This window comes from Centroberyx gerrardi, chromosome 12, assembly GCF_048128805.1.
Source record: "Centroberyx gerrardi isolate f3 chromosome 12, fCenGer3.hap1.cur.20231027, whole genome shotgun sequence".
Taxonomy (NCBI): Eukaryota; Metazoa; Chordata; class Actinopteri; order Beryciformes; family Berycidae; genus Centroberyx; species Centroberyx gerrardi.
Window position 1 is genome coordinate 3,101,254 of NC_136008.1, and position 58,971 is coordinate 3,160,224.

Sequence of the window (58,971 nt, forward strand, 5' to 3'; positions counted from 1 at the left end):
AAAACAAAGTGAATAACCGGTCAGTTTCAGTTTTCTTCAGGATGGTGGGAACTGAGCAGTCCAATCACATTCAGTATATTTTATTAGCTGATGTGATATTTATAGTGGAAAAAAACAAAACATTAACAGGAAAGAACTGAGAAATGCACAGAATGAACGAGGATTTGAGCTGACACAGTTACAAGTTGATCTGCAGAGTCGGACTGAGACGCCGCATCTCTCTTTCAAACAGGGCTGGGCAATATGGAGGAAATTAATATACACAATCGGTAATATGATATAGAGGATTATTTCACTCAAAATTAAAATTGTGATCATTAAATGGTAAATGCATTATTTTTTACTGTAGTGCTAGGAATGATCATACCAAAATAAAATGAAAATAGAAAACAGGAAATTGAAATTGAAAAGAGAAATGGAAAAGCTTAAATGGCAATTTAAAAATGCAGGGAAATAGAAAACCTAAAATTAAAAGTGAAAATGAAAAATGGAAATAGAAAAGAAAAAGAAAAGATTAAAAAGAAAATTGAAATTATTATGTTATCATAATTATTTTAGAGTAAACCATGTTATGTAATGCATTGTCATATTAAAGCAAGTAATGGGGAAACTAATATGGTGTGATTCTTTTCCTGGGTTGTGTTTTTGCTTTTGCATTTCCCCTCTGTTGTTCCAGCAGGTTTGCCAATGTGCTCCCGCGCTGGTTCCCGGCTTCCCACTCAAGTCAGTTAGCACTTGTACGGCACTTTAACATACTTGATTAGACACTTAGGACAGCAGCATAATGGATATTCATCATTTTTTTTACAAAACCAAAAATGCCAACTACAGAGGGAGCTGATGCTGCCCCAGTTCCAGAGACTGAGCCAAGCGGTCATCCTGCCGAAGAGAATTCAACTGCTGAGAAAGCTGGGACTAACTTAGCTGAAAAATACAGGCCCGAAGCAACCGGCGCTTCCCATTTTCCCTAAACGCCTCATTTGCAATACTAATCATGCCTTTTCTGTTTTCTACTATTCCAAGTTTCCATGGCTGGAATATTCTGTTTCACTGGATGCCGTGTTTTGTTTTAGCTGTCACCACTTGTCTACAGTGAGAGCAAAAAGGGACAAACTTTTAACTAGGAAGGGAACCCGGGATTGGAGAAAACTTTCTGAGAAGCTTGCTAAGCATGCATCATCGCAAGCACATTTAACCTGCATGCAGAAGTGTGAGAGCTACAAGCAAAGTGAAACATATGGATCAGTGGCAGCTAAACTGTGCCACAGCCATCAAGCTACCGTGGAAAAAAACAGAGACTACCTGTGTGAAGTTGTTGATGTTGTCAAATTGCTCGCAAATTAGGACTGCCTTTCCGCGGACACCGTGAAGGCATAGATTCAGAAGCAAGAGGTAATTATTTGGACCAATTTCTTCTACGACCCAGGAAATGTGTTTGTGAGGAAATAGCCAACTGAGTGGGCGAGACTGGCTTTTTCGGCGTTATAGCAGATGAAGCTAAATCCTCAAAGACCGAGCAAATTTCTGTTTGCATTAGATAAGTCAAGGAGCGATTCATTTGCTTCATTGACCGTTCTGCCTCCCGCGATGCTGCAGGGATTGTTGAGGGTATCAAGAAGGGGTTGGAGTCATGTGGACTGCAGAATATTCCCATAGTCACGCAATCTTATGATGGAGCTTCAGTTATGTCGGGCCATTTGACAGGGGTCCAGCTGCACATCAGAGTATTATCCTTTTGCTGTTTATGTACATTGTATGTCCCACAAACTGAATCTTGTCCTAGTAGAATCATGCACTGTCAACAGAGATACTAAAATGACTCTAAATGTGCCTGACAAACTTGACTCCATGTTCGCAGAGCCGAGCAACCACCACAGGTTTCTGTTGTTGCAGAGGGCATTGGCTCTGAAGCCCAAGGAAATGATGCAGCCCAGTGAGACTCGTTGGCCGTGCAAATGGCGGCGTCTGTGCTGTCAAATCACAGTATGCTGTCTGAAAGAGATGCAAGATGAGGGAGAGAAGTGGTGAGTGGAGGCAAGTGGGTTGTATCAGCACATGACCACCCTGCGCTTCATCACCTGCCTCTTTATCCTTGAGGACATATTCTGAGTTGTGCACGTTACACACAAGAGATTACAGGCCACAAATTGACACTTGCAGATGCAGCCTCCGTGATCAAGAGCCTGAGAGCGCATCTCCAGCGGTGCAGGGAGGAAGAGGACACATGGAATGGCGTGTGGAGCCAAGTGAAACAAATTCGTGAGGATGTTGCTGGTGTGTCAGTACCTGTAGAGAGCGACCCCCCCCCAACCAGCTCCAAGCGGAAATGAACCTCGAGACCCCCTCTGTTGCTTGCCCAGTATGTAGTGGCAACCACACTTGGCCAGCGAGATGGGAATGAGGAGATACACAGAGAATCTGAGACTCACACATTCCACTGTCACCTGTATCTCCCTGTGCTAGACACTAGGGCTGAACGATTATGAAAAAATATCTAATTGCGATTATTTTGACTGATATTGCAATTGCGATATGATTTGCGATATTAGAGGGAATGATAATTTTTACATCATTATTCTCATTTTCATTGAAAAAGGTATTAAAATGATTATGGTGTGATTTTTGCGGGGATCTGTACCAAACAAAGATGTTTTCTTAAGTCTGTAGAATATGATGTGTAGGCAGGACATCTCTGCAGCACGACAGTATTTAATTTAAAATGGTATTTTGATACACATTTCGCCTTTAACAAATATTGCGCCTCCTGTGATTTGAAAATTGCAGTAGGCCATATTGCGATTTCGATAAAATTTCGATTAATTGTTCAGCCCTACTAGACACCATGATGGTTGAGTTGGACAGACGGTTTTCAGATGAAGCCATGGCCCTCAGTATGGCGTGTGGCGCTGTGATCAAGTGTGAGAAGAAAGGCATCGACCAACTTCTAAACACTTATGCAAGCCTGAGGATCCACCCTCAGCTTGTGACAGCTGAGATGGACCTGTCCAGGTCTACAGCCGCATCGCTCTTCACCCTTCAGCACACCAAGAAGAAGAACCAGGCAAAACAACCTCTTGCACACATGTGATTGGATACATTTTTATGTTTGCACAATTTTTAATAGCAAAATGCGACAATATTGTCACACTGTACAGTCCCTGGTGTAATTATGTAAATTATCAACATTCAACAAATTCTAGTCTACGCCAATAAGTTAGCTTGTTCAAACAGTCACCTACAGAGTTTGTAAGACAGTGTGATTCAGCCTGGCCAATGCAAGACAGTGACATTGTGAAAACAGTTTGGAAGCAGTCAATATGTGAGTGTGGTGTCAGCGCAACTATGATGAATGAATGCATTGCAAAATATATTGTGTTAGAATGTAGCATGATTCTTACAATTTCTCTGTAATGGCAGATTATGGAGAAATTTTCATTTTTTACGATCTAAGATCATCATATCGGCTGCCCCGACCTCCGATGCACACTGGAGCGGTTTGCAGCGGAGTGTGATGTGAACCAAGTCTGAGGCCATGGTTCTCTCACAGAAAAATATGGATTGTCCAATCCAAGTGAGCAGCTGCCCCAAGTGGAGGACTTCAGATATCTTATTCACAAGTGAGGGTAAGAGGAATCTTGAGATTGACCGCTGGTTAGGTGCCGGTTACGACTGTATTTCCCAGCATGCCTGGGAGTGCCTAGGGTTCCCCACTACTGGTTAAGATAACAGGAAATTGCAGAAGCGAAAATAAATAATTTTAATTGTATTAATTCATGATACATTTTTGACGATTGCAGACCATTAAAGTTTGAAAATGCAGCTAAAAGAAAGTCTGTATCGTTGATCTGTAAATGGTGTTTTTCCAAGACAGCAGAATCACATTTGACCTCCCTGTTGTAAGGTGCCACGACCCCCTCTTCCATCTGAGACCCACTCTGCTGCGTTGACTGACAGCAGGGCCACGCCTCCTCATTATCATATTGCGATAATCTGATTTAATTATTTCATCACAATATGATTCTACTGAAAGATGATAAATGATCATTTTGAATGATTGCCCAGTCCTACTTTCAAACCAGGAATAATGCTGCCTCCACTCAACATTGGAAGTCGGAAATTCCCAGCTGATAGGTCGGATGTCCGACCTCGGTGCGTTCCTGTGGTCCAGCTCAGAAAAACCAGGGAAAAACATGGACGCCCGCAAGATTTGTTTTTGCCCAACGTAAAATCCTGTTGCACATGAAACAGCTGATGTCATGGGAATGATATCTGGCAACGTTAGCAACTGTAAATGCAACCTTACATTTCAAATTTAGATGTTGAAACTGTTACCACACAGGAGGTTTTGATGGATTCAAGGTCATGCAAATCCATGAAAATCCAATTTAAGTGTATTTTGAACATTATAAACATGTCAGTTGTATTGCAGTGTAGTGTTTACAGTATATGCTGCCATGTTGAACTGACATCAGTAGTTGGAAATTCTGACGTTCTGACATTTCTGGCATGCAGCATAAGTCAAGTGGGTGAATAGATAGATAGACAGACAGATAAAGATATATAGCTGAGGCTTTTCAGTCCGTCATTTAGATTTCAGGCCTCTTATCCAGAATGACGTATATTGAGCTCAACAGCAGAGTAAGTTTAAATTCCTGGACTGCCAGCGGTGAGGAGTGGATCATGAGTCCTGGTGTTTACCACAGACCCATCTCAGCTGTGGTTGGTCCCTGAGGTCGGCCGGCTCTCTGGCTGAGTACCAGCTACACTGGCAGGCGTACGCCCGCAAACCTGTCCTCCTCTTCAGCTTGGCCCTCAGCTTCTGACTGTCTGGCATGTTGTTCCTGCACACAGAGACAGACAGACACAGAGACAAAGACGGGTTGGTCACCAAGAGAGTAAACACAAAGGCCCGCATCTAGTAAAGGTTTATGATAGTGCAAATCAAATAGTGGACGCAAACATTTCGTTTTCTGATCTACCAACAGCTAAAGTCGGGCGATTGGATGAATGCATCAGGGACTGACAATGGACTGAATCCATCAACACTGGAAATTCCCTTGCCATTTCGTTTGCCAATTTAAATTAATTTTATCTTTAGTATTTAAAAATGTAGCCTAGTGCAAGACAAATGGGGAAGCACACGCAGGGACAGGGATAATGCTCAAGTTGATTTAAAATGTATTTAGAGCCTAAACATAACTGGCATTTCCTTGAGCCTTCCTCAGGGTGGCTGGGTTTGTCCCATTTGACTGTCTTGTGCTGCTGCTTCCTATTGAGAATTGTGCATTGATTCCCAGTAGGAAGCAGCCAGTGTTCTCTGTTACTCACTGAAGATGGTTCAGCAGTGTTGTTTGTTTTTGGACTGCGAGGATTTGCGCTATCATTTCAAATATAAAAATGCCCCATGCTTGTGCATTAAAAAGTGCATTTTAATTCAAGTCATCAAGCCAAACACAGCACACTGTGTGTGTGCGTGTGTGTGTGTGTGTGTGTGTGTCAACCCCGTCTGCATTTTGTGCTATGTACAAATGTTACTGATTACTCCTTAAATTCACTTAAACCTTAGATCTACTCATTAATGATGGGTATGGTTCATGGTTCATTTCTGTGGCACCCCAGCTGACTATTTGCGTCAGCACTTGTTTTTACACTGTACCCCTTGTGCTCATGTTAGATCCAGGCCCTGCTGGAACATGAGTAGCTTAACAGTCTCTGTTGGACAGGGGGATTGAGTAGGTGAGCACCGTACAGAAAGTAAGAAGTAAAAACATATTTGTTTAATTTACAGATTATTGTTAAAATTCCCAGTCATCCTGTGGCAATATATAACCTATTAATGAGAGAGTAAGTCTAACCAATCGGAACTATTGTCATAGAACTGGTGTCAGAGTGACGGAATTTGTCAAGTACTGAAATAAAAAGAAATGACCAGCACTCCAAGTGTATAGACTAATATGTCTTAATTTATTCTTAACGGGCAAATCGGCCACTGACGGCTGAACGCCAGACTGACCCCACCCAGCAGCTCACAACAGGAGCAAACAAAGCAGCGCTCTGGTTAGACAGGTCAGATGAAACCTGGGCGGACTCTTTATCTGCTACTGAAGTGGCTGTGTGGGCCGAACACTGACGTCAATAATGTACTATGGTAACTGTAGTGTTGTCGCTGTGTTCGGGGTGTTTTCAAATTACTCTTTGAAAATGGACCCTTGCAACTCTATTTTGTCTGATTTCCGGCCAATCATGTGAGAAGGTTGGCCAGCAGTGCTGCTGGTGAGCAACTGTGTGTATAAACACACATGTAGTGAAGGACATACAGCTTAGGTACAGGCCGGAGTAAACATGCAAACACACTTGCAGCAACTCCAGAGACCCCAGTCTGAAGCTGCTTCCCAGTTCTCTACAACTTTTATTTTAAAGACTACAGTAACAAACGCCTCAAAAACAAAGCTTGGAGAAAGACTGATCCATGGTTGGGGTTGATGGTAAGCTCTGAAGAATTGTATTGAGTTTTCTCTGTTTATTTTTTATTAACGCTACTTAACTAGCGCTTGCTTGCTATAGACCTATGACCTAATATTGAATAAAAGTAGCTGTTCTATGAAAACAAAAATGATAGAACACAAAATCACTTTGAGAATGTTTTGCAATATAAATATATAGCTTATTTTTCTTGGTCAAAACTTTGTAGTTGCAGGAGGCCCTACAGAGAAGCGGTCGGAGCCTCTCGCACCGCCTACGATCGGTCAGAAAAGCGTGACCTATCAACGAATTTGCTCGCAGTGTGTACAAGCAATAAGTAGCGGCAGAGGGACAGCAAGGGTCAAAGTCCCAGCGCCCACACAGCAGACAATATTTGCATCCATTATGAACAAGAAAAACGTTATGTAATTAAGATTTCCTGTCTTGGGCTGAATCCTGATCATCCAGCATCTTTCTCTTGTTAGTTCCCAAAGCAGAAAACTTAGACTCTGTTCAGGCAGCAGATGTGGACTCTGGAAAGAGAGTAATACCAGCAGACTGTCATTGAGAGTCATGCTACTACTGCTAGTTTTCACTTGTTAGTTGACGTTTTTGTCCTTGTCTCATTTCTGCACTGGCACCAGCTACCTTTTGGGCAGGAAGTCAGTGAAAATTTTGTACCAAAAGGCTGGAAACCTCGTCCCGTGCTTTTTCCCGGATGTGTGTGTGTGTCGGAGAGCTCAATCTGAACTGAGAAAACTGAATTTGAATTGAGAAAACTGAAAGCAAAGTTATAGTTAAAAGTTAAGTTCAATAATATTCGCATTCAATTTCGAGCCATTGCATTCAATTTCAAATTGTGCCTTACAAATTCAATTTCTGAATTAATTTATTCAAGAAATTCCTTGTTTGAGTTCTACGATTCAATATGAACTTAACAAATTCAAAGTTATGCATTTCAAATAGAGTCTGCGGGCACTAATCTCTTTGCATACTTTTTTTTTTATATCACCAACAAAGATTTGTCATTTCTCCTTCTCTTCTGTCTTTTTTTAATCAATGTATTTTATCAATGTGTTTAAAGTACTTCACTTCTGTTTTATAACTGCAAATAAATAAAATTAAACATAACTAAACTAAACTACCATGACGTCTAACAGTTTGTCTACGTCATTAGGAGCTCCTTCAAAGGAAGTGTAGAGGAGTAGGAAGTGCACAAACAGGCAGAGAGAATTAATCAGATGAAAGCGAGTCCCAGAGGTCAAGGAAACTCCCACCCAGCCTTCACACACCTCCGTCATGAAAGTGTGTCTTTGTTTTCGCTCTGGCCTGTCAGTTGGCATTACTGTAACGAATGACACCGTGTCACCAGGAATTAATCTTTCTCCCTCCTACCGCCTCGCACATGAATACAAAATGGGATCAGAAATCCAATATCACTGTGGTTTATGAGATCAAGGCCTATAAGTCACCTGTGTGTTTCCAAACACTTTCTGCTGACGCCTCGTTATCGCTGGAGACAGAAGTGGTTTTATCACGGTGCCAGGAATTCAACTGTGAAAATCTAATTTCTCACATTTCCATGTTTGTGAAAGACAGAGGTAACGCATAAATCAGAATTTCTGTTGCGACTGCACAGAAGAACTAAACAAATCAATTATTTTTCAACAACTGACATTTGCAAAGTTACTGTTGGAAGATTAAGGATGTTGTGTTTTAATTTGCCATCTTGAAATTGAAAATTGAAAAGTTTCAGCAGACGAATCTGTAACCCAGCTGACAGCCAGGACAGTCTGAGTAATGAATACCAAAAAAGACATGCACTGCTATTTCTTCCATTTTTGAGTGTGAGCTCCCCTTGCATCTAGTCTTGAAGTAATAATCTGCATCATTTTCCTATAAATAAATGTTTATAAAAATGTATAGGGACGACCAGTCACAACTGGTAGTGCAAACTGACAAAGTAACTATCTGTCTCTATTGAATTATGTATCTGTAGTCTGGTCACATTAGTCTCTTATATTATTGTTTAAATCAATGTGCATTCGTCAAAAGAGCAACACACAGTGATGAAAACACTTGAGTGTTTTAGCTGTTTTCAGAGGTACAAAATGACAGTGTCTCTATTTGTCACTATTCCAGCCATATAAATCTGCAAATTACTGGGTACAAATCACACATCTGCAAAGAGGTATGTTTTTCAGGAATAAGGAAAAGAAAGCCTACTGACGTCAGTGAGAATAGGCTTTCTTGTGTTTGAAATGACTCAATACGGTTTGGACAGGATTCATCATGAGCCCAAGGGTCCTGAAAATCCATGGTGTCCAAATTCTGTCTTTCTACACTTGTCCCCTTGTTTTAGATGTGGTGTTTTACAGGAGCTTTGGGTTTGGCAGAGGAATAAAAGGATGAAGTGAAGATGAGGAGAGTGGCAGGAAGTCTGGATTCATGGCTCAACACTGCCACCTTCTGACCCAATCAAAAAACATCATCCAAAACTAAACACTAAGGATCATTTTCACTTCTCCCTACAGGGAGCAATAAAGTTTCAAACTATTATTATATTATTCTCCCTTCGATTGTTATAATAGTGATTAATCCTATATCCAGTTTATGGAAGCTTTTCCATTGTCTGTTCTAAACAGCCGGTGTCTGGTAGCTCTTTCCTGGGAAAAATCCTCTGCCGCACAGGAAGTGATGCGTTTTACGTTTCCGGTTTGTTTGGAATAAACAGCAGAAGAAGAACTGGGTAGTTAGCATGAGCAGTGATAGCCACCATCGCTGAACAGACAAAGAAAAGAAACTCAAACTGCATCAAGAGAAAATCCAAGCTCCGCCCACAGTTTGATCGACAGGTGATCTGTGGGAAGAGCAGTGCAGAAACACCACAGCAATGAGGCTGAGCAACAAGGATGGAGACTAAATAAAAACTTGTCTTGTGAACCTTGTGAATTTCCTCTTTACGCAGCAGGCCAAATCCATTGAGCGTTTTAAACTGGATGGTTGTTGCTTTCCAGCCAAACTGGGAAGCAAGAACTCATCATAATTTGACAGTTGACTGTAAACTTAATCTCTATCTTAACCCTTATCTTAACCTCACTGGAGAGTTTATGCCTAACCCTTACCTTAATCTCATTCAGGACTTTATGGCTAACCAACACCGTATTGGAGCGAGCTCTGATGTCAGAGTGGAGGCTCACCTCAGGAACAGGTAATCACAGGAAGAGTCCCACTCATAGTCATCAAACAGCAGCACCCGGAAGTCACAGGACGTACATCTCAGTTGGTCACATGACCTGCTGGCACAGATCACTAGGTCACTTATCATTAATTACAGTATGTGTGTGTGTGTGTATTTTAAAATTTCAAAGCAAAAATTGAATTTGAAAGGTGCTATTTGAATTATCATAAAACATGAATTTATCATTGTTAAATTAATTGTGATACCTTGATAATGACTGTAAACAAATGAGAGCATGGTGGAGACCATTGGTCGCCTCTATCTCACACCAGTGGTATTGTTAGTCAAACGCATTCTGGGAAATGTAGGAAACTTCTAACTGAAGCAGAAGTAGACGAGGCAGGTTGAGGGAAAGTGGGTTCACCAAAACAGTAAATTTCATCGCTAAATAATTCCTGTAAAGTATTGAACATCACAGATGGATGAGATCTACCAGTGTAAGAAGATCTGAGTAGGGAGTTTTCCTTTAATAAGCTCCTAATGCTTACTGACATGACAGTTCATTTTACACTTTTCGCTCATTCCAAAAATCTTCAGTACTGAGATCAGTTAGTCAGTGAAAAAGAGAAAAGTAACACAGGCGGTGATACATGGGAGAGGTTTAAAATGTGAAATGAATTGAGCACCTCTTCGACACGGCTGTTCCTACACCGTTTGTGACGGAGCTTCCCCCGAGAAACACCGGACAGCACCTGCATCCACAACAAACAATAATACATGTTAACCTATTCAACAGACCTTTTCCAAATGTCAGTGCTGTTGGTGTTCAAATGTAAAAGAAGCAAAACAAATTTAAGGTCTTTGTGTCCAAAACTACTGCATCTGTATGAACACAGTCAAATGGCAGTCAAATCCAGCTGAATAATGTCTGAATAATGCAAATAACTTTACTTTGAAATCATCACTCCTCATCACAAAGCAGTTTTTTGTGTCTTTTCCTACAAGAAAAAGATTTTGGACTGGCTGAGCGCTTTCTCTCCCTCTGTTTATACCCTGTAGTCACTGTTCCCTTCCACTGTGTTTTAATTCAGTATGAACTGATGGACTTACTTCCTGCCTCCTGACTGAGCCGGAGGCCTCTTCTCCGCCTTTAGACCTTTTGGAAGCTGCTCAGTCTGGAAATGCAGGTAGAGGAACAGATAACATACTGTCACAACCTGGTAGAAACATTCCTACATCAAACCCCACGTACATTTCGAGTGACAATTAACTAAGCACGCTTTTGAGGCAGTGTAGACAGACAGTTTTGCCAACAATGTGCCCATGACCAGTAGTAATTTTCACAGTACAGTCTCTGTCAATAGCCCAGTATATTATCCATACTATTCTGTCCCACTTGCCAACTGAGTTTCCCATGACACAACATACAAATAAACTGCAGTTCAGGTAGACATGTTCACCGTTGGCTGATGGGAATCACTGTAGTCTTCCTCTAATAATTCTTCTAGAAGGGCGTCAATATCCTCGGTGTCGCTGCTTATGTGCTGTTCAGGTTTGGTGGCACTGAGTTAGAAGAGAAAGACGTCAATTCAGGTTTTTCGCCTTTTTATAATGGACATAACTTACTACACAATCAAAAGCTATCTTCATTGGCCTGCTGATTTTCCTCTAAGTGAGCTTGTAACATTCACCAAGTCATTGAAGGCCAGGACTATAACTCGTTAGACATGGTTAACATGTCTAACGATGGTTAACATGTCTAAGGCAGCTTAAGTAGTGTCCAAACGTCAGAAGAGACGCTATACAGCTAACGTTACACTACTAACGTTAGCATAGTAAGTCATCTGTTAGCTAGCCGAAGTAGCATTATGGACCTGTGTTTTCTCTCTCCTTCGTGTTCCTTCCCGCTTTTTCCAGCCGTGCTCGAGCCCGTGTGAGCTGAAGATGGCATGGAAACGTTGCGACAAAACTTTTTTTCAACTTCATCGAGCAGTTCGTCCAGGTCGTCTTCCATATTAAACCCTGTCCTGCTAGCTTCGGGTCAGCTAGCTAACACTTAGCGCTGTTGGCAGCTAGCACCAGCACGCTCAACGCGTTCGTTGCTAAGTAACAGAAGTGCTCGAGAAGCTAGCGCTAGAGCGGTGTCAAGTTAGCCAGGGTTATCCCGAGATAAAGGAAAATTAAGCGAGTTTGCCTCCAAAATAAAAGCGTAAATATTGTCGCTTTTGAAAGGACAGAATAAGTATTGTGACACTCCGAACAACTATCAAAATACTAAAATATAGTTGTAAAATTAGATGCAAAAACATATGTTATGTTATGTTACATTATGTTATATTAGGGTGCATTGTATTTCCTGATAAAAGAGTGCCTTAAATTTAAGGCTAAAAAAATAATACCACGATGTAAACACAGAAGGCAAACCAGAGACCTTAGAACCTTAGGTACGTCCAGCTGTCCTATGCATTGTTTCATGGGACAGCTGGTAATGCACATACCCGGAAGGCAAATTCTGTAATTTGATAAGGGTATAATTTATTTTCTGTGGTAGTCTGCAAGCCACAACACTTTATATATATGACCCTCTGCAGACCGCTGTGAATGTGAAATCAATGCACATTTGCATGTTATGCACAGTACATTCTAATGTATTGCTTACATATATATATATATATATATATATATATATATATATATATGCATATATATTGCTTTTTCCTTACACTCTACTTGTCTTTTATTCTATTGGGTCCTATGACTTTTTGCTGCAACAACCCTTTCCACAGGGATCAATGAAGTAAACCAAAAAACGCTAGGCGCAATCAATCATCTGATCAATCAGATGATTGATTGATTGATTGATCGCTGTATGTCCCTGTGATGCTGGGATTATTAGATTAGGCCGATTTCAATCAGATGATTGATTGATCTGATGAAGGCCATCATGGCCGAAGTGTCATGTTTTTAATGTAATAAATAGAGTTTATTTTTCTACTGAGCAAGTGTCGTGCCTAGCTTTTTTGGTTTACTATATTGACATTCTTTTTAGGCAGCATGACTCTGGCTGTTCGAGCACCACGTAGTTTACCTCACACGGGGATCAATAAAATGTCATCTTCATCAATAAGGCCTTTATTTTGAAAAGTGATAGCGGAAGTAAAACATTTTAAATTCTGTTGCGCTTGACAGCGGTGCAGCGCAAGGTGTTTGGTAAAAGAACAGGAAGCGAGGCAGAGATAGAAAAACAAAACACGGATAAACAATTCTGCTAAATATTTTTCTTATCGGGTGTTGTGAGGATAAATGCGGACTGTAACCGTTAAAAGAGGAAAAGGTGATTCGTTGTCGGCAGGATTCGAACCTGCGCGGGGAGACCCCAATGGATTTCTAGTCCATCGCCTTAACCACTCGGCCACGACAACTAGATGGTACTAGAGGTCTGAAAATCCTGTTTTCTTTCCAGTCAGTAAAATCTGTACACGATTGTATATAAATCTATACTATATTAAGATAATAAAATATAATAAAAAAAATAATAATAATACAATAGGAAATTATTACAGCTTTGTCAAATGGTTCTCTACATTCTCAGACTTAAAATGTCTTTGAATACATCTGTAAAAATATACAATATAACAATATAAAATATACCGTGGATGAAATAATATTTGAAATAATATATGAATAAAATAAAAAAATATATATTGATAAGTAACTAAATATATAAACATTATAGCAAATATGTATATATATATGTGATAATATGATACATCCAGCCTTGTCACGGTTGTGACTTTCAGTCCCTGCTTCATTGTCTAGTTTTTGTATTTCTTTGTGTATTGTTTCCCTGTCTAGTTCTTTTAGTTCTACGTGTACCATGTTTCCTGTCTGCCCCAGCTGTGTCTGATTTGTAATCACCTCCCCATGTGTATATTAGTCTTGTTCCCCAGTCAGTCTTTGTCGGTTCATTATTTCCTGTTACGTGTCAGTTAAGTGCTCCCGTCTCTGTTTACCTGTTGTTTCCTGCACCCGTTATATTAAACACCCAGTCTTGGGGGTTTGATCACTACCTGCCTCACTGTCCTGCATTTGGGTCCTCACCACACCTCACCGTGACAAGCCTACCGTATATTCATATATTAATATAGAATGTAATAATAATAATAACCTTTATTTGTATAGCACCTTTCATACACAACATGCAGCTCAAAGTGCTTTACGTCAATAAAAGGCAGATAAAAGACAGATAAAAAGATAAAATTCATATAAAAGAACAAGCAAAATGCATTGCATTAAAAGAATCAAATCAAGTAAAATAGAAAGATGAAAGAACAAAACAAATACTCCCAGTTTTAGATGCACATTGTGAGTGAACCCATATGTTTTTCTTTAATTTTCTTTTCCCCTGTCCTTCCTGATTCTACTCTTGATCTGATATTTATGTCGGATCTCACTGCCTCAGGCAGACGAGGATCATAGATTCTCCTCTTGGTCAAAAACCTCCCCATCCCCAGATGGATGAGAATCATACAGGGTAAAGCTCTGTCCCCCCACATATAGTGTTCACTTGTGCAAGTAAGCATTACCCGGACAAGACCAATGAAAATTCGTACTTGCCCGTGTCAGCTCTGTTGGGATCCTGAACAGAAACAGTTAAAAAAAATGAAGGCTATTTAAAAGCTAAGCTGAAAAGATACGTTTTTAGCAGTTGTTTGAAAATGCTTACAGAGCCTCTCTAATATTCTTTGGGAGGGTGTTCCACAGTTTAGGAGCAGAGTTAAAAAAGGCTGCATCTCCAATCTTCTTTTGAGTGGGGTTTTGTACTTCTAACAAACCAGCAGTAGAAGACCTGAGGGCTCTTGATGAAATGTAGAACAGCAGGGATTCTGTAATGTAGGCCGGTCCTGAGCCATTAAGAGCTTTGTATACAAGTAAAAGAACTTTAAAATCAATTATAAAGGACACTGGGAGCCAGTGCAATGCAGCTAAAACCGGAGTGATATGCTCTCGCTTCCTTGTTTCTGTTAAAAGCCTAGCTGCAGAGTTTTGGATAAGCTGAAGCCTCTCAATAGACTTTTTAGGGAGGCCGGTAAAAAGGGCGTTGCAGTAGTCCAGTCTACTTGTAACAAACCCCTGAGTTAGCTTTTCAGCATCTTTCTGGGTCAGGAAAGGCCGTACCTTGGCAATATTTCTAAGATGAAAGAATGCTGTTCTGGTCACCTTGTTTATATGGGAATTAAAACTTAGATCAGAATCTGAGATAACACCCAGGCTTGTTACTTCTGATTTGATCGAGGGATTCAGGTTCCCAAGTATTGTGGAGAGTTCTTCTCTTTTGGCTTTGGGGCCGACCAAAAGTATTTCTGTCTTATCTTCATTCACTTTTAAGAAATTTGTGTTCATCCAATCATTGATAGCCAATAGACAAATAGTGAGGGAGCTTAAGGCATCTGCATGATTTGGCTCTACAGAAATGTATAGTTGTGTATCATCAGCATAGCTATGGAAATTGACATTATGTTCTCTGATAATATCACCTAATGGAAGCATGTACAGTGAGAAAAGCAGGGGACCAAGACAGCTTCCTTGTGCAACACCAGAAGTTAGATCATGTTTCTCTGATACATGATCTCCAAGACAGATGAAAAATTTCCTCCTGTAATGTAAGTTCTGAACCAGTTTAGGACACATTCAGAGAGACCAACCCAGTTCTCGAGACGATCTATGAGAATATGGTGGTCGATGGTCAAATGCTGCACTCAAGTCTAAAAGAACCAGAATTGAGACCTTGTTGGCATTAGTGCTAAGTCTCAAATCATTGACTATTTTGGTGAGAGCAGTTTCTGTGCTGTGGTTGGCTCTGAAACCTGACTGAAACTTCTCCAGGATGTTGTTTTCATTTAAAAAGTTGTTAATTTGGTTAGAAACCACTTTTTCAAGTACCTTACTTAAAAAAGGAAGGTTTGATATGGGCCTGTAGTTACTTAGGACCCCACAGTCCAAATGTGATTTCTTCAACAGCGGTTTCACAACAGCGGTTTTAAAGGCATCAGGAAAAACCCCAGTCTCAAGTGATGTATTAATGATTTTCAGAGCAGAGTTTGAAACACAATTGAAAACCCTAAAAATGTAGTGGGGACAGGGTCAAGAGAGCAGGTGGAAGATTTACTCTCTATTACAATCTTATTAAGTTCTGCAACAGAAATACTAGAAAATGCCCTCATGGATGTTGGACTTTTACAAGGTTGGTTATTGAAATTACCAGCACCTGGAGCGATACTAGCCCTGATAGTTGTGATTTTGTTTTTAAAAAAGTTAGCAAATTCCTCACATTTTGCATCAGAGGCTTAAAATGTCAGAGACAGGGACAGGATTCAGCAGTTGGTCAATGGTGGAAAACAGTATTCTAGGATCACTCCCGCTCTCTGTAATGATCTTTGAGAAATGGGCTTTTCTTGCAGCACGTACAGCATTGTTATATGCAGTTAAGGATTCTTTATAAATGCTACGATGGACCTCAAGTCCAGATTTTCTCCACTTCCTTTCTGCTGCTCTACATGTTCTCTTGAGCTCACGGACAGAGTTATTTATCCATGGTGATATTTTGCCACTTCACCTCTTTTTGACCTTGAGTGGGGCCACTTTGTTCAGTGTATTACTCAGATTGTTATTGAAAGCATCAACCATTTCATGTACTGAGCAGTTTAGATGACATGAGTCCAGTTCTCTTACAAGCTCTGAGAACTCAAGGTCTGCTGTTGCATCTAGGAACCGCTTTTGAGCAACAATTTCTTTCATGTTCCTGGTTACAATCAAATGAGCATCAAAGAATACACAGTAGTGGTCGGAAACAGAGATTAGACACCGATACATTGTCAATCGTTAACCCTTTCATCACAACCAGGTCGAGTGTGTCACCATGTTGGTGTGTAGCCTCAGTGACATGTTGAGTTAGTTCTAAACTGTCCAGTAGGTTGATGAATTCCATAGCCTTCGAATCAGACATATTATTTATGTGAATGTTTAGATCACCATTCAAAAAGAAAAAATGGTAGTTGCCTAGGTGGCCGAGAGAGTGTTAAAATAAGTACTGGAGCTTCAGCCTTGAGGACAAAGGCCAGATATTCAAAAGACGAAAACTCTCCTAGGTCAACCTTTGTACAGTTAAACTGATCTGAGTAGATTGCAGCTATTCCACCCCCTCGTCTGCCCCGTCTAACTGACTGATAGAAGTTGTAATTTGGAGGACATGCTTCAATAAGTGTAGCATTGCTATTTTCATCTAACCAAGTTTCCGTTAAAAACATGAAATCAAGTTTAAAATTAACAATAAGATCATTAATTAAAAATGATTTGTTTGTTAGTGACCTAACATTTAGTAAAGCTAATTTTGAAGTTTTGACAGGGCCTGAACCCGATTTTGAGTGATGAGGGACACATATTCAATTGTCAAGTTGTTTCACACTTATCAAATTATATATATATATATATATATATTAGTACATTTCTTAAAACTCTCTTAAATGATCTTGGTCCTGAGTTAGTTTTGGGACAGTTCTTTACATTAACAGTGTAGTAACTGCACCCACATCATCATTGTCATCTCACATCTGGAAAGGCCCTGTGCATTTTGTGTGAGCCTCCTCCCTGATAACAGATCAGTATGATGGGGGAAGACTGTGAGATCGAAAGGAAAGGGCACAGACCTCAACGTAGATTATCTCATTTCCACCCCTAAGAGCTGGTATCAAGGAACAGACCTGCTCAGCCCTGTCTTTGTTAATCCCCAAAGAGACAGAGAGTCTGAGATGAGACACGGTGGAATGTGTCCAAAATCAGGAGAAATCTTTGATACAGACTCATGAAACTCATGATAATGTATATGTCTAATTTTATGTGTAACTGTAATGTTTTATATAATAGTTATTTGCATTATTCAATTTCTTTATCTTTACATGGGGGTTAGATAGCCATGTTTGATATTAAAGTGTTCAGGAATTTGTGCTGAGTTTAATAATGTTAATGTTACGACGGTCAATTATATTGGATAGATCTGGGAACCAAAATTAGAGTTTCATGCATATGTAATGAGCCGTAACATTAGACATGCCAGCCCACGCACACACCCCTCAACTGATCACAACAAAACCAAACACACACATTTCCAATGCGGATTTCATGCACTTTGCGTGGTCGCGACACGTGTGCTAACGGAGTCTGACGACAACTTTGTTCCAAAGTTTGTCTCCAAAGACGGACTCAACTGCATCATCATCACAAGCCAAGTAGAAAGTGTTTCATCTGAAACAGTGAAGAGAGCCTGAGTGTCTGTGTGTCCCGCCTGCTACAACCGCTATCAGCTATCCTGCTGAGTTTAATACTGAAGAATCATCAGAACCTCCAGAGTGGGTCGGCGTTAGCCTTGAGAGAAACCACAGCCCTGTCCCACAGCCCTGTCCCACAGCCCTGTCCCACAGCCCTGTCCCACAGCCCTGTCCCACAGCCCTGTCCAGCAGCCTGCGTGCTCCAGCCTGTGTGCTTCACCCTGTTGCACCTGCTGAGATCAACTGAACAGACGTCGGATCTTGAACCTCCAGCACCTCGTCGAGCCGAGACTCCTCACAGACTCCCGGCCTCAACGTGCTTCATCTCCCTCCGGACCTACGCTGGTGTCGTATGTATTGATCATTGTCCACTGGGCATCATATCATACATCATACATAGCTATTCCATTACATTCACACTTCACACACATGTCACACACTTTATTACGGCTCCCTGTAGTTATAGTAACCATTCAGTTATTCAGGGATTCATTTAAGTCAGTTCCAGATAGTTATACTGTCGCCCCTTTATTGCTGTCGTTGCTGACTCATGTCTTCCATTGCTCATCTTCCACGATTGTGTCTGCTGAAATGTTGGTTTAATTATCAGTATTGCATATTCACATGATCATCTATTCCTATTGCCATTGATTCATCACAATGCACAGGTATACCTCTTGTATATACTGTACTATATTCACTTGTATTTACCTGATTATTGAGTGTGCTTTAGTTTAGTAATAAATATATTATTTTGCATAAAGTCACCTCCTGTGCTCATAGTGTGGGTTTAAATTCAAACATGCCGAGAACTCGCTCCTTCAGATGAGACCTGTTGATGCTGTCTGTTATCTGGTGCCCCGTTCTTAATTCTCATTGAAGCTAACTCTAAATTATATTGATATCAGACACCATTAATACCTACCACCACTACAACAGGTACTGGTTGCTCTGTGTGTCCCAGTGGTGCAGGGATTATTGTTTGATTAGGCCGATTTCTTGATAAGGTCATATAGCAAGTTCTAGAAAAAGTCCCACAGCACTTGGATGTTGATGTTCTCTCTGTTCTGTACTTTCCTCTGAAAGAGAGAAAAGCGACAGGTGTGAATCTGTGTAGAGCCGTACAACAGAGAACGAGAGCAAAATGTAAATGTGGTTTTGTTTCCTGCTGCTAGAGAAGACCGGCTCACCACAAGGCCAATTAGCAGCATCTACATGGTGGCTGATGGTGATTTCCACCCTGACTACATTTCACCAAGCTGACACTGCTTTCCTCTCAACCAGGATATCTCTCTCACTCATTTACTCATAAATTCATAAGTTCATCTGATATGCTTTTATATGGCTGAGGTTGTAACTTTGGTCTCAATTTGACAAAACTTGAAAGGATGACTCATTGTGGTGCTGTGTTCCCGCGTTGTAAAAATGACACTGATTGGCCTTAAGGTTAGTGTTAGTTAGTTAGTTACTACTGAAGTCACAATGAAAAGGCATTTTGAGAGAATCTTATTTTCATAATTTGATGTATTTCCTGTTGAAACAAGATGTTGGGGTGGGACATAATGCAGGGAGGGTTCAGTCAAAAGTCCAAACCAATGGGAGATCAGTTAGGGAGAGAAAGACAGTTTTATTTGATGGGATGGGCAATAGTAAAAGAAGTAAAAGTTATGGAATTTTGATATAAAAATACGAGAAAATAAAAATGTTGTAAATCTTTTGGCATTAATTGTATGTTATGACTTGGAAAATGAGCTAACAAGGTGACTTTAAAGATCAAAACGTGTCTCATCTCAGACACCACTAGTCTGATTTTTGCAAAACTTGGAAGGACGATGCGTCTTGGCATTGTGGTGTTAAAACAGGACACTGACTGGCATGATGGGAGTGCTACAGCATAATTAAGGTCAGCATTTCTGACTTTGAGAGGCTGTAGCTGCTACACAACCAGTCTGATCTTGATTAAACGTGGAGAGAGGACTTGTTTTAGATTGTGAAGTTACCAATTCCCAACATTCAGTATCTTTAAATTTGACCGTTTTCATGCCAAAAAGTTCCAAGTATTAAGTGTTTCGCTCATAATCTATTTCTTATCAGGGTGGAAAAGCCTCTCAAACAGCATTTGGAGCATCATGGGACACTAAAACTCTTCACTGAAACCCAGACTGATGAAATTGAATGGTAGAGAAACTCACTGAGTGTCATCTGCATAACTATGAAAGCTGACATTGTGTTGACTAATGACCTAATGGGAGCATGTACAATGAAAACAGAAGTGGACCAAGACAGCGTCATATTTCTTGGACATATGATTACCAAGACCAACATAAAATTTTCTCCCTGTGACGTAGGATCGAAACCGACGGTTTATTAAAATATTATGGTCGATAGTGTCGAAAGCTGCGCTTAAATCTAAAAGGATGATTGACACTTTGTTTGAATCAACAGCAAGTCTGAGATCATTTATTATAGAGCTGTTTCTGTGCTGTGATTGGATCTAAAACCTGATTGGAATTTCTCTAGGATACTGTTTTCATTGAGAAAGGTATTGAGTTGATTAAACACCACTTTCTCAAGTATCTTGCTCATGAAAGGTAGGTTAGAAATAGGCCTGTAATTACTAAGGATATTATTATCTAAGTTTGATTTTTTTAATAATGGTTTTACTACCGCAGTCTTAAAGGCAGTAGGAAAAATTCCAGTTTCCAATGAGGTGTTAATTATCCTTAAAAGAGAGGAAGACAGACTTTCATAAAAGTTACTAGGGACTGGATCAAGAGGTTTGTGATACAATCTTACGTTCTGCATCTGTAATTTTGATAAAACAGCTTAAAATCGGAGGCCTATTTTGGGGGATGTCAGGGAGTTTACCAGCTGTTCTGACAATGCCCGTCCTAATGGAAGTGACCTTGTCGTGAAAGAAGTTGCCAAATTCTTCCCCTAACCCTAACCCCGACCCCCCCAAAAAAGCTACTGAACATATCAAGTACAAAATGTGTAAAACAGTATGAAAGGAGACAGACAATAGTATCACAGTAATTATTTTATTTAATTCCAGTGTGAATAGTTTTTATGGCAGCAGGCGATCATAGAGAACTTAAACCCATAAAGAACAGTATCGGAGCGGTGTGGTTGGGTTGGCACAGTAAATTAACAGTACAAAAAAAATACAACAGGCAAGACATTTCTTTTCACCAGGTAAAGAGCAGTTTAACAAATTCAGTAGTGACCTATTTACATAGTTTATTAACATTTTCTATACAGATCTGTCTATAAAAATGCTTACTGGATTTACAGACCATTTACAAGTTTCATTTTCCACTGAAATTGTCTTTTAGGTTTGTTATTCTGAAAAGAAAAAGGAGTCCTCAAGATGAAGGAAAATGAAATCAGCTGATGTAAACAAACTGCACTGCCTCAGATGGCTGAGAGAAGATTTTACGGACAGTCATACAAGTTTACCACATCAATATTAAACATCTAGAATTACGAAATTATGTAGATGATTAACATAGCCATTAGAACCTGACTATATATCTATAAATGATTTTTCAAGCTTTTGGATTTTATTATAGCATTGCATTTCCAACAACAACCTGAAAGAAATCCCTTTAAAATCTCGCTTCAAAAGTACGTTACCAGACTCGGGGCTTCCTACTCTTCCTGCCAGTCTGATTTCCTGTCAAAACACGTACGAACCAGACACCAAAGGCATTTTATAATACTTGAAGTTTTTCTGCTGAAGTAGCAAACCAGATCAGCTTACAAGTAAAGACGTTATGGATCATTTTATGTCTGTTGTTACTGTCTTGGTGTGCAGTATTTGAATGCCTTTTTTTCTGTTGCCATTGCTTCTACCGCCTCTCACCACATTGCCCTTATTCAATTATAGATTAAAAAGATGATGAAAACTTGCACTGGCAGAAATATTAAACCGGCAGAGTTACCTAAGTCAGGACAGCTCGCTGTATTATTGCATGAATATATTACATAAGCCACTAACGTAGTACGAGTAAAGCAGTAAAATAAATCAGTGGTTTTCAACCTCGGGGTCGGGACCCCCCAGGGGGTCGCAAGATCATTTTGGGGGGTTGCAAGACTATTTATGGGATAGGAAACAAACATATTGCTACTATACACATTATTATCATTTTTTCAGATTTTTCTCAAATTTTTTCTTTTTTCTTCCAGGCTTTAGGCCTCCTCTGATAATTAGCTAATTAAACAAAACGACCTGAAGAGGGAAAATCATTCTAGTAGGCATCAGTTCGTTTTAATGGGTCACAAGCCAAAAAGGTTGAGAACCACTGGAATAAACTAAAATTAATTTAATCTCCAACAGTCCAAACAAGCAACAGTAAGGAGGTCAAGGGTCAGAGCCAGAGCACACTGACAACAGATTTAACAAATATTCCTGTGACTGTAGAAAGATCATGTTCTGTCTGACAGAGCAGTGCTGAGCCAGACAGAGTATTAGTGTGCCATCTGTTGTGTGTGTGTGTGTGTGGGGGGGGGGGGGGGGGGGGGCGTCCCTCTCTGGCCTTCCCCTGTTTAAATAAAGTTCAGAGAAACTGCAACAGGAAGTCTGGACTTTTCAGCACAGTGTCAGAACATTTCCTTTAGCTTCTTGTTATTACATTTCACATCTAGAACAATAACTTTAAAGATGACTATAAGTAACTATAAGTATACAAAGATCTATAGAATTTAAATTGTAAAGTATTAACTAGAAAGTTTGTGTTCCCACTACAACGATAACTATAAAAACATCCAAAACGCTAACTATATTTTTGGTTCGATCTCAGAGCGATTTTTTTTGGATGCAGAGACAACAATAAAACATTTGTATCATTATGGTTTATATTTATCTTTATAGTTATCGTTCCAGATGTGAATGGACCTTAAGGCTGCGTTCACACTGCAGCTCAAACTTTCCCAATTCTGATTTTTCCTGTTACATGTGACTCAGATCTGATGTTTTCTAATCGGTGTAAACAGTAAAAAGCTGCATGGAAAGCAGCAAAAAGTAGACTGCGACTTACAAGCGACTTGTATTTGAACGCTCAAATCGGTATTTGTCAGCGCTGCCGTGACAATAAGTAATTCTTACATCATTCAAATGAGACAGTTGTCATAATTTTGGTGCCATAGCAGCCTGTCTGAGCAGCATTAGCATGGAATACAATGAGACACAACAACGTAAAAAAAAAAGACAAATAGCGACTTCATTGGTTTTTGAGGAGACGCCACAATTCAGTCAAAACTCTGTAGTACCGTAACAGAAATATATAGAAAAGAAAAATAGCGAAAAATGGTCTTTTGTTATTGTTACTCTGCCACTCGCATGTCTTTTCAGCATCGCTGTCGGTTCATGTGGGTGTCAGATACGACGGGCTACATCCTAGAATAGATATGAACAATCGACCCCAAAAACGGGCGTCGTTCCTGTGATGATCGTGATGACGGCAATGACATTTTATTGCTCCATCACCTTTTATTGTTTTGTACTGTGGCCGCTGTGAAGCCCTTTGAGACTTTGACTGTGATTAAGGGCTGTATAAATACACCTGACTTGACTTAATACTACTTCAGGCTGTTTCATTCTGTTGCTATAGCTTTCTTCGCCTCCCCGGTCTCCAAAGTGAAGGACCGTCCTTTGGTGCCCATGCAGGTGATCTTCCTCTTGCTAATCCTGCCTTAAGTGGGACTCAGGACATCGGCTCCTTCTGATGTGAAGCGTTTCATTCCAAATTGAGATATCCGCCATTTAATAAAAGTGAAACATACTCCTTACCGAACGATTGATAGCACAAAATGAAAATAAATGATGGAACTTCTTGAAGGAAAGAAGGAAAACTCAAAGCCCTGGTTGACAAGACGGTTGCACTTTTACAGTGTGGATCCTCTACGTTAAAGAGATACTGTATGGTGAACTCTTCATGGGCGTCGGGGCGATATTCTTCCTGCAGTAGCATTGCACAGCTCTAGTTTTGACTTCAAACACATACATGTTTCATTGTGGCTGGCGTTGACCAATTAGGGCCCAGAGTGTAGATCAACTCCAAATCCTTCTTTTCAAGCGGTTTGAGCGTTGCATCCAAAAAATGTTCTTTTTTTGTCATGCTGTTTTTTTCCTTTAGCATATTCTTCAGATTGGCCTGCAGTGGAGACAAACACATTCAGATTAGGAATACAAAAAGCGTTTATCAAAAGAGCATTGTATTCTGCTGAATTGTGAAGCCGGCATTGCTTTTGCAGTTCTACATTTGCATATGCACTAATAATTCGATCTTAACCCAATTAAGGCAATACTCTGTTCAAGCTGTCATGTAAACGACTTTATCTAATTATCCTAATCGGGGTAAGGGGATAATCAGAGTAACAGAACCCAGTTACCACACCTAGATGTCTGGTCAATCTTTCCACTTATTGCGGCATGTAAACACCTTAGATTTCTTTTGTTTTTTTTCAAACTGTGCATGTCAGAAGTCACCAGACGCAGTGACCTGGACGTTTCTATTTTCAAAGCAAACAACATGGCTCGGTGCATATAGGCCGAATATGAAATAAATCCATGTAAACCGGGTTATTAGAGAAATGTTGTAATGGAAATACTGCCTCAAGCTGTTTCCTCCCAGTAATCAGAGTAGAGATGTTAATATACTCATTGACTTACATAGCTTATTCTGTATATCAGCAGCGCCACTATCAGCAGGACTGTTGCACCAATCACCATGTAAGTGTCTTTCACCAGTTCTGCGGACCGAGTGTCAGGACAACCTGGAAATGGAGAGAAAATTTCAAGTTACTTGGTTTTGACCCTGCATGAACTGCATCATGCATCTACTGACTGTTCAGGTCATGTCACTGATGTTAACATTTCTTTCAGTTAAAGTCCATGTAGGTAGGTTTGAGGCTCAGGCATCTGACCAATTGAGGCAAACTCTGGAGCTGGAGAGCTCCGATCCCAGTTGTCAATCAACTGAACGCTGCTTGCTATTGGCTCGGCTGGTTGTGGAGGGAGGGAGCAGGGGGTCTGATAGACTTCCTGGTTTCCTTCACCACGGCTTTAATACAGTAGCTGTTTTGGATTTCTCAGTATGTCTCAGAATACAAAAGTGGGGTTGTGACTGGAAGGTCACAGGTTTAAATCCCCGACCAGCTGGGAAAATCTGGTCGTGGGACGTAAATGAGAAACTCTTCTTCCAGTGGAGCTGCTGTACTGGTCAGCTCCCAGTGGGAATGTGTGGGACTGAATGAATGTGAAGCAGGATGGGGCTGAAAAAAACCATGGAGCTCAACAAACCTTCCCTGGATCAATAAAGGTTAAAAAACTAGTGGTTGGACTGAAGAGGATCTCAGAGACTGTGTGATACTCTATTGATCCCCAGAGGCGAAACAAATAAAAATCCAAGAGAAAACAATATATTGTCAAGAAAAGTTCTCTCTCTGATGTTGAGCAATGCTTTCTCCAGTACCTGTTACGGTGAGGCGGACCTCGCCCTCCCGGTTCTGTTCACCCACGGGTGCTGCCAGGTGACATATGTACGTGCCGCTGTCCTGGCACGTCACGTTGGGCAGGAAGATGTCCCGGGAGTCGTCCAGCAGCTCTACCTCTCTCTGCACACCGACGTACCACTGCGTTGTGCCGTTAGGGAAGCGTCTGGTCAGCAGGCCGCTGAGCGAAGAGGAGCGAGGGGCTTCGGACTGTGACATGAGAACAGGGTGAGCTCTACTGGGTGAACTCTACTGGGTGAGCTCTACTGGGTGAACTCTACTGGGTGAGCTCTACTGGGTGAACTCTACTGGGTGAGCTCTAATGGGTGAACTCTACTGGGTGAACTCTACTGGGTGAACTCTACTGGGTGAGCTGTACAGGGTGCTGCCTCATCTGTTAGACTATCTGTCAGTTCAGATACATATCAATTACTCCTCATCAATTACCTGATCTTATTCAAGACATTATCTTAACAGTGGATAGTACCACTACTGATGCCACTACTATTACTACTATTACTACTGCTGCTACCACTACTACTATTACTACTGCTGGTACAACTACTGCTACTACTATTACTACTGCAGCTGCAGCTACTACTACTACTACTACTACACTACAACTAGTGCTCCTTGCCCTAACCTACACTAAATCACTTGATCTGGACTATATCTCACATGGATATTATCATCTTCTATGTCTTTGGACTCAACTTACACAGGAGTTTTTTCATTAAACAGGACTTAATGCTCAACACCACTTTAGACACTTTTCATTTTAGTCTTATATTTTTTACCGTCATAGTTTTATATTTATTTATATTGCCTTATATCTTTCCTGCACTATTTTCATTATCTTATTACCTTTCCTAAAGTTCAATCTTATCTTATCTTACTACTATCATTAGTACTACTATTTTTACTACTATAACTACTATTAATACTGCCACTACCAGTACTACTACTACTACAACTCTACTACTACTGCTAGTAGTACAACTACTGCATCTACTGCTACTACTACTGCTGCTACTACTACTTTCATTACTACTACTACTACTAGTATTACTACTACTACTACTACTACTATTGCTTGTACAACAGCTACTACTACTAATAATACAATAATAAAAAGAATACAACAATAACTACAAAATATCAACAACACTACTACTACTACTAATAATAATAATAATAATAATTTATTACAGATAGTGTGCATTTAGTTGGACAGAATAAGTGGAAATACACAGTCACAGCCCTGTGTCTATATTAACCCTGCCCACGTTTGAAAGCAACCAGCCAATCAGAAAGCACCATGTGCCGTCAACTGCCAAGGGAGTTTTGGAGGTTTTAATATATCACTTCCTTTTTCATTCCACCCACTCTGTCTGACCTTTTCAATATACTTACATCCCATAAATGTAGAATAAAAGGTTTGATGAAACTGGAAAGGTTCAACTCAATATCTATATATTGTAAATAATATTTCTACACACACAGAAGCAGGTTGAGATGGTTTTGTCGCTTGAGTGAAGAAATAAACTCAGTGTTGACCTGGTACTGTCAGTGATTTCATGTCCTGTAACCTGCATTAAAAGTCCTTAAAGAAGAGCTGCTTACCTTGTACCACCTCACAGCTCTATACTGGACTCCAGCCTTGTAAAGAGCGGTGCATCTAAGTATACAGTCCCCCCCGCAGACACACATGGTGTCTTCCTGGTTTACAGCCATGCAGACGACATGGGAAACGTCTGATGAATACAAGAACAAAATCCACCAGTTAGGTTTATGCTTCTGAATCAAATGCAGACCTTCAATACAGTGGGTTTTAGGTTAGATTAGAAACTTAGGAAATTAGAACACAATTACAACAGTCAAGATGCCCAGTCAACTCTCATTTCAGAAACCACTCCACGGTTCCACATCACATATAACCACGTATACTGAAGAAGTGCCATTTTATCAGTAAATATCAGTAAAGTGCATTATATATGTGAGAGGTTTAGGTTGAGATACTTACAAAATGTCAACAACAGTAGAGCTTGTTGCAGCATCATTTCCAGATGGAGATGAAGATACTTTATTGCACAAAGGAGACAGAAACCAGGACTGGATAAAGGAGAAATAAATTCATACCATTTATAGCCTGAAACCGAAACGGCAGCGTGTCGGAAATCGTGAGGGCGGATCGAGGATTGGAGGTGTGTGAATTCATCATATTGGATTGACATATACGGGACAGCCCTTAATCAAGGGCGGATTTTCATTTCACTGTTGGGGGGGACAATAAACAGAAAAATTTCTCAAGAGCAATTCCTGAAGGGAACACCAAACAATAGACAATAAACGTGACCATTGTAGTTCCATGGAAGATGAAGGAAATGAGTCTACCCTTGCTTATTTTCGCATATGGTGAGTAGCCTATGCCTTTAATACACGCCATGATAAACAGTGTATTGATTCTTATTCTGTTTTTCTACATGCTAGATATACCCTGACATACGTAGTTGGTCCGTCCTCTCGAATGCAGACATTGGGGCAAACTCCATTCAAAAATCTGGCAATTCAATGTCCCGTTGCTTATCGGCAAACATAGATACCTGTTAAGGTAAGGCTTAAGATCTTTTATTAATAAGTAGTGTCTACTGGCAAATTCGGCACATATAAGATCCAGCAAGCAGAATTTATTACAATACAATTCCAATCTTTAGAAGTAGTTCACATGGGTCGCTCCCGCTCCACGACTCGCAGTCGATAGAGGGATTTAACAGGCGAACCGATCCTAAAGGTTGAGATTTATAAAAAAAATAAATAATAATAAGTGCTGTTTGGTCTATTCGATATGTGCCGAATTAAAGATGGGGTCCTAAAGATTCGTAAGAGGTCTTAAGTCCTGCTCTACCATGTATGGACGTTAGCCGATAAGGAAGGCAACATTAAATTACCAGATTGTGTGTGGCGTTTGTTTTGGTACAAGCGAGAGCATGTGTCTGTTTCGGATGTAGCGGAAACAGACACACAACAAAACAACCGGCAGCAGCATGGAACTACTGAATCCCATCAGAAACAGACAGGGGCTGTCAGAAATGTAAGATACAGTGTTTATTTGTTTATTGTGGGTAGCCTAAAGCTAATGCTAACGATCACATAATGATTACATCATCTAAAGGGAAAGTGGAAGCATTTAGCTGCGGGAGTCCCCTGCAATTCTTCTGTAGGCCTAGGTGGTTTCCCCAGGCTAATGCAGGGATAGGCTACTGATTATCAGGTTAGGAAATTCCCAGTTTACACAAGGCTGTTTGCACGCCTCATTTACTAGCCCTTAATATTATCACTGAAATAAACATTTATTATCCATTAAACATAACATAGCTTTAATAAAGTAAGGTTAGTATCATGTGGTTTTAAGGGATTTATTCATGGGTTGATTCGTGGAGACACTAGTAATTAAGGGTTTTTTTTTATGCCTTTTGTGCAGGTTTACAGGGTTATTAATGAGTTATTAATGGAAAGTTCCTGTCTCCACGAAATTTACATTAAATTAGAAAGTAAGGAGTCAAAAATTAAGGGTTGTTTAAGGGGTTTTTGATGGGGTCTCCTCCATTAATAACTACCTTGATCAATTTTAAATTTTGCATGAATTAAGGGGCAAATTAATGCATGTTATTTTAAGAGATTACTGGTTCATAGAGTACTAAACGAGCAAACACAACCAATCCATCAATCTGAAAATGACACTCTTTGTATTTGCTTCCCTCAGTCTGTGCAGGAGTTGGCTGTGTGGTGGAGGAGAGAGAGTCTTACTCCTGCTGTGGCAGCCGACCGCCTGCACTCCCCTTCGACCCGCGCTGTGACCACGTTTGGACCATCGATGCCGAGGTGACCAAGACAAATATCATCATCATCTGTCCTGCATGATGACAACAGTGACAAATTATACCAGGAGCTCTACTCCAAAATGCTGTATATCCACTATGGGGGGGGGGGGGGGGATCATTATCTGAAGTTCATCATTCAGCATCTCTAGTAGCAGTTTTTTAAAACAAAACAGCTCCACAGTCATTGACATGGTTATGAAAAAAAGAGGAAGACAACAGCAAAAATAAGGAAGCAATAGTGGAAAGAAACATCATTATGTGAAAGCCTGCGTGCAGAAAATAAAAATAGATCCTGAGAAGTGATATAAAAATGACGACAGCGTTTCTGCTTTCCAAAGAGAAGGAGTCCCGACGGTGGAGTCCCGTTCTCCTTTAGTCTGAAGTCTAGATTTAGGAACGAGCAGAAGGTCCTGCCCACGGATCTGAGGCTGACAGAGGGTTAAGATGTTAGAGATGTAACTGGGTACCAAACTTATACAGGCTTTACAAGTGACCGGCAAAATCTTAAAGCTGCATTAAGGTTTTTATGTAAAAATCCAATCATCTTATCAACCTAAAACACAAAGTGGGGCTGCAGCAGAGTAGAGCGTCCCAACCCCACTAACTGAGCGCTGTAGGTTTGCCCATTTTGTCCAAATTAAATTCTATTTTGATTGAGACAGGAATAAAGAGCGGTGAAGTAGTCCAAGTAAGAGGAAATAAAATCATGAATTACTTTCTCCGGAGTCCTCAACAATAGAAATGTCTTAATTTTACAGATGGTTCTTATCTAAACAAAGCAGGAGGCCTTTCCAATGTGTCGTGTTTGTTTTTTTCAATGGTGGATATCTCATTTTTGAGTAAAACTCTTTACATGTAAATTGAAAAGCTTGTTTAGGACTCAGAAAGTGACTTTTTGTTGTTGTGGTGTTTCCTTGTTGCAGCCCTTTGCCGGCTTCGAACGTATTCCTGAGGGGTGTCAGACTCCTTGCAAGACCTTGTTGCCAGGAAGCATCACTCTGGACCGATGTGTTGAAGTAAACGTCACCATCGTTTGTCACAATGTAAGTTACCCAAATCTCAATATTCAACTTAACTTTGACTGTAGTTGTAATGTGTACTGTCACAGTGTTTCAGTAGCTCCGCCTGTCCTGCCAGCTTCTGTCCCAGCTCTGCTCTTGCACACCTGATCAATTAAGGCCTACACACTTTGATGTTATGCTGCATTCCATTGGAAGTCGATAGTTCTGAGTTGGAATTACCGACTTCCGATCTAAATGCGTTTCTGTCGGAGAACTCGGGCGGAATGAGTCTTGCCCAAATCTCCAAATGGGAATTCCGACTTGAACGACCGTTCTGTTGCACTTTTCCGTGTTGGAAGTCGTTTTTCTCCGAGCTCTGAGTACAATGGAATGCAGCATTAGCCCTGTTCAGGTAGATGTGTTTCTACTGCTCAACCAATCAGCATTAAGCCATTAATTGGATCAGGTGTGCAAGAGTAGAGCTGGAACAAAAACTTGCAGGACGGGGGGGAACTTGAGGACTGGGTTGGGAACCACTGGTCTGTCATATGTAAGGGATAAAGTACAGCGAGAAGCCTCAGGGTCTTGTTTCACCCTGATGGGGTGAGTATCTGCAGATACTCTTTGATCCAGGTCTGATTTTCTTTCATTTCATTTTTTCTTCTGTAGGAGCTGGGTGCAGCAGAGGAGAAGAGGATCTTCTTCTATGGTGAAACTTGCACTGATGCCAACCACATCAAGGCTGCTGCACCAAACAAGACTGAAACTGCACATCAGCGTGAGCGTTATGGTACGGACCATCAGGTTGATTTGTGGCAATGAATCCTCATTACATTTACCCAAAATCCCCCTCAGATCCTCCTGCACTGTTAGATCTCATCCGTCTGTGAGGTTTTGTAATTCGCTTTTTTGGTGAACCCACTTTCCCTCAACTGCCTCGTCTACTTCTACTGCAGTTAGTGATTTCCTACATTTCCCAGAATGCCTTTCGTCAACCCTCAGAAAACGTGCCTGAAATTGGAGGGAGTGAGAGCGATAGTCATAGTAAGAGAGAACAAGAAGTAAGAGAACAAGCACCGCTTCAACACACACCAACCTGGCTGGAGAAACTGGTCTCTCTCCTCTTCTACGATGGATTTCTCCCTGTATGATTGTTGAACGTCTCTCGGTGCAAAATGGCGGCTCTAGAAAGAAGCCCTCGCTCTTTGATTCTGAGGGACTGACACCAAAACCTGACGTTTACAATGGTAAACGTCAGGTTTGTTTTACACCGCTGAAACATTTGTGTTTTAGGAGGGATTTTTCCTTTAAAGGTAGAGAGTGTGTCTTATGTTTTTTTTTGGAGTGTGTGAAGTAATTTTCACTGTTTTTTTTTCCTTCTCTTTGTTGTAGTGCTGCTGATACCCTTAGGCTGTCTGCTGCTGGTTCTGGTGATCGTTGGGATTGTCCGTTGCGTGGGAAGAGCCAGACACACTGCAGTTCACAAGAATCTCCCAGTTTGATCTCGGAGCGTTTACCTTCGTGAATGAATCTCAGTCTGGTTGGTGCTGTTATTATATGTTGGGCTGCTTTGCATTTCATATAGTAGAAAATAGTGAAGCTGCTGCTTATGGTACGGGTATCTCTCTCATATGCAATGACAGTTTGTAGGCATTTTCACACTGGCCTTTGCACTGTATTCCTGGATAACTGTTCTATATAGACGTATATACCTGTGTGTGTGTGTGTGTGTGTGTGTGTGTGTGTATATAAAAAGAGATTTCCAAACTGAGGAACAATGAAAAACATAAACAAACTTAGGAAATTAGGGAATATGGTTTTCTGCCTCGCCATGCAGTGTCATGCAGACAGTGTTACTAGTGAAATTTGTTATTATTTATTATATATTATTAAGTAATTCATATATTTATTCTATTTATTACATAATGTGACCATGAAACATAGGAATGAATTATAAAATCTTAACATTTAATATTCCTGCTGGTCTACTGGCTGTACTTCTAATTTATGAAGGAAAATGATCAAATTCAAATCTCCTGCCAAAGAAGCCTGAAATGGCGCACCCCAGTTTTCGTCTCTGGTGCATTTACTGTTACACAAAATAGTATTATAATTACCATACAGAGATTAAATGATTGTACCGCACATGAAAAGCACATTCCAGTACTTCCATATCTGTAACATTTCTTTAGAGGAAAAACAAGTAGAGCAGAAAACATGTTTCATCTCCGTTTCGTTCATCTCCAAATACTTTCATCTTTGTTGGTATAATTACACGCACGGCATCTACAACCTAGGGCATTGTATCATGTGAATGTTATGTTTACTGAAGTTTTTCCCCTCAGTTCAGACAGTAGTTGAAAGCGTATACACTCATCTCATGTTTCTTAAGGCTGGATTTACTTATTTAAGAGGTGCACTAACTACTTCTGTGCACAAAAACATGACAAGCGCTGCTTTCTTCAGGTTAGCGACTGATTTATTAAGCCCACTAACGCAAATCAAGACAGTCACAATTTTTCCATTAGAATACCTGAGTTCATTTTGTCAAGCTGTGATAAAATAACACCAGTATTATTTGGCAGCTAAAATATTTTTAATCTTCTCCTCTGACATTTGAAATAGAGTAATTGTCTCTCTCTTATTTGTTGTCCTCTCTGCATGTTGTGCCTTTGAACAAGAAACCCAGCAGCCAAAGCTTTCTCAGGGTGACAAGTCAGTCCGTGCTTCCTCTGGGCATTAAATACCGCACACAGTTAAAGGGAAATTGTTTTAGTTTAGTACTGTAAATCGTTGGGAGTGATCCATTTCAATAATCTCGTCCGTTTATGCGCCCTAGCATTGCCACTCCTTAAAATACATAATAGCATCAAACTAAACGTCTCCTGCCAAATGTCGGTCCGGTTTCCACATGCAGTATGCTCGAGCGCTCAGGTCAGCAGGTCAGAACCGACACTCACACAACAGCGTTAACGCCTCCAAAAACACTTAGTGGCTTAAATATGACCCTCAGGGCTGAAAATACAAAGCTTCTTGCTGATTAAAGATTATGGAATGCTACATTCATTTTAATACTATGCACAATGCACCATGTTTTATTAGAGGTGCAAAATGTCAATTGAGACTTTGCAGTTGTGTCATTAATATCCTCACAAACACATCTGGCGCCATGGAGGTCCACTGGAGAATTCACTGTACACACGTAGTGGATTTATATAACAGCCAATGTAGAGACAGAGAGCTGATCAGCTTGTTGTGGTGTGGCTGTAGATCCATTCAGTAATGTTCTCAGTAAAAGTGAATAGTGTGATAAGGTGGATTTGGTTACTGTGACACAGTAAACTGTCTTGTCTTTAGCCCTAGTCTCTACTCCAAAACACTCTGAGTTGTAGCTTGAGAAGACTCAGCTCAGTTAACCTGAACAAACTGTTAGCTAGCTAACTAGCCGGCAAACACACTGATGTTAATGTGAACATGCTAACGCTAGCTGCTACTAGATACGTTAGCTAGTGTGCTAATCAGATGTGTTAACAACAAGACAGTGATGTTAGCTGACCAGATACTATGGTTAGCTAGCTAATAAGCTGACATTATCTAAACACTAAATCAATCAGATGGATCAATGATGAAATGATCAGTTCAGTCAAAAACAGACAATTCACAGTCTGTTCAATTCTGTTGAGACAGACAGAAACACAACAGCGGTGGACCTCCAATATGGCTGCCAGAGTGTTTGGGCCCCGTTTCACAGATCCAGTCCTGTCTTTCCTTCTTTAGGACAAACTTAATGAAAGAGAGTTTACAATCATGAAAATGTGTCTCACACAGACACAGAGAGCGTAGTAAGCCAAGTATCGTACATGTGGGAGTGCCAAGAGTGTTGTTGGCGAGTCTGGACAGACCAAACACACATTAAGTTTACTGCCAGTAAAAGCACAAGCTAGTGAGGCAATCATCTCAGGTTTAGCAGATCTGATCCTGTTTGGGGTTTTGCACTTTATTGTCTCTATTGGTTAAAAATCACAAAATTACGATAATTCACCATAGTGAGAGTTTTTATACTAAAACAGAGTACAGGTCAGAAAATTTTTGAACGCCATTAAACTAGCAGCTGGCCAAGTAATCGATGAGTTATTGGTATCGATCAACAATCAGAAAAGTCTTACTTATTGCCCCTTTAAGTGACACGTTGAGAATTTTGATCATACACTGCCATTTATGTCGCTATAGCAGTAGAAAGACTGGGAGACGGGGCCCAGAGGGTTTCAGCACCAAGTGCAATGTACTGTACTGTATTTCATTCATATCACTGACATTACCTGTTTGTGTCCTGGTTTGTACTTGTGACCAAAACCATTTTACTTTTAGTATCCTAAACTTGTGACAACATATCAGGAGGGGTTATGAGCGCTGTAACCAGAACACTGTATTGAATAGAATAGACTGATTTTTTTGTAAATATCTGATCAACTATATATGACAGATTGATTGTATATGCTACTATTTTTTTTTTGTTTGTTTTTTATATTTTTAATATATTTTCGGTACTGTTAAGTGTTATTTATCCAGTGAATACCAAAAGTAAGCTGTAACCTCCATGATCTTTCGCTGCTCTCATTCTAAAGCAATAAAAAAAAGTTCTCTAACCCTTTTTCTGCAGTCGGTCTCACAATTCATTAAAATGATTGAAATTCCTACATGTTGTGTGATAATGAATTTGATAGTAAAATGTGTAGCGGTAGCAGTGAAACCCCTATATTTTATCTAGAAGATGAACTAGAAATTATTTTAATGCATTCAAGAAGATTTGTGTTCAAATGTTATCACTATACACTAAAATAATGTGGCATTGACAGCCATGTGTCTGCAGGTTTTCTCAACACTACAGCAGCTGGTCTCACTGATCAACACACCTTCAGCCAGAGAGGATGAGATGATGAGAGAAATCACATTTATCTTACCACATTTAAGTTTTGGAATGTAATATTCAATACTTAATGTGGATTTTTTTTGCATCAAACGTCTCGGCAGACGCATAGGCTCTCTATGGAGGCACAGAGTATAATTGGATGATTGGATGATGTGCGCTTTAGGCCAATGCCTATGGTGAAGCCCGGTAACCATGGCAAAGCTCACACTACTGGAGGACCTTAATGGCAAGTCTTCCTTTTTAACATTTTTGGTGTGTCATATGCAAACAGTCAATTGTTTTCACACGGTGCTCAATCAACGGCTTTGTCTGATTTATCAATGTATGTAATTGGGTTTTTTTGGTGCTGTAAGAAAGTTTCATGAATCAGACGTGGCAAATGTCTTAATATCATTTTCATGGTAGATTCTGCAGTCTTTTCCATGATAGCTTGATGAATAACGGCCCCGCTCCACTACAGCCATCAGCCAATTGAAGGAATGATTCCTTTACTAGCACTGAAAGATGCTCCACTGCTCGCGTTGCGTTGCGTCAAATGGCTGCGTCCAAGCTAAAAAATCACTGAGGTTAAATTCTCGATGGCTGACGCACGCGTTCTCCCTCATTGAAATGAAGTTGAATTGATTGTTTTCTGGTGTATCCATCAACGCGCTCTGTGGAGCAGGGAGAACGTCATGTTGACGCAGCGCTGATGGCGACACGACACGATGCTGGTAGTGGAGCTCTAACGTAAGGGCCATCAACCTTTGCTAACTACGCTGTATCTTAGTTGAAACTTGTTCCCTGGGGATTAATTGTGTATCTATTCTTACACCTGTCTCTCTGTCAGTCCATCGATGGAATCTCAAACAACACATGCAGCAGAGTAATCATACTAAACAACACTGTGTCGTGGATGCACGTCAGTAGCAGACGTGTTTGTCTGTCAGCAGGATATCTCAAAACCGTATGAACGGATTAAGTTTGGCAGATAGATACACCTTTGGCCAAGAAACAGCTGATGAGATTTTGGTGCATGGTGAACTAGACGATTAGCATTTTTTAGCCATTACTATGAAACTAACGGCTATAGAGACTTGATTCCAAATCCTAAGTGTCTGCGTGTGTTTGCAGAGTCAAGAAGTCATTCAACTTAAAATGTAAGTGATAGGAATGATGATGATGTTGGAGGATGTTGTTTTAGAAATTAACATTGTGAATGAAAAGCACAACTTTAAAATGTGATGACTGACAAACTGAGGACTCAAATTAAAAAATGTCAGAGACCATTTATCTGAAACATATTTCAGAACACAGTACATGTATTTGAGATACTTTACAAAATATTTACATTGCATTTTTTATTTTAATTTATTTTTTTGTAGTGACTTTGGAACCAGAAACAAAAACAAAAGCCTGACAGACTGGGGGATCATTTAGTCTCTTTCTCAAATTTTATACATTAGACTCAATTGTGTCTGGAAAAAAAGTGATATAGAGTTTTGGCCTTGCAGAAGTATAAAAACTGTGAGATGTTAAAAGTTCACTTGAAGCCTTGACTGGCTCAGATGGAAAGTCCTCTTTGCTGGCTTCATCTCTGTACAGAGTCCACCGTTTCTCACCAAACCTGTCCAACAGCAGAGCGCCCCATGGAACTGTACTGGGCCCACCTCCATTTCAACACTAGTCAATGTAAGAATTGAATCAGACCATTGCCATAAACATGATAAGCACGTTCCCGTTCAAACCCAATTCCCAAGTCAACCAGAATATCAATGAAATGAACCAAGTTGCCACGACACGAATCTCCAAACCCCCTAAGCTCCGAGCAGCCCTTGTCGCCCATCCTAAGCTCCGTGGCTGGGTTTAGATCTTGGTGCTGTGGGGTCTCTTCACCAGGCCTTGCTCTTTGCGCATCACCGGCGCATGAATGCTGCAGTCTCGCGCCTCGCAAAATCCCGGCACTCCTGCGATCCCGGCCATGCCGGTTGGACCCACCGGACCGGGGAAGCCACGGGGGCCGCGGGGACCCTCCATGCCGGGCTTGGGTTCTCCTGGGTGACCCGGCAAACCTGGAGAGAGGAAATCAGAACATGATAACGTTAAGTATCAACCAGTGGGGAAAAGTAGTAAAAATTCAATCCATTTCCCCTGAGGAAACTGTGAAATGCAGGGTGGAAAAAATGTCCCTCTCAAGTAGAAGTAAAAGAGGATCAACAGACAAATTTGGTTTCCAACAACTTCTGACATCTTGGGGAGTTTGGAGTTATCAGTGTCAGTGGGAACAGCTTCATACCTCTGAGGCCTTGGTGTCCATCGTGTCCTGGGAGGCCTTTACCAAGATCCCCTCTGCCTCCTTTGGGTCCCTTTGAACCTGTCAAGAAAAACACCAAGAACTTGTGGGAAACACTGGGACTTTACTAGAGCGCCGCTCAAATTTGTTACTGTAGATTGAACGGCAAAATTATAAGCTTCTAACTGATGTTTCTGTGGCTTATTTCTTGGCACTTTCTATATTTCTATAGCATCTTGAACAGGAACAACAACTGTGAACAGGACAAACATTAAGAAAGAATCAGGTACAGTAAAGGGAAGACTTGCACTGCTGGCCCATTGAAGGAAAGACTTGAGTTCTTGAGTTCACTACCTGCCAGTTGTTGAAGTGTCCAAGGTGGGACCATTTTTCATCAAAAGTCTGAACTTACCTCTGTCGCCCTGCGCTCCCTTCTGACCCTCCACTCCTCTGTCTCCCTGAACACCCCTCGCTCCCTTGGCGCCGGCCTTCCCGGCTTTGCCCTGATGGATCGAGGCAAGTGGAAAGAAAAATAAGGGCAAAGACCCCCAACGCTTGAGCTTCATCCACCTCTAAGCTTCTGTTTGTTGGTAACCATTTCTTATCCAGGCAGCGGCTGCTTTTTTTCACCCCGTCCTCCTTCACATCCATACAGTTACACACCGGAGCAGTCGAAGCCTTGCTCAAAGGCACCTCGACTGTGTTGTCACGATACCAATATTTTGTCTTCAACACCAATACTAAGTTCAATATCTAAAATTTCGATACCACTACGATACCACGGCAAACAAGAAAACCTTCTTCCTTCTCTAACTACTCCAACCCGCACTTTTACACCCCACGGAGGTGATGCTGAAGCGGAATTTCAGCTTGCGGGACACATTTGGTGGAAGTATTGAACGTTTATAAAATTCAGTATTGAATTCAGTCTTTTGCAACAGAATTGAAGTCGTATCCAAAAAAGCAAGAGGACCAAGGCGCTCTTTCTCATGCCTTCGTCAGGGAGTGTTGTGGCTGAAACACGTCAGAGTTATTTTAATGTTCAGCAGAAACATGCCATACTAATAAAGACATTTTTAGCCCCACGACAGCAGGGGCTCTAAGGATCGCGTTGTCGGTCGGTCGGTTGCTCTGTTCGCCACTTTAGGTCACGTGGGTCAAAGTTAGATTGCAGACTCTCAATAAGAAGACCCGAGTTCGATGCCTGGTAGAGACGCTTCCACAGAATTAAGCGTCGCGGGGCTGTTAGACTCTTAGTCGTGTTAATCTTGTCTTGTTAAGGGAGGGAGTGCCTTGGTCCTCTTGCTTTTTGGATTCTACTCATTCTTTTATAATTCATTTTTAACCATGTATATCCCAGCAGTGCTCCCCATTCTTTTTTTTCCCCTAAGGAATTGAAGTGGTATTGAAATTTCAGTGATTGTGACAACACTACAAATGAGAACAATATTCACTATCCCCGCACACATTTTCCCAGGTTGTCCGGAGAATCAAAGGTAGCGACCTGCTGGTCACAGACCCGTCTCTCTAACCTTTAGGCCGCTGCTGCATCACTTCAGAAACCTGTGAGTTTGGTTGATGCGGCTGTGTGACTCACCGGTTTGCCTGCCGGTCCGGACGGCCCTTTGGTCCCCGGGGGCCCGATCAGGGTCCTGTTGTTGATGGGGCAGCCCTGCGAACACTTGGCCCGGATGGAGGAAGCGTACTGGGAGATCTGGGCGGTCACCACTCCTCTGCAGAGCTGCAGCACCTGCTCATCTGTCAGACCAGGACCCTGAGCAGGACCAACCAGTCAGCAAATCAGTCAGTTCATCTTCCTGGCTACACTGCAAAAAAACCCAGCTTGACAAGTCATTTAATCTTGTATCAAGTTGTAAAATCGTGTTTTGATTAAAACACATGGCAAAATCTAGCAATGAGAGTAGATGTTTGATGATTCAAGAACAGTTTGATGAAAAAATGTCTTCAAAAGTGAAAATGTCTTGAAATAAAGCAGATTAGTCCTTGTTTTGACATAATGTCACTGATCAAGAACAATCTTGAATGTCAATCAATCACTTAATCTGCGGTAAAAACTCAATTTTAATTACAAAATTGTTACAAAGTGCTCTACTGGCAATAAAACAAGAATAAATAAGATTGTCATAACACACCTGAAGGTCATTAGAAGGTTTGTAAGTATGAGACAGTGTGCGGGAGTTTATTTGCAAATTTGTAATTGCTGTACTCTTTGGTCTTTGGTGAAATTCAAGGAAGCAGTATTGGCATGTGTTGTGGTAAGACATGGTCCATGGACATTGGTCAAAAGTAGGTTAATACTTTAGATTAGGGAACATGTTAACTATTAACTATGGGTTTTCCTTCCTGATAATTTCCCACTTTATTAGCTCCATACTGAGTGAAACTTACTAAAAGCCCAATTCATGTGCAACAACTTCCTTACTGCCTTACTGCTATAAACTCTCATTAGGAGGCTGTTGAGGGGAAACCCAGTTTATGGGGTTTACTTATAGAACAGTAGAATAGTGCAGAATAAAGTGCTAATAAAAGATTTGATTAATAATGTACCAATACACTACTAATATGCATGTTAATACGCAATTTATTAATAGCTAATATGTGTTCCCTAATCTAAAGTATTATCAAAATTAGATACAGAAGGCTTATTTTTCATTCATGATCTTGTCAAGAGAAGAAATCCTGCTGAAGTCCTTTATTTTAAACCTGATGCTGTTTCAACACAAATCTGCATCACAGGTTTTCCTCAGGATGTGAAGTGTGGATGGGAGCGAGGTGAGGACCACTTCCATGGCCATCCATTCATCTTCCAAAACCTTTAAGGCCTTATTTGATTCTTCTCAAATCCAGTAACTTTCAGGGATTTTCGAGGCCTGTGGGAATCCTGTTAACATGTTCTAGTATTGAAATTTGATTTTTTGGTTGGGCATGTTTACCATCTTTTGCTACATTCTTCTCTACTATTTATAATCTATTTTATCTTTGCTGTATCCTATTACAGGAAAGGAAAAATATGATCCTGTTAAATTTCAAGCTACCATTTGTCATTTGCCACTGTTTTACTACTCACAGGGCCACCTTGAGCTCCCTTGGGCCCCGCTCGACCTTTGACCCCCAGGTCGCCGATGGGACCGGTCTTCCCCCTGGGTCCCGGGATGCCGGGCGGTCCCACGGGGCCGGGGACGCCATCACGACCGACCGCACCTTTCACTCCACGCTGGAGGGAGAGAGAGAGAGAGAGAGAGAGAGAGAGGGAGAGGATCGATATGAGGAGGGAGAGAGAGAGGGATGAGAGGAAGGAGGAGAGGAGGGAGAGAGAGAGAAGCAAGAGAGATGGAAAGATAGAGAGAATATGAAAGCGTGAGGTGGAAGTGATGGAGTCACTTTCATCCAGTGTCCAAAAAAGTATTTCAAAATAGAAACAAAACCACTGAACTTATTTATTATTATAAAGGATCGCTCTTGTTTTTCTTAATTAAAAGTCTTTCATAATATGTTTGCATGTGGAATGTCTTGTAACTGTAAATTATTTGTTTCGAATTTGTTTTACGCCCTGCAATTCTGTTTTATTTTTTGTTTTTTGGAATATTTATGTTTGTATGCAGCTCTCTCTTGAAAATAAGATCTCGATCTCAATGGGACTTACCTGTTTAAATAAAGGCTTCAATCACTCAATCAATCAATCAATCAATCAATCAATCAATCAATCAATCAATCAATCAATCAATCAAAATGAAGTCCAGTGGATTTTGTTTCTATTTTCTTTGGACATCTTACCACCTGGACGACTGAAGTGAATCTACAGACTTACAACCAGAGTCCAAAATCAACTTTTTGTCTCAGCTGCCAAACTGCTAAACTAACAAAAAGTAATTTAAGTAATTATTATGTATTTTTTTATAGAAATATGTGATCCTATCTGTTTTCTATTTCTTTTTCTATTTCATGTATAGAATCAGAGTTTTAAACTTGCTCACTCACTATACAACAGATCATGTCTGCAGTTCTTCATGACAACAGGCAAAGATCAAAGATTATTTTAGGTTCAACTTTATTTCGAACCTTGATCCTTCTTTTACAAAAATGCTATAAATTTATTCTGGGAAGTAGTCATGAACCTGAAGTTTATCATTAAACATAATTCTATTTTTTGTATTACTTTATTACTTTTTATTACTTTTATTACTTATTACTGGCTGCAAAACGTATTTCCTTGTCGGGACAATAAAGGTAAAAAAAACAATAAATCTTTGTACTAATCTTTGTATCTTTATCTTTGTTCTGTGAATCATTTTGTAAGAGCAGGTGTCGCTTTGTTTTCAAATGGACAGATTCAAATCAGATACGTGTGTGTGTGTGTGTGGGTGTGTGTGTGTGGGTGTGTGTGTATGTATTTCGATGACGTCACGGTAAGAAATTAAAAATAGAGTGATCACCTGTCCTTTGTCTCCGCGCTCGCCCACGCCGCCCTGCAAGAGGAACCAGGAACAGACTGGTGAGAAACACCCGGCAGGTGTGGAAACAGGAAGTGAAGTAACAAACAGAACAGCGTCTCTACCCAGAAACCAGCCGGTTTACCTTTTCTCCTTTCACACCTTTGATGCCCGTTTTCCCCGACGCACCCTGTGGGCAGAAAAACCCGACATGTGATGAGAGGAAGCTGAGCGTCAGGAGACAAAAACCAGACCAGCAGCTGATCCACATGATGAACAACATCCATAAAGGTCATTCTCCTTATGAGAGACATGCAGAGGTGGGGACTCGAGTCACAGTTTTAATTACTTGAGACTTGACTTGATGCATGAAGAGAAGACTTGAGACTTGACTTGACTTGGGTTCTGGTGACTTGGGACTTGACTCTGACTTGTACTTTGATGACTTGAAAAGGTTTCTAAAGTCTTGACTTGAGATCTTGTGTTTGTGTAAATGACTTAGATTGAAAGTGATGAGATTTGTTCCAGCGGACGACTGAATTTAAATTCTGTTTTCTGAATTTGTATGGAATGATTGAATTTATTGAAGTTGAAACTGATTATAGAAATCAAACTCATGATGCTCTTACCAAGTTTTTATCCTATTAAAACCATATTGCATTGAAAAGTCCTAGATATTTAGTTTTCTTTAAGATATTAAATTGATACTGGACTCTTGATTTGTTCTGACTTGACTTGCTGTTCTACATTTAGACTTGAGACTTGACTTGAGACTTGAGCCTCAAGACTTGAGACTGACTTGGTCACACCTCTGTAGATGTTACAAAATTTCTTTATAAAGCACTTTTCTAAAAACAAAGTTCATAACAAGAGAGTAAGAGAAAGAAGGCAAAAAACACAAACTGTAATAAAAGACAAACTGTGTTTACGTTTGACTAAACCTGACGGCCTGTCATCGCTGGCCAATGCACCGATGTATTTTTTTTTACATTTTATTCTATGCCAATACAATTAAAGTAATAATCTGCATCATGTCCATTTGCAGTTTGTTTGGAATCAACAGCAGAAGAAGAACTGGGTAGTTAGCATGAGCAGCGATAGCCACCATGGCTGAACAGACAGAGAAGAGAGTGACACCTACAGAAACTAATGGATGGAGAGAAAATTGAAAAAATAAAAAATAAAATTCTATCTGCTGAAGCCAAGAGAGAGATCTTCTCCTCTGATCTTAAACAGTTTCATAGTTGTGTTGAGGAAATGTCCATCAGACCTTACCTTGTCACCATCTGATCCCGTCTCTCCTTTGGCCCCCTACAAAACAAAACAAATGGAATTCTTTTAGAGTTGCTTTTAAATGAATGAATAAAAAGAAAGTTAAAGAAAATCAAATGTCATGTCAGGTTTTCCAGCCTGTTTTCCTGCAGCTGTGGTCAGGAGAACCTGCATCATATCAGAGGAGATGATATCTGATATTTAATTAAAAGACCAATATCGGCCTGATATACACTACCAGTCAAACGTTTGGACACACCACATTTTTCTATATTTTAATATTTTCCACATTTTAGAATAATAGTAAAGACATCTAAACTGTGAAATAACACAAATGGAATTATGCAGCGACCAAAAAAGTGTTAAACAAATCAAAACTATCTTATATTTTAGATTCTTTAAAGCAGCCGCCCTTTGCCTTGATGGAAAGGCAAAGGCTTTGGAAAGAAATTCATACATAGGATCAACTTCACTATTTATATTTGTCTAAGAAACTCATTTCAAGCATTTAAGCAGAAGCCTTTAGATCAAAATGGCTTTAAGAGAATGAAGAACAGAACATTCAGTCAGGTGGTCCAGACTGTGGACTGTCAGGTGGTCCAGACTGGTGACAGGTAGTGTATCACTCTGATCTGTCGGTCTAACCCTCGTTCTAACAGTTTTAACGTGTTGTAATGTGACAGAGTGGTGTGTGTACACACAGGCTGGCCCTGCAGGCCCTTCGGTCCTGGTTTCCCCGGCACTCCGGCGTCTCCTCGCTCTCCTTGCGTTCCCTGTTATGGATACATTGACAAATAGATACACAGATAATGAACCGATGTCATCGATCCATCTTAAAGACAGTAAGGCTTCATCAGAAGCAGAATGAGAGACAGCAGAGTAAAAATAGAAACAGAGCTGATGCAAAACTATGAGGAAGCAGTGAGACGCGTCGCTGCTGTCGGGTGGAAACCTCCGATCTCCAAAATGTCAACTGTTCAGACTGAAAAACTGTTCTGATGTCAGTTTGAAGGCAGTTTTGAGTTCATCTAACTGGTTTTAAAAGGTTTCATCAGTCCAGAGGGTCGGAGACTTTCCTCATGTGATCCTTAAAATGAAATGAAAATCACCAAAATTGGAGTTATGAGGTTTTCACTCAACAGCGACGACTGAAATATTAATTTAATAAGCAGGGGTGAAAAAAATTATGGTAAAAAAACAACAAACTAAACCATAAATATGAGTGTATTTGTGCTACATATCATTAAAGCAGCATCATAACGATATCTGAGGCTTATTTTCACAATACAGATACAAATTTTATATCCTTCTTTTGATGGAGAAATCACATTAAGATGTTACATGCTGTACATAGTCTAATCCCAGACAGGTAAACACCAAAAACCAGCAGACTGAATGGAGGCTTTGATACAGCTGTTCACCAAATTAGTCTGTGCAGGTTTTGGGTTTTTTTTTTCTTGGTGGTTTATATGTTGTTTTAGTTTCATAAAACTCCGCTTCAAAAACACCTGGCTGTCTGTGAGAAAATATTTATTCTTCAGATACGTGGTTTTCATCTGACAACAGCAATAGGCTTCATTCCAGATGTCCCATGATGCATCACATGTGACCTCTGATTGCACAGGGATAGATGTCATATCGTATTTGGATCAAAACATGTAGATAGAGCTTCTTCTTCTTCTGTTGTTGTTGTTATGTGAGTTGAGTTTCATCACTGTGTTTTTTCTCAGGGACGTTCCCTCCTTCTTCCTCATTCTAATGTCACTTCCACCCACATGAAACCTGATGTGTGAAAACTCCCATCGACCGCATGAAACAGCTGAGGGAAATTTAAGTAAATGGTCACATGGTGTTGTTGTCATAGTTTGAGGTTCTCAAATTTACAGTCTTACATTTTAGACGGCCTAAAATGTAAGACTGTAAATTTGAGAACACACAGGACACCTGCGCCTTTTTTCAGTTATTTCAGCAGTTTGGTGGCAGCGGGCGTCTCCCCACACACACCGCAGTGTGTGTCTGGTGTTTTGTCTCAGCTTCAGCGTCAGAGTGGAAACAGGCCTTCAAACGTCTCTATCTGAGCAGAGATCTGGGATGAGGTGATAAACCTGTCGCAGCGGGACGTCATGAACCCTCATCCTCTGGTTCAGAACTTCAGCTGCACTCTAGGACTTTTTAAACTGGGGGGGAGGGGCACTAACTTGAGGGGATCCAAGGACCATAAGCATAGAAACAAGGTTGAGAGTTAAAAATGAACTATAATGCAATACAGTTAGAAAAATGAAACATAATAACACATTATCTCCTTTGTTTCTTCAGGGCAGCTAACACTAAGTAGATAGCTTGCAAGTTGTTGTCAAACTTTGTGTTACACAGCAGTGAGAAGAGAGTGATGTAACGCTCCCTGTGCCCTTTGACCTCTTGCTCTCTCTACCAGCAGCTCACAGCTGAGTTTTGTGTTTGAGCCTTAAAACTTAAAGCTCTGTGTAGCTCTGGTAGTGTCTTGGGTTGTGTTTCTTCCTCCATGATAAAACCCCCAAATCAGTGATTCTATGATCTGTTGCTCCGGTAGAGGAGACTGGAGAATTGTGTTTTTTTCGCTCTACTGCCCGCTGTCATTCAAACAGTCTATCAGTGAGTCAGCAGGTGAGACTCAGTGACACCTGTACGCTGTAGGACTCAAACCTGTGAGCTTCCAGTGACGGGCCGGTGTGTCGCCCTGCTGAACACTCACCACAGCTCCCACTCTGCCCCGCCGGCCTCGCGCCCCACGGTCCCCCTTACTGCCCTGGAGACAAGACCGCACATCATCAATACATTTACTGTCTTATATTTTTTTAAAAAAAAACAACAAATCAAAATACATGTGAATGTCTGTGAAGGTGAATAAAGTTCATGTAGTGCTGATGCCATCGGAGGGAAGAGCCTCGGCGTTACCTTGACACCAAACACTCCCGGCTCTCCCATCACCCCCGGGACTCCTACAGCACCCTGGGGAGACAAACAGCAGGGGAACGTTGAAATGACACCGCGTATATATACAGTATATCACTAATTCAAAATCATTTATAATTTCTGATCAATTATCCACCCACATCTTCTCCAGGTTCACCATCGCTGCCTGGCAGGCCGTCCAGACCTTTGGTTCCCTGAGAGAGAGAGAGAGAGAGAGAGAGAGAGAGAGAGAAAAAGAGAGAGCGAGAGAGAGAGAGAGAAAGAGAGAGAGAGAGAGAATTGAATTGAGAGAGAGTGAGAGAGACAGAGAGAGAGAGAGACAGAGAGAGTGAGACAGAGACAGAGACAGATAGAAAGAGAGAGAGAGAGAAAGAGAGAATTTAATTGAATTGAGAGTGAGAGAGACAGAGAGAGACAGAGAGAGAGAGACAGAGAGAAAGAGAGAGAGAGAGAGAGAATTGAATTGAGAGAGAGTGAGAGAGACAGAGAGAGAGAGACAGAGACAGATAGAAAGAGAGACAGAGAGAAAGAGAGAGAGAGAGAGAGAATTGAATTGAGAGAGAGTGAGAGAGACAGAGAGAGAGAGAGACAGAGAGAGTGAGACAGAGACAGAGAGACAGATAGAAAGAGAGAGAGAGAGAAAGAGAGAATTTAATTGAATTGAGAGAGTGAGAGAGACAGAGAGAGACAGAGAGAGAGAGACAGAGACAGATAGAAAGAAAGAGAGAGAAAGAGAGAATTTAATTGAATTGAGAGTGAGAGAGACAGAGAGAGACAGAGAGAGACAGAGAGAGAGAGACAGAGAGACAGATAGAGAAAGAGAGAGAGAGAGACAGAGAGAGAAGGAGAGAGAGAGAGACAGATAGAAAGAAAGAGAGACAGATAGAAAGAAAGAGAGAGAGAAAAAGAGAGAGAGAGAGAGAGAGAGAAGAACATGAGCTGAGGGAATGTTCCACTTTTTAGGAAGGAAGCGGCTGGATGGCAAAACTACTCTGTAACATTATGAAATTCTTTATTTTGGTTTTACAGAGACCCACGAGGCCGAGGCTGCGTTCAACAGCCAGCATGTTCTGATCGGTTTCTCTGAACTCTGCAGTGTTTCCTCCCTCAGTTCAGCTGGTTTGTCCAGGTGAGAACGATGACCTTTGAACTCTGGTGGCACCAAATAACGGCACCGAGAGTCTCAGTCCTCTAACAAGAGAACTGCAACTCCAACTACAGGAAACCACCCCGAAATACAAGGGATTATGGGTAGAAGGAGACAGAAAGCCTAGCAGAACAAAGTCTGGACTGATGCTCATATTCAGCTGTTTCTTCATGTGTTCTTAACTGGTATTAACACCACAGAAGAAGAGACAGACAAGTCCAGTTAATTCATATTTTTAACAAATGTTTAGTTTTAGTTTAGTTTTTATTTAGATTCAATTATTGCTTTAGTATTATTGGTAGAGGTGGTACTTTTGTAATGATAGAAGTTCAGAACAGGTATTTTGTATTTGTTTGCATAAAACAAACAATAAATCATAAATAATTTTGTTATTTATTTACATTCATTTTTTCAATTGGGGTCACTTCAAAATTCTTCGCCCAAAAATTCTATCTCTTTTTTACCCTGCACTATTTTTATTTTATTTTAGTAACTTTTACAAGCAGACAAGATCGGTTTAGTTCAGTTGTAGTTTTTTCACAGTCTAGTTTTTTTTTATTTTTCTCTGTTTATGTTTTTTTAAGGTTTTTAACACCTAGTTTTCATCTTAGTTTTAGTTTTACTTCACTATAATAACATTGGTGTGTGTGTGTGTGTGTGTGTGTGTGTGTACAGTCTACAGAATAGTAAGAACAGCTGATGACAGTGTGTGACCTGAAGTCACAACATGTTGAATTTTTGTTTTACTTTCATTTCTTCATGTTTGGTCTGGATATCAAGATTCATGATTCACAACATTCATGTCTGTATCTCTGCAGTTTTGGTTTCATTTTCCATGTTAGACATCAACTGTTGCCTGTTATGCTGCAAAAACAGACATTTTCCTGAAATTTTCCCACATATTTTGAGTTTTGAGTTATGAGTCACCAAGATGAGAGGAAACGCACTCCACTCCACCAGGACGTCACTGAGCTGCGTGAGAAACAAAACTGTACTTGCTGTTCACCCTTTCTAATATTACATATTAAGAATTATGGAATTTAAAAAAATAGATGTTTAATGAATAAATGTGTCCATAAAATGCTCTTTCGGACATCTCAGGCAATGCAATTTGAAAATGTTCCTTGATGTAGAGAGATCAAAACCCCGAAAACAACAGAAAACACTTAATTATAATTATAGAAAAATTGGGGGGCTTTGTGCGGAGGCTTCCCAGTTCAAGGGCTGTGGTCGGAGGCTCAGGGGAAATTATAGAAAAAATCCTAATTCTGCAGAACAAGTTTTCAGGGAATTCCTCTTTAGATCAGAACAAAACTCCCACTGCTCGAGGGACGCGGTTCAGTATCAGGCTGTGGTCCATGTGGCTGTCGTCCGCTCATTCGGTTCATGAAGTTCACATATTTCTGTCAGTCCCACCCGGCTGGGACGCTCCCATAAACAAATGAAGCATGTGGAGTGTGATGACAGTTGTGTTTATGTTTGACTCACTTTCAGTTTTCACTGTGCATCACCTGAAATCACTCAATCTTACTCTTCAGTTTCTCACTTTATTTAATGCGGCCTAGTAGGGAATCGGTCCAGTTCAACATATTAACAGCCTCCAGTCATTTTCATTCTACCAAAGAGTCTGTCTCTCAGGGTAAAAAACATCTAGCTGCAATTTCAGTCGTTTTCTTACTTGAACTGAGAGTTTCCAGTCATTTCTGTGTTCAGTGAGTTTGAAGACCCGTGGGAACATTTAAACGTGCTACAAAACTCCATTGTCCAATTCAAAAATACATGGGAGTCAATGAAGAAAATAACCCTTCTCCTCATTTTCTCTCCCTATTTGCCTCAGCCCGCCCAAGGTTTCCTCCAAGTTTTCCTACTAAGGTTTTTCCTGGGAGTTTTTCCTTGTGTGCATTAGGGTCTAAGGCTGGGGTGCCGGGTAGGTTAGGCAGATTGGTAGATTGTTTGTCTTGCTAAAATCTGCTCTTGCCTACCTTGTGTTTTTCGCTATGCTTGTCCTATATAATTTTGTTCACCATTGATTGTGTTTAGTTAAATCTAGCTAGACACATTCTCTGTAAAGTCCTCTGAGACATGCTTGTGATAAAGGGCTATATAAATAAACTTGACTTGACTTGACTTGACTTGACTGAGTGTGAGCTGCTCCTTCTTCCTTCCTAACACTGACTGACGCTGCATTCACATGCTACTGACATCATCAGGAAAAACGAAATTTCACATGACTAATGAAATGCTTTTAGCGTTAGCAGCTCTTTAAGGCAGGGAGTTCCACCAGACCTATTTAGTGGAAAAGGAAACTCTGGGAGGCATTACTGCCTTTAAATGAAGAATTAATTTACAAAAAACAAACATAATTGAGCAATTAAATGAAAAAATAAAATGTGCAAAAGAAAATCAAATGTCCTGTCAGGTTTTCTGTGGTCAGGAGGAACCTCCATCACATCTGAGGTGATGATATCTGATATTTAATAAAAGGACAATATCGTCTGGATATATCAGTCTAACCATACTGTACATAAGTGTTTCTCAACCTGGGGGTTGGGACCTCCCAGGGGGTCACGAGGTAATTTTCAGGGGTTGTGAGATGATTTATGGGATAGGAAAAACGCATTTCTACTATACAGTCATTATGTGTTTTTTATCTGATTTTTCTCTAATTTTTCTGTTTTTTTCTTGTGAAATACTGAATAGTTTTAAGCCTCTTCTGATTAATAAAATGAAATGAAAGAGAAAATCATTCTTTGTTGAACTGCAGATGCAGCCTGTGACCTACACTGCATGTATATACTTGTTTTTTCATATAGATAATGATCCAAAACATATCTGACATTACACATGTAGTATAATAAATGATCAGAGCTTGGTACCTTGGGCCCGGTGCCTCCGATGCCTCCTGTTTCTCCTGGATAACCCTGAGGAGAGGAAACAGGAAACATTAGTCAGATTATTACCGCTCTGTCTCTGTGTAGTGAAGAGAAAATGAATGGTAGGAGAGGAGAGGAGAAGAAAGAAGGAAGTACTGAAACATTTCATTCAGGTAGGAGAACTGCTATGTCACTTAAATTTGTACTCAAGTCAGAGTAAAAGTATTGGGAAGCAGAATTACTTAAGTAAAAGCAGTTCACTAAAATACTCAAGTATTAGTTACTTTAAGTGACAATGAAAGAGCATCTTCCCTCCTTAAAGTGATGTATTTCCTGTTGAAACAGGATGTTTCCTTTCAGTCAGTTCACTCAGTACAACACAGCTATGGGGGATTGCATCCTCGCGAGACCCACCTGAAGACCCTTTTAATCACGGCTATTCTAATAGGCCGATGGGGATGGTAGGAGGCCCCGTCCCCCCAGGTATATACACCGCGTCACCTTCCCCATCCCCTTCACTTCAATTGCTCTTCACCTCGCTGAGCTGACCCCTCACGCTGATTTGAAGAGAAGCCTTAGCTTGCGAACTATCTAGCCAGCGGTTAGATAGTTTGCAAGCTTGAGCGTGCTCCCACCGTTGGGTGTTGTCTGTAAGTGTTTTGCTTCGAGCTAACAAACTACCACAGCTATTCTTCTACTCGTTGTTTAGTCTGAGTAGCGAGATGAGTAAGATAGCTCCCAAGCGGTTCAGGGACAAGTCGACTGTCAGTCGGAGCAGTTCGTGTCCCTGCCCGCACTCCTGCGGCTACACCATAGCCGAAAAGGATACCCACGCTTCCTGTCTTGTTTGTCTGGGCATGGTCCATGCGAAAGCTGCCATTACCCAACCCGGACTGTGCGCTCATTGTCGCCGTCTCCGGAGGACAACACTGGGGAGGAGGGTGGCTTTCCTCGCTCGGCTATTCGGTGACACTGCAGGGGAGCAGGACCCTCTCCTGTCTGGAACCGTGACTCTTGATACAGAGATGGGCAAACTCGACATACATCCCGAATTCTCCGGACAACTTGAGCCGTCGTTGCAGTTGGAAGAAACTGCAGCTGACGGTCTCAAGATAACTTTTGAGAATAGTGACGCTCTCCCTCGTCGCGAGGATGAAGCGTTGCCCAGATCCAACAACTATCTGCCTAAAACCCCAACCCCGGTCAAACATCGCCTGCCCATTTTTCCTGATTTCATGGAGGAGCTCAAATCGACATGGAATGGGCTGGTGGGTAGTAAAATCCCTCCCGGGGAAAACAGTGGTGTGTCCGAAGCTAATCCAACTCTCCCTAGTTGTCAATGCCGCCACTCTGCCGTGCAGCTGGAGAAAATTTACCGTTCCAGCGGTCTGGCTGCTCGGTCTCTCAACATGGTCACCATGCTCCAAGCCTATCAAGCTGAATTGCTGGGGGAGCTACATGATGCGTTATCCCGCGGGGATGCATACTAAGAAATGTAAGCAGTTACATAACACTAATTTCATGCATTTTGCATGAAATTCGTCTCACGGGCGATTTCATTTTACGCATGGCCCGTTGTTCCGTTGTCTCCATCGGGAAAGCATGGCGACTGCTGTAGTGGCTCAACGCCATTTGTGGCTTAGCTTGTCTGGTTCCACTGAAAAGGACCGCAAGCGATACCTGAACGTATGTCCGACTGGTTTGGTAAATCCATTGATGCACTTCAGGCCTGGTTTTAGGTGAAAAAGAAGCAGGAAGAGGCACTGTGTGTCATCCTACCCAGGTGGCCCAGGACCTTCGCGGTCCCGACCGCTGTCAAGCCGGGGCCTAAAGGACCCCCCCCGAAACGTGTGGGTACTTCGGAGGCTGCCAGGCATCGACCTCGACCTCAACCCCCAACTCAGCAGCAGCAACATCAGCAGCCGAGATCGGTGTGGAACAGGCACAGATTCGTGCCCAAGGCGAAGGATCCCCCACAGGCTGCCTCATCCTCTGTTAGGAGGAAGAAGCCCCCATCCCATCCCGGGAAAATTGTCGGGGGGGCATCGTGCGAGGGTCTGGGACACCCGTCACTCCTCTCTTGATCAGGACTGTGAGTTTCAGTTTTTTGAGCGGCTCGGCCAGCCAAAACCATGTTGTGAGAGACCCGTTACACGGTTGTAACGTCATTTGTTCCCCCCCTGTTGGACCACAATCTTGTTTCTGTTCATGTTCCCCAGGGCAAAAAGTTATGTGTTTGCATTGCAACTCAGGGTGTTAGTACAAAGAAAAACTATGAATCCACACTCAGACTGCAGGTCACAAGTGGCATTAACAATGAGCCCTTCTTGTCAACAAGAGGGCGCCCTTCCCCAACTTTTGACTCGGGGGAGAGTAGGAACTGTGACAAGCTCTCACTCTCCGGCCCCGTTGGGCAGGCTGTCAGTGCATTCGTCCCAGTGGAGCTGGCTTACGGTGTGCGCTCCCTGGGTCGGGAAGACAGTGCAGGCGGGGTACAGGTTACAGTTCCGTATGCATCCCCCCCGTTTTACCGGTGTGATAACGTCATCCGTCCGGGAAGCGTCTGCTCCCGTTCTGAGGGAAGAGATTGCATCTCTCCTCATGAAACAAGCAATTTGAATTGTTCCATACAACGAGATGCACAAGGGTTTTTGCAGCCACTATTTCCTCGTTCCGAAAAAGGACGGGGGGATCCGCCCTATATTAGATCTGAGGATTCTGAACAAACATCTCAGAATTTACAAATTCAAAATGTTGACACACAAGCAGCTTTTGAATTCAATATGTCCTGTGGATTGGTTTACAACCATAGATTTACAGGACGTGTATTTTCACATGGGCATTTTTCCAGCTCACAGGAAATATTTAGGATTTCATTTCGAGGGCGTGGCCTACGAATTCCTCGTTCTCCCATTCGGCCTCAGCCTGGCGCCTCGCACATTCACCAAAGCAGTGGAGACAGCACTGGCTCCACTGAGAACAAAGGAATTAAAAATCCTGGACTATTTGGACGACTGGCTTCTGTCTGAGTCGAGAGAATTAGCAATGTCTCATACAAGCATGCTGATTTCTCACTTGAATTCCCTGGGCTTTGCAATAAATTACAGAGTCAGCTCACCCCAACCAGACAGGTTATGTTTCTGGGTCTGGAGCTGGACTCAATTACAAATTGTGCCCGCATAACGGAACACAGAATGCAGGCTTTTCAAAAATGCCTGTCTCACTTCCGATTGGGCTGCATAGTGCAATTACGGCGGTGTCTGCAACTGAGCAGAATGATGGCCTCCATGATTGCAGTCATTCCCTTAGGTCTACTGATGATGAGGGCGTTCCAACGTTGGATTTTAGCCAGTCGGCTGGACACCTCCCACCATCTGGCTCGTATGCTCAGGCTCCCCAACATGCATACGCGCTCTCCTTCCATGGAGAGATCCAACGCTTCTGTCTCAAGGTATTACTATGGGCAGGATATTGTTACGCAAAGTCGTCACAACAGACGCTTCCCTACTGGGATGGGGGGCTTTGTGCGGAGGCTTCCCAGTTCGAGGGCTGTGGTCGGAGGCTCAGGTGAAATTTCTACTAGCAGTATTTTTGGCACTACAACACTTCAGACTGCTGGGCCACCACATATTGGTAAGGTCAGACAATTCAGTGGTGGTAGCGTACATCAACAGGCAGGGGGGGACCCAGTTTCTCCCCCTGTTGTCATTGACCCGCTTGCTACTTTTTTGGAGCAGCGCCCACTTCCTGTTGCTCAGGGCAACTCATGTCCCCGGAGTCCTGAACGCAGGGGCAGACCTACTGTCCAGGGGCGGTCCCCAAGCAAGGGAATGGCGCCTCCACCCCATGGTGGTGGCCCAGATATGGGATCGGTTTGGCAAGGCCAACGTTGATCTCAAAATACTCACTGCCCACTGTTCTTCTCAATGAAAGACACGCAGGCGCCTTTAGGGATAGATGCTCTGGCTCATCTATGGCCACACACCCTTCTGCATGCGTTTCCCCCTGTGAATCTGATTTTGCCCACAGTGGAGAGAGTATGTCAGGGGGGCTTGTCTCTAATTCTTGTGGCTCCCCATTGGCACAAGAAGCCATGGTTCCCAGAGATATTGAGAGTCCTGTGCGGGGACCCGTGGAAGCTCCCCCTGAGGAAAGACTTGCTCTCCCAGGCTCGGGGGGAGGTTTGCCACCCGCGTCCCGAGATGTGGAATTTATGGGCTTGGCCCCTGAGAGGTCCAACCTCATAGCGGAGGGTCTCCCATTGAATGTGATTGACACAATCCAGAGTGCAAGGGCTCCGTCTACTAGGGGTTTGTATGCTTTTAAATGGCGGACCTTTGAGAAATGGTGTCAGGGTAAAGGTTATATACCTTTCCAATGTTCTATTGTGGGGATTTTGTCTTTTCTGCAGAAATTGGTGGATTCGGGGCTCTCCTACTCCACTATTAAGGTTTATAGTGCTGCAATTTCGCAATTGTTTACCGCCGCAGGCTGGTTTCCAAGCCACTGGTTCCCTCTTGGGACCTCCCTTTAGTATTGGATGCCTTATGTGGGGCTCCTTTTGAACCTATTGAGACAGTGGATTTAAAGATCCTATCCTATAAGACGGCTCTTCTTTTGGCACTGACATCGGCTAAACGCATTGGAGATCTCCATGCGTTGTCGGTTCACCCCTTGTGCATCCAGTTTTCACTTGATGGTAAGGCCAAGATGCGCCCTAAGGCGTCTTATGTGCCCAAGACTCTTTTGTCACACGGATCCATGGGTTTTGAATTGGCTCCTTTTTCTCCCCCTCCGTTTGCATGTCCGGAGCAGCAGACGTTGCATGCGTTGCATGGTCAGGCTATGCCGTCTGGCATACGCGCTCATTCTACAAGGGGTATGGCAACATCTTGGGCCTTACTCAAGGGTGTCACCATTGGTGACATCTGTGCGGCTGCCAGTTGGGCGTCGCCTCACACTTTTGTGAGGTTTTAACTTGGATGTTTTGACCCAGAGCATGGCACATAGTGTCCTTTCTGCTGGGTCGACGGATATGAGCAGCGATCAGAACTCTTTTTAGTGGTTCTATTGGGTTTTCGGTCTGGGCTGCTTGATGGGACGCTCATTCGATTTACTTGGGCTGTTCTGGGCGTGAGTGTATATCCCCCATAGCTGTGTTGTACCGAGTGAAATGACTGAAAGGGAACATATGGTTATGTATATAACCGCTGTTCCATGAAGGGAGGGAACGAGGTACAAAAATGGTCGGCCCCTCACAGCCTTTTATTTTTAGGGCTCGGTGAAGAGCAGTATCGAATTGAAGGGGATGGGGAAGGTGACACGGTGTATATACCTGGGGGACGGGGCCTCCTACGTCACCATCCCCATCGGCCTATTAGAATAGCTGTGATTAAAAGGGTCTTAAGGTGGGTCTCGCGAGGACGCAATCGCCCATAGCTGTGTTGTACCTCGTTCCCTTCCTTCAGGGAACAGCGGTTATATACATAACCAATGTGGGGCGGGACATAACACAGGGAGAGATCATTCAAAAGTGTGAACCAATGGGAGATCAGTTAGGGAGAGAAAGGCAGTTTGATTTGATGGGAGCGGAAAATCTGATGTTTTAATTTACATCTGCTGGTACACAATGATGTCACCATTAAAGATGCACTGTTTTCCAGGAAGGGAAAGTAATGTGATTTTGATATAAAAACACAAGAAAATACAAGTTTTGAATTTTTTTTGCCATTTATTACTAAATAGGTGTATATTATAACATACTAAGAAGGGGTAAATAGTCTTTTTTTTTCATTTCATTGTGACTTTAAGGTGCATTATAATCTATTAAAAATACTCCAGTCAGGCAGAGTAACTACAGCAATTACACCCAGTTGCTCCCCACCTCTGGATGAATAAAGGGGATTACAGATGAGAGGACAGGAGAAAGGAAACAGAAATTAATCTACATAATGTCTCCACTGCTCTTCCCACTTCACCTTTCTTAATAATAAAAACACTAAGAGGGAATGGACTGCCCACTCTGCTTCAGAAATAAATCAAACTGTTACGAGGTTCAGATTACTACAGCTCCACCTCTGTGCAGAGTGTGGGGTGAATGAACAGAGAGATGAAAGTGAAGATGGATGAGAAGAGGAGAAATGAAAAGAGAAGATAAATGAAGAAAATAAAGAGTCGTCTCACAGTGTATCCTCTGTCTCCGACGTCTCCGCCGAAGCCCGGAGCTCCAGTCTGACCCTGAGGAGGAGATCACACATCACTGCTTACATTTCTTAAAAACATATTACTCCCTGAGAAATAATTAGTTACTCTACTCTTTACATTACTTTAGCGTTCCACCCTAAAACCACTGAGTGAGGCTTACTGCATTCATTGGGCCGATAAATCTTGTAGCTCTAAGACTCATTACAGCAGAAGAATCTAAATAAAGACAGACACTAAATTTAAGGTTTTTAATAAAGACAGAGCTGCAGCATTAAATTCAGACTTTCCGAGTCGTATTTCCCACTTTGTGGCTCGTTCATGTCGCTCTGCTCTAATTCAGATATTTCTGACCAGACTTGAAGGCAGCAGAAGACGATGGGAATCTTTCATAGATATTACATCAATAAAGAGTTAAAGAGGCTGAAGAATGAAACACAAGCAACGACCGATCTGTTAGATCAGTGACTGTAATGTGATTCCTGAAACTGGAGCAGTAATGTCTTACTTTACTCTGTTATAGGAAAAAGTAATGTGATTACAGTAACTCATTACTTTGTAACGCGTTACCCCCAACACTGTCTATTGGTGACCAGTAGGAACTGCAACAACATGGACAGAGTTTATCTCTTAAAAAAGTCTTTGGTACAAACAATAAAGTCAGAGAGCAGTGAGCAGCTGATCAGAGATCCAACAGAAACGTCTAGTAAGAGCTGATATATCACCATGCTGAATACTGGAAGAATAAAACTGCTTTGTCATTTCCTTTTCTGGCCTGAGAATGCAAAGAAATCATTTAAAGTAATGTAATCAGTAAGTAATGGTTGAGTTATCAGTATTGATCGACATCTATCAGCCCCCCTGCAGATGTATTACGGTCATTTTCTGCGATGAAAAAAGATACTGAGCTTGACATCAGGGGAAAATAAAGGCAATTTAAATCCCAGAAACCCCATGAAACAGCATCTTTACTTCCTGGATTTGATGCATTTCCTGTTGAAACAGGATGTTGGGGGCGGGACATAACGCAGTGAGGGATCATTCAAAAGTCTAAACCAATGGAATATGAGTCAGGGAGAGAGAGGTTTTATTTGATGGGAGGGGCGGAGGGGCGGGACTGTTCAATAATCTGATGGTTTAATTGGTTAGAAATGTATATTTTGGCCTCCAGGTGCAGCATGAGGTCATGATACCATGAAAGATACTCTTTTCATTTTCCAGGAAGTGAAAGTAGTGGGAGTTCAGTTCATGGAGACTTTCAGTATTATTCACTGATGATGATGATGATGTCCTTACCTTCTGTCCGTCTCGTCCCTGCGCTCCCTGTCTGCCTGCCTCTCCGCTGGATCCCTGAACACAACACACACACACACACACACACACACACACACACACACACACACACACAGCACAGGGACAGACATGAGGAACACATTCTCAAAAGATGGAAGAGAAACTCTAAAAGATAATATAGTATCAATAATCAATAAATCCAGAGGCACAGAGGAATAAACCTGAAACCTGAACTTCTGAATTTAAAACAGGAGCTTCTTTCATCTGAACTGCAGGTCTGGGTTGGCAACTTTAAACATGTAATCCATTACAGTTACTAGTTACCACATCAAAACTGTTATCAGGGGGGACCCAAACTCAGCAATGTATTCTGATTACTTTCAGTACTTTCAGATTACTTTCAGCCATATTTTAGGTATAAAGGTGCTGACAAGAAAAAGTGAAAATTAACAAAGTTCAGGAAATTTATTTCAGGTTTTTATACAAATAGATTTTCTTCTGTGCCACATTTCATAAAGACGCAGAACAGCTGATCGGCCTTCTGAGTTTCTCACTTTCACTTTGAAAGTATTTCTAGAAGTAATCCTCTCAAGTATCTGTAATCAGAATACATTATTTTTTAGGTAACGTAACAGAATACAGTTACTTGTTTTTTTGGGGGGGTTTTTCTCCAACTTTACAACTTTTTGGTACAAAAAAGGCACCATCTCCATACATTTTCTCCAGTACAAAAACATATATACAAATATATATGTACATATAAATATTGGAACATTGTATGAATATCTCTAAGTATATATAAATAGACAAATAAGATCATTTTAAAAAGTTTTGTTTTGTTTTATATTCTGTTACTAGGCAACACTGAAGACACACAAGAAGACTGCTGTGTGATGAAGGTTCATTCAGGCGGGAAACATTTTCATTACCTCAATAAAACAAACTGATATAACGAAACTTCCCTATATGGCCTCAGGAGCCACAGCATCTCTACACAAACTTTCACTTTCATACTGACACCTGAACGGATATTGCAGAATGGTTGTGTGTGTGTGTGTGTGTGTGTGTGTGTGTGTGGTGTGTGCGCGTGTGTGTGTGTGTGTTTTGTAAGACCCTCCATTAATTACCTTGATGCCTTTACCTCCCTTTGGTCCCGAGGTCCCAGCATCGCCACGAGAGCCCTGAAATAAAACAGTATAAATAATAATAAACTTAATTTGCCTGGCACTTACATTGC

General features: G+C 41.4%; 3 protein-coding genes and 1 non-coding gene across 4 annotated transcripts in view; all 4 read right to left on the reverse strand.

Annotated features, from left to right (window-relative positions):
* Nucleotides 1-2,969: 2,969 nt before the first annotated feature.
* Nucleotides 2,970-11,687, reverse strand: cfap418 (cilia and flagella associated protein 418). The gene is made up of 6 exons (XM_071913975.2): nucleotides 11,518-11,687; nucleotides 11,104-11,206; nucleotides 10,754-10,818; nucleotides 10,330-10,395; nucleotides 9,663-9,758; nucleotides 2,970-4,841 (listed from the first exon to the last, which is right to left on the reverse strand). Exons 1-6 carry the CDS (start codon nucleotides 11,655-11,657, stop codon nucleotides 4,679-4,681), a joined length of 633 nt encoding a protein of 210 aa, XP_071770076.1. The 5' UTR covers nucleotides 11,658-11,687; the 3' UTR covers nucleotides 2,970-4,678.
* Nucleotides 11,688-12,983: 1,296 nt separating this feature from the next.
* Nucleotides 12,984-13,065, reverse strand: trnas-aga (transfer RNA serine (anticodon AGA)). The gene has a single exon. It is a non-coding gene; the product is annotated as a tRNA-Ser (tRNA).
* Nucleotides 13,066-23,035: 9,970 nt separating this feature from the next.
* Nucleotides 23,036-27,594, reverse strand: cd83 (CD83 molecule). Its single transcript, XM_071913949.2, has 5 exons — nucleotides 27,485-27,594; nucleotides 27,085-27,215; nucleotides 25,443-25,671; nucleotides 24,641-24,744; nucleotides 23,036-24,122 (listed from the first exon to the last, which is right to left on the reverse strand). Exons 1-5 carry the CDS (start codon nucleotides 27,519-27,521, stop codon nucleotides 23,961-23,963), a joined length of 663 nt encoding a protein of 220 aa, XP_071770050.2. The 5' UTR covers nucleotides 27,522-27,594; the 3' UTR covers nucleotides 23,036-23,960.
* Nucleotides 27,595-36,579: 8,985 nt separating this feature from the next.
* The window catches only part of LOC139923224 (uncharacterized), a 36,594-nt gene continuing 14,202 nt past the window's right edge, over nucleotides 36,580-58,971 (reverse strand). The window contains exons 11-26 of the mRNA XM_071913948.2: nucleotides 58,862-58,915; nucleotides 57,738-57,791; nucleotides 56,424-56,477; nucleotides 50,244-50,288; nucleotides 46,361-46,414; nucleotides 46,203-46,256; nucleotides 46,000-46,053; nucleotides 43,970-44,041; nucleotides 43,272-43,307; nucleotides 42,142-42,186; nucleotides 42,000-42,032; nucleotides 40,634-40,780; nucleotides 39,143-39,319; nucleotides 37,958-38,048; nucleotides 37,549-37,626; nucleotides 36,580-37,324 (exon numbers count right to left, since the gene is read on the reverse strand). Of these exons, the coding sequence (XP_071770049.1) occupies nucleotides 37,119-37,324; nucleotides 37,549-37,626; nucleotides 37,958-38,048; nucleotides 39,143-39,319; nucleotides 40,634-40,780; nucleotides 42,000-42,032; nucleotides 42,142-42,186; nucleotides 43,272-43,307; nucleotides 43,970-44,041; nucleotides 46,000-46,053; nucleotides 46,203-46,256; nucleotides 46,361-46,414; nucleotides 50,244-50,288; nucleotides 56,424-56,477; nucleotides 57,738-57,791; nucleotides 58,862-58,915 (1,254 nt within the window). The 3' untranslated portion in view covers nucleotides 36,580-37,118. The remainder of the gene's footprint in view (nucleotides 37,325-37,548; nucleotides 37,627-37,957; nucleotides 38,049-39,142; nucleotides 39,320-40,633; nucleotides 40,781-41,999; nucleotides 42,033-42,141; nucleotides 42,187-43,271; nucleotides 43,308-43,969; nucleotides 44,042-45,999; nucleotides 46,054-46,202; nucleotides 46,257-46,360; nucleotides 46,415-50,243; nucleotides 50,289-56,423; nucleotides 56,478-57,737; nucleotides 57,792-58,861; nucleotides 58,916-58,971) is intronic.

Excerpts from the sequence above, each read along its gene's own strand:
- cfap418 (XM_071913975.2), bottom strand. The coding sequence starts at position 11,657 with ATGGAAGACGACCTGGACGAACTGCTCGATGAAGTTGAAAAAAAGTTT. Across the intron at positions 10,819-11,103 it reads GTGATTCCCATCAGCCAACG|ACTGAGCAGCTTCCAAAAGG; the intron begins GTGAACATGTCT and ends CTGCATTTCCAG. Across the intron at positions 4,842-9,662 it reads TGTGATTACCTGTTCCTGAG|GAACAACATGCCAGACAGTC; the intron begins GTGAGCCTCCAC and ends CTCTGTGTGCAG.
- cd83 (XM_071913949.2), bottom strand. The coding sequence starts at position 27,521 with ATGATGCTGCAACAAGCTCTACTGTTGTTGACATTTT. Across the intron at positions 25,672-27,084 it reads GAGCTGTGAGGTGGTACAAG|TCCGAAGCCCCTCGCTCCTC; the intron begins GTAAGCAGCTCT and ends CTCATGTCACAG. Across the intron at positions 24,123-24,640 it reads TGATATACAGAATAAGCTAT|GCCAATCTGAAGAATATGCT; the intron begins GTAAGTCAATGA and ends TCTCCACTGCAG.